At 40.6% G+C, this 72,089-nt stretch overlaps 2 protein-coding genes across 4 annotated transcripts; one reads left to right on the forward strand and one right to left on the reverse strand.

The window, feature by feature from the left end:
- Positions 1 to 13,332: 13,332 nt before the first annotated feature.
- Positions 13,333 to 15,993, forward strand: LOC148024538 (thioredoxin H-type-like). Of its 2 annotated transcripts, none has more exons than XM_087693719.1 (4): positions 13,333 to 13,557; positions 14,260 to 14,548; positions 14,678 to 14,800; positions 15,570 to 15,993. In XM_087693719.1, the coding sequence occupies exons 2-4, from the start codon at positions 14,453 to 14,455 to the stop codon at positions 15,714 to 15,716; spliced, it is 366 nt and encodes a 121-aa protein (XP_087549845.1). In that variant the 5' UTR covers positions 13,333 to 13,557; positions 14,260 to 14,452; the 3' UTR covers positions 15,717 to 15,993. The 2 variants fall into 2 exon arrangements, with proteins under 2 accessions (XP_087549845.1, XP_087549846.1); XM_087693720.1 differs by having other exon boundaries at positions 13,333 to 13,535.
- Positions 15,994 to 18,697: 2,704 nt separating this feature from the next.
- LOC148024539 (hypersensitive-induced response protein 1-like) lies at positions 18,698 to 38,988 on the reverse strand. 2 transcript variants are annotated; one of them, XM_087694183.1, is made up of 6 exons: positions 38,642 to 38,988; positions 27,382 to 27,574; positions 27,178 to 27,298; positions 26,869 to 26,960; positions 19,831 to 19,927; positions 18,704 to 19,488 (listed from the first exon to the last, which is right to left on the reverse strand). In XM_087694183.1, exons 2-6 carry the CDS (start codon positions 27,568 to 27,570, stop codon positions 19,169 to 19,171), a joined length of 819 nt encoding a protein of 272 aa, XP_087550309.1. In that variant the 5' UTR covers positions 27,571 to 27,574; positions 38,642 to 38,988; the 3' UTR covers positions 18,704 to 19,168. The 2 variants fall into 2 exon arrangements, with proteins under 2 accessions (XP_087550310.1, XP_087550309.1); XM_087694184.1 differs by lacking the exons at positions 27,178 to 27,298; positions 27,382 to 27,574 and having other exon boundaries at positions 18,698 to 19,488.
- Positions 38,989 to 72,089: the final 33,101 nt, after the last annotated feature.

A 72,089-nucleotide genomic window follows, 5' to 3' on the forward strand; every position in this document is an offset into this window, starting at 1 on the left:
ATGGTTCCTAAGTCTGACTAACTTGCAAGATACTCCTATACAAGCCAAGGCCTTGATTGGGCCTATTCGAGGTCAAATATTTGAAAATGACTACTTCGTAGCAAGCACTGAGGAAGGCTATGATGACTTTAAGGACCAAGGAAAGATGTGTCATGTGTGTAGTGAGATAGGGCACATCGGAAGGAGATATCTCGATTGCCAATGCCTTTTGTACAATGAGCTAGGACATATCCAAGCCAATTCCTTGAATTAGATCAAGAAGATGAAGAATCAATGGCTAAAGAAAGCTATGCAAGTTTAGCATTCAACTTTCCTTCAGAAAATTTGGATAATGACGAAGATCTAGAATCCACTAAAATCTTTAAGGATTATTAGGAGTCCCATAAAGCTCTTCATAAGACGTAATAATCCCTATTCTTATGATCCCCTACTATTGCAATAATACTTTAGTCATAATATGTTGCAATATAAATTTCCTTGATTTCATTAACTCATATGCATAACCAAAGTCATGCAGTAGAAACATGGTGGGTCCTAACCCATAGATCCTACGAGACAACTTATCCCACCAAAACAATAACCCCTAGATTTGTTTCAAGATGAGAACATCTCGATTCCTCTAAGGGAAGAGGATATAATACTCCCACTCTTCTTTTCTCCCCCTTCCCCAAGAGTAAACTGATACTTGGGAAGGGGGAGAGGGGAGTTTAAAGTTTATGATCTTTCAAAAAAACAATTGAAAGAAAAAGATGAAAATGATAAATCAGCCCCATAACTAGCCATCGTCTCAACGGTTTGACTCATAATCCCTCCTCCTCTAATCATCATGGAATGATTATTGCCCTAATGGTATTGTAAGCCTTTAGTGTCACTCAAATGAGCATCGTTGTGATAGCCTCAAGGGCATCACTGAGAGAGAGAGACAGTTTAGTGGGCGATGTCCATAATTGTGAGATGGAGAGAGTTGAGAGCCTTTATAAAGGCTATATAAGCCTTAGTATTAGGCGAAGGATCTAGCCTTTTGTTTTATAATTCTGAACATTGTAGCATTGCTTTGTTGATTTCATATGTTCTTAGTGCTTCTTTTTATTAGCTCTATGGAAAAGCTTTTTGTATGTCCATTAGTGTAATTCTTCTAAACTATTGGCTTTCTCTACTCCTCCACCATGTCTTGTATGGCTAAAATAATCGATACGCACTTGATAATGTGTTTTCTCCATACCTTGAGTTGACCACATTGATAAACTGTCATATTCCTTGGCAAACCAAGGGGTGTGGTTATATATAATGTGCTATCAAAGCTCAAGAAAGGATGCCAAATCAGTGCTTCATGCACCTGAGATTAAGCAATTATACTTTATCAGATACTAAGATAATGTACCATGTAGTGGGTAATGCATTGATCTATCCATGCACTAACCATTAACTTTTTAAATTCGTCCAATATTGTTTCCAAGGCCTAGTGGTCATCTGAGTTCCATGCTTGCATGCCACAAAACTTAAAGATTTTATCTAAAGACTTCCAAATGTTGGCCTTACATGATGTGCTTTAACATTTTCAGCATGGTCCACAACTACATTGTGGATGCACTTCCACTTGTTGAATTGAATTCTTCATCGAGCAGAATGTTTTACTTGACTAGGATTATCTAAGGGTGGTAGAGATAAAAATCTCCATGCTTTCACACCTCCAACAGAGAGTTTCTTTGGCATACCTTGATCATCCTTTGACCTTTTCTCATCCCTTTCAATCTTCACATTTCCACCATGCAAACCAGTGTCTGATAATGCCTTCTCAAGTGCTACAATTGCCTTGACCTGCATAGACCTAGGTCGCATTGTCCAAGAAAAACATATATACAAGAGAAGTAATTTCTCAATGATCCTGCACACACCATGCATTATGCTTGCAGATATGGACTCGAGACAAGGGAATATCTAAAACTATCCTCAAACTTGGATCTTTGAGGTGCATATAGGGTGCCTTTTCCAATTCCTTTCGTCAAGTTCCTTTGCAGCATGCATGTAATATATGCATGGGCTTCGAATTGGCTGCTTTTGAGACATTGTACATGCACTTTAGGGTCTTCAAATCGCCCGCTAGATTCCTCTCTACTTTGAATTGGAAGATTCTTCCACATCCAAGATTCTCCTATTCCTTTGATCACTAATGATTTGGGGTATATTTATCTTGTGGAAAATCCAATACAAGGTTTCAAACTTCTTGGACGTAACCTGGAATACACACATATTATAAGCATGTGACACAATAACAGTATTAGCATAAGTAAACTTCCAATTTAAAATATATTGCCTATCTTAGAGGATCCCAGAGAGAATATAGTGTTCTCAAACTAGACACTAATTTTTTTTGGATTGTGCTTTGAAATTGTTGGATCAAGTGCCCTATTCATCAGGGTGATGGTGACCCATTATTCTAGCCTTTTATCCTTCATAATCTGACACTCATCAATCTTAAGTACAAATTTGAGAATACCATCACATTCATCTGGAGTCCCCTCAAATAATTGAACAAAGTATGATTGTAGAGCCTCCAAGTTGTAAAACCATTGCCTCCCCCTGGTGCCAAATGATACGTATCTTTGATATGAAATGGATCTCCTAAGAGTTGTAGAACTTGATCATTCACTTGTTTTTGCATTCTCTTGAGTGATGCTGGGTTTGGAAATATCGATCCTTGCAACTTAGATTCCTTCATCTTCATGTAAAGAGATTTATAAATAGCTATGTATCCCCTACTAGATATACCTAACTCATCCAACAAAGCTTGCATATCACTTGAGTTAGTTGACTCCCTCTCAAGAAAATCTCAATCGCTTGTTTTGCAAGATTTTGATACTTTGGATCCTTCAAGATTGCTTTGATAGATTCCTTATTTAGAAGCATTTTAAAGTGTTCAATTGATGCCTCCATGCTTGAAGTCATTTCTTCATTTGGGTTGTAGGATATCCCTACATTCACAATAAAAAATATTCAGTTATCATAAATTATTTTACAAATAATTTATGAGATGGAAAAAAAAGTAACAAAGAGCTTACTTCACTACATGTATTCTTTTCTTAATACCACTACTTTATAGCTTCATGTCTTGAATATTTCAAAGTTTCCTGCATCGTTTGTAAATCCCCAATATTGTTTCTTAAAGCCTCGATTGATTTCTTTGTTTCTCCAACTCTAAAATAGTCTCCTCATTCTACATTAATTTTTTCTTACATTGGTCTAATGTTTGCCTCAAAGAGGCATTTTCCTTCTTTCACCAATCTCTTTTTAACTTGTGTACATTGCTAATGGCATCCAAATGTTAAGTGTATCCTAAGAGGCCATTATAAACATTTCCAACGAAGCTTACTAAGGATATAATATCCATGAACAAAGGCATGGAGTTATGCAAAGGATCTTTCGGATACAATTTTCCATCAGTTTCCATAGATCTATATTCCTCTTTCCTTGCAACTTACAAAGTTCTTTGGATGTAGAAGACATGAGACATGGTTAGTTTTTCTTACTTAATGGCTCATCCTCACGATCAAGCTTGCGATGGAGGTGATATGCCTCTCTCCTGTATCACTTTGATGATGATTCAAACACCGCTGTCTCCCTTTGTGATGTTGATTCCACCCCAACTATCTCCATTCATGTGGTGTTGATTCTGCCCCAATCATCTCTGTTGATTTCACCCCATCCATCTCCATTTGTTATGTTGATTCAACTTCATCCATCCTTGTTTGCGATGTTTGTGAAGTCTCTTTCAAAGAAAAGAGGGAGAATACATGAAAATTTTCCAAGCGTAATGTAGCAGGCACAACTCAAGGCTTCACATTGTCTTTTGGCTCATCTTTTGATAAAAATAGACTATTTTCCAATTGATTCAAATACGAGCCATCAAGTTTTTAGCATTGGGCACTTAATTCTAAGCACTGACCTCTAAACTCATAATTAAGGCTAACAACTTAAAGGCTATGGACTAAATTGTGTATTTTGAAAAAAAGAAAAAATAATAAAAATTTAAAAAAAATGACCATTTTTATTGATTTTTGAATTACCTCTCTCTATGCTGAGGTGAAATTTCTTACAAGGTCCAAACTTGAGTCCAAATCTTCCCTAATGCATGGCAATGCATGTTTCCCATGAACCAAATCCCACATATGGTTTTTCTACAAAGAATCTAACTCAAACTATAAGAGTGACTAGCATCGTCACCAAAATATATCACCATAACATAATCCTTGAAGGGTGTGAATCGATTAGCCTCTAACATCTATCACTAGTAGACCGTCTCAAAACAGGCTATGGGGCTTCTATATCTCATTCAACATTAGGATCATGGGCCACTACAAAATCAATTGTAGGATGTCTAGATAGCTATATAGCAATATGAGGCTCCTCTTGAAAGATCACTTTGTGTACCTCAACTATTTACTCAAACTGTCTATGCATCTTTTCCTCATGAAAAACAACATCATGGTGGCTACGGATAACCTTTCAAGCATACTCTGGACTCTCTTGAATTTTCTTGTTCATGTGGTCTGCAATACCATTCTAGGGTGGCGTATAAGGAGCGCCAACTAATGCTTAATACCTTTCTCATCACAAAATTGCTCAAATGCTTTAGAGAAATATTTACCCCCATTATCTGACCTTAGGTATTTTAGCCTATTCCCAAACTGGTTCTCAACAAGAGAAAACCAATGTTGAAAGGTAGCCAATACATCTAATTTTCGTGTTATCGGATATGCCCATACCTTGTGAGAGTCATCATTAATGAACACAAAATACTTCATATCACCTAGTGACTAACATGGCATGGAACCACATACATCAAAACGAATAAGAGCTAAAGGCTCACCCATACATGTAGTGCCAAACTATTTATGATGAGAAAAATATATTTGTCTACCATTAAGACAATACATGTATCAAAGCATTCATAATCAAGAGGTGAAAGATGTTGCAAATAAGGAAACATTTTCATTTCCTTTAAGGATGTGTTCCTAAGGCAATGATGCCATAAAGATACATGTGGTATATCAGCCAAAACATGGCCAATAGACCCAGCCAGAAGTAAAGGATAGAGGCTACCCACCTTGGAACCTCGAGCAAAAACAAGATTCCCACAGGTAATCTTCCAACAAGCAGAATCACTAGAAGATACATAATGGCATGCACCATCCAACTATCTAGTAGAGATAGAAGGTTTTTGGTCAAAGCTAGTTCATGATGTACATTATGTAGAGTAAAAGAGCTATCTAAAGGAAAACACAATCGTGCATCCTCAATACCAATAATATCTAATGCCAAGTCATTTTCTAGTCTAATAAAACCTATCGTACTATGATATGACTAAAATCAATTCCAATGTAGGATAATATGAAAGGAAGCCCTCGGATCAAGCAATCAACACTAAGAATATGTAGACAAAGTATCTATCAATTGAGAAACATCAAGAGAGGAAGCTGCTAAGATGTACTCATCATTTGACTCAAGCTGCACTACATTTATATTTTCAATCCTTAGACTGGACTTACTAGGGACAATGTTACTATCATTAGACTTTTCCTCCACTTTGCCTTGCCTTTCTCCTTACACTTATCATCGCACATCTTATGGTAATATGGCCTAATATAACCTTGATTTCCACAATAATGACATGTAAGAGAGGCATTATGACCACAGGACTTACTGTGAGACTATCCACGAGACTATGCTCTCTATGAGTCTCCACCATGGTGGTCATTATCACTTTACCATCATGTCTATCCCTAATAGTCAATGTATGAGAATTACAGATTGCATCCACATTCTTCATATTTATCTCCTGTATGAGTAAGACACCCTTAACATCCTAGAGTTTTAAACCATCCTTAGGCATATTAGCATAGATGGCAGTACAAAAAGTGTCCCATGACTTGGAAAGTATCATGAGCAAGAACAAGGGAGGAAGATTATCCTTAAACTCAATGCCTTGCAAAGTCAATTGGCTGAAACTTGAGTGAGACATTCAAATTCATGAATACACTACTACCTTCCTTCATGCAAAGGTTTATGAGTTGTTTCAACCAATACATCTATGAAACATGACTTTGCTTGACATAAAGATTGTATATCTTTTTTTATAACTAGCAAAAATTATCCTTAGGTGCCACAACATTGACATAAACTTATTTAGATAATGACAACATAAGAGTAGATTTACATAGCTCATCCAACTCATCCCAAGTATCTTGATCAATGCCTTCGGGCTTTACATTCTTGATTTTCAATAACTTAAGCTGCTTCTTTTGAACTAGTACCTACCATATCTGCATCTTCCAATAGGTGAAATGTGTGCCATCAAGCTTTTCAATATTGAAAATAAAGCTATCATTCAAAGAACCAACCATAATGATAGTATACCAATGTAAAATCCAAGAGAATGGGTTGTTGTAAACAATTGCAAATCATCCCCCAAATTCAATCAAAACAAGGGAAAAACAGGAGAAACTGCCAAAGTATAGAGTTGTCCACCAATTGCAAGCATTAGATTGTTGAAGTGCAATGTTTGCTCTCCAAAAGAATATTGAAAACTATAATTACAGCAATGCTAAAATAAAGACAATAGTATATGTCAATCCAACCATGGGCAAATAGCTGAGAAAGCAAGCTCCCACTGTGAGAGATATTTGGCTAGCAACCAAGATAGAAAGAATGCAACTAGCAATGACCAAGCATAGACCACCAGCACCAAATATTGTCACGAACTTGAAGCATCAGTAAATCGTACATTTCATAAGCGTATATATTATTGAAAAACTACTAACATAGGTAAGTGTTGGTGTCCAAAGCATATATAATCAAAACGACCCACAAGCGGAGGTAACTGTGTCTATAGTATACAAGAGAGGTGTATACATGAACCAATGGTCCCATTGTCTCAAAGAACCATGCTTTGCTAAGTAAGTACAAGAGTCTCCTATTAGAAGCAAATCCCAAATTCGAATTGAGCAAGCAAAGCTTATGACATGTATACCAAAGTATCGAGGAAGCCCAAGTGCATTGCAAATACATTTGAGAGCATTAGTGTCCCATGAAGCTTTAATGAGCATAGAAGCTTAAATCAATTGACCAAATCCAAAGTACATCAAATATCACTCAAATCCAAGTGCCAAATCATATCATAACCATATCCAAGCTCATACATCAATGCTAAACATCATCATAGACATATAGCATACCCAAAATACCTTATAGGCAAAATAGGCATTCAAAGCACAAAGCTCATTGTTATATACTTGATATCCAAACTATTATAATTGTAATAAATCTCTACAAAATTGAGCTAATCAAGCTCTAAACAATCCAAGTAGCATCCCAAAGTATAACCATACCATCAAGATAACAGAATAGTATCCACAAAGAATTAAACATGTGAAATGGAGCTCATTGTTTGCTATCTAAATCAAAAATATTATATTCTGTGTGAAAGATATAGCTAAAAACTACATAGAATTAACTCAATGAGTGCTCAAATCCGATATCGTATACAAAAGTTATGGCCAAAATATGAAGGTACTATCAAGCTGCCATATCTATCTATGACTTCTTAAGCATACTATGTATCCACTCAAAATGGATAGAATGGCTACTCCTCAACTCAATAAGCACTCATCAACAAGGCTCAACTAGCCCTACAAAGCTCCTTGACAAGCTGGGAGCAAGTTAGAATAAGTTGAGAGAGAAAAAGACTCAATGTATACCTCGAGAGGAAGAAATGATGGCTACTATGAAACCTTAAGTTGTAGCTTTGAATCAAGGCTAAAGCAAAGGATGAAGAAGCTCCTTGAATGCCCACTTTGATACCAGTTGAAAGACAGTTCCCAAGTGGAAGCACACAAGTGAAAGTAAGAGCAAAGCAAGAGCTATGGCGGATGGAGCAAGAGAGCAAGAGAGAGAGAGATGTCGTATGTGGGAACTCCAATAGTCACAATGTGTGATTGGCCTTTCCTTATTCCATAGTCACACATGAAGTGACAATGATGGGCGCCCAATGTACAGGTGTGTGATCATGGTATGTGAAGTAAATACATATACATGTGTGTGGTCATGGTATGTGAAGTAAATACATGGCAGCATAGGCATAGGTGCCTTTACTCCCACAGCTTCTCCTCTTGAATTGCTGGTAAGGCATGGATTAATGATTTTTCAATGCCTTCTTTTCAATGTGGCTAACTATTGGCAATTTGGGATTTGAGAAGGAGAGAGGGTGATACAAAGTTGTAGGTAGAGAGGGAGAGAATGTAGAAAGAGGAAGTAGGGGGTAAAACTAGCTGTGGAGGGGAGATGATGGTGGTGGTGATGTCACGGAGTATCATTATTAATCATCTCTCTATTTTTGGTAAAGAAAATATTCTCTTCTTGACCATGGCTGACTCCACTATCTTGGAGCAATTAACCATGTGACCAAGCCTCTTTCTCCTGCAAGTCTTCCCTGTGTGTACAATGTAGCTTTTTGCAGAACAATAAGGAATCAACAAGCAGCCTGGGCAACAAGGGGTATGATGTCTCTATCTCCATGTGCCACCCAATAACCTGCTTGCACTGTGTGATTTAGAAGTAGTATGCATTCCACCAAACACTTACATGGGTTGCATGTTGGTGAATAACATTATTCTTGGGCAACAATAGCCTCGCAATTCAAGCTTGGGTTGATCATTAAAAATGTGTGCCCTTGTCAAGCCAAATCGTCTACTCTACTACCCCAATTCACCTGGTCAAATCATCTACTACCTAAATCTCCTCCCCAATTTATTTGTTGTGTCTAATCAATTGCTACAAATGGTCTATCGGCTCTACTCATTTATTGCTAATAATAGTGTGCCTAATCAGTTTGTTAATCACAACATGATGATGATACCAATAGGTGGAGGATATGCAAGCAGTTGATATTGGTAACATTAGGACGAAGTGCCCAAATTTATGCAAAGTCAACCTCATATAGGCTTTCGCCCCTATTCACACATAGAGTTCTCTCTATTCTCTTATCTCCTCTCTTTTTTCCCAATAGATAGGTCTCAATGAGAACGTGCCCTTGTTGTGCTGTAAAGAATTTCAAAATGTTAAGATAAATCATTTCTTTACCTATTTATCTTCAAGTATTAGCATCTAATGTTCCATATAAGGGTAATAGAATATTCCTTCTATGATTAAATACTTATTACTGCAAACCATGTTTCATGATCCACATGCGCACCCTTCACTCTTGATCTTGCTTCTATTGTTGCCCACAAATGAGAGGAGCTTCCAATGACAAGCTTGAGGAGATGAAAAGAAGAAGTGAGCTTCGCATACCATGTCCCTCACACTCTCAACTTCACATGACCTTGCTTGCATTCACAACTCACCAATAGAATGGGATGGAGAAGAAGAGATAATAATGCAATGAGCTTCTCATCACCATGTTCCTCACTCCCTACACTCTCTCATGCTCCCTCTCCTTCACTCTCACTTATAGATAACAAAGTAGCAAGAAGAATAGAAAGAAAAGTGTGCACACATATGAATGACTTGTTCTATTATTTTTCATCACTTTTATACATGAGTTTAGGGTTGGGGTTTCCCCATTCCCTTTGTTCATCCAACCTTTTTTTGGCCACATGAATTCTTTTTCCTTTGTTAGCATGCACCTAGATCTTAGCTTTAATAAGAAACTTAACTAGTATACATCATAACCTCATCATGCTGCCTAATTTTATGCAATTTGTACGAGAGGAAGCTTGTATCTCAATGAAATATCCAATTGATTTACACAACAACCTTTTTATAAAAAAATTATGGGCCTTTTTTATTTGCAATTAATAAGATTTGATCTATCTTATGTGATCATAACAAAACATTTTTATTTAGTTACCACATTGCTTTTTTATTACTCAACTCTTATATTAAACATTTTGAACTAAAACTTACTATTATGAAAATTTCTCTCAAAATTTTATATTATAAACTTAAATTTGTGTAGTTATTGTTTAGCATGTTTAAATATATTCTCACAGAAGAAAGTTAAGTTATACATATTTGGTGGAAAAAAAAAATTTCCAACTCCTTTAATTGTATAATTCATATTTCAAAGTTCCATAAAAGGTAATATACAAGCACTTCTCTATAAGCACCAATATAAGTATTTACGATTAGTTTTTAGCAAAAAAATGCTTTATGATCATTGTGTTAAACTATTTCAAGTTTCCCTTACATGTACAACAATAATATAAACATGCAGAGCAAAAGACCCATGAGAGATCCAATATATTCTAATTCGAAAGTTGAGTTATACATATTTGCAAAGAAAACAAATTCTAACTCCTTTAATTGTATACTTAACATTTCAAAGCTCTATGAAAGGTAATCTACGAATGTCTAGTTGTTTCGTAACAAACGAATGCTTTTCCCAGTAAGACAATCTTAGCAAGAAATTTATTTTGCTTATAATCATTGTGCTGAGTTTACAATTTGTTCTTAGCAAGAAAAAAGTTTTGTTTATAATCATTGTGTTGAACAATTTTAGATCTCCTTTTACATGTAAGACAACAAAATGAGTATGGAGAGAATGGCCCGTGAAAGATTTAGAGTGGTGAAATTTATGGTTGAATTGAAAAGCAAGGGAATCGTTGATTGTACATACAATAGTAGTTCAAAACATCATTATCTTACGCTACTTCAAATTTTCTTTTGAATGTAAAACAACAATATGAACATATAGAATGAGACAATTGGAATGAATTTAAAAGGTGAAATTCATGGTGATTTTGAGAAGTGATGGAATCACATACTAAGTGAATATCTAACATTAGTTCAAAACACTTAAATTTTTGTTGATTGTATAAAATCAATATTGATGTGGATATAAATGAGATACATAACATTGTGGCATGGTCATATGTGGACCCAAATGAGTGTGCCCTTTCCCACTTTAGGCACCCCCTTGTATAACCATAAAGTTGGTTACATAATACAATTCATACCAAATCTTTGGATACAACAACCATCATGTCCTCCCATGCTAGGTGGTCAAACATAGTCAAGGAATATATTTATCGACTCTATGCCACACCTTCCCCTTGAGGGAAAAAGACTAAATAAACTCCAATGCCTCATTTAGGGGCTTGGGGAACAATGGCTTAGGGACTTCGTGCTTAATGACTTGGGGCTAAAAAGGACTAACACCACATCAAATTGGATGTAGCAAAGTGGGTTGGCTAGGTTCACTTGGGTGCATTGAGTCAAGGCATGGTAAAACATCTCAATATAGTCCCATGCATTAGGTCACTATCCCATGCATTTGACCATTCAAGGTTGGACTATTCTTCATAAGCTTTGTAGCAGCTATAGCTCAATGACTACATACAGCTATTTCCAAGAAGGGTTTGGGGTGTGTGTGCACACTTTCTTTTAATGCGGCAATATTGCCTTGTTAATGGCTATTAGGATTTACTACATATTCACTTAAAGCTAGTTTTCTTGATAATCCTTCAAGATAGGTAAACATCGAAAGGCTTAAGATTTTGAGCATGTAATTCCAAACCATTATATTGTAGGATAAAAATGGACCAAAACGTTATTATATCATCAACATAGTACATAAGAGAATTCTTTGTAATCACATACTGGCTAGCATATGTTCCAATTATTGTTGATGTTTTTCCTAAGGATAACTTTACGATAGCAAATAAGGTGGAGCTCCACTTCCTAAACTAGTTTTTGAGCAAAAAATATGCATAGTTTAGATCCAAGTCACTATAAAATTGGTGTGATTCTCAAGTGAAAGCCCTTCATAATTATTGATAACTCTACTTACAATTTAGGAATTATTACCAGGGAAAAACTACATTCAAACCGGTTGTATCTGCAACCATCCTTGATCCTTGATCCTCTAAACTATTCATGGTGCTTTTCTTGTTAATACAAAAGCGGAGTGAAGATAAAGGTTGTGCATCATTATCATGGCACCAACAAGAGAGATGGCTATTGCAAATACACCAACTCGTTGTTGTTGGCGTATAAAGAGGCTGGGAAAGATTTGTATATGAGAGAGCTCTACATAGTGCAACATTGGAAAGAAACAAATTCGAATAGTTAACACTAGGAAGATTATGAAGACCTCCAACTTCGTCACCCTATACTCATGTAATTTAAGAAAAATAAGTGTTGAAGCTTCTCAAGACCACTCCTAACTAGAGCTTAATGTTAAACTGCATGTTGAGAGCATAAGTTGTTCCTTTGACTTCTAGATTATGATTTTCAAATGGGAGGACTAGCCAATGAAGGTTCTCCTTGAGGACCTCTCAGAAAACATTTCGAATGTGAAGGATCTTCAAAGGCTCTAACATGGTTTCCCCTTTCAATGCTTCTCCAACTTCTTCTGTAGTATTGTGCATAGAATGCAATTGATGCGACAAATGAAAGACTTGTCATAGCTATTGAAAATGACTAGCAAGAGTAAAATAACCATAGAGAACAAGAGAGAGATAGCCCCTTCCAACTTGTATCAAGGGGGAAATCCACTTTGGCAAGAGCTTAAGCAAGAGGAGTGACAAATCAAGAAAAAGTTTTTAACTAGCCATTACTTCGCATCTCTGCTGACATGACATGCTCACAAGTGGACCCAAAATGAGCGTGCTCTTTCCCTAATTAGGCACCTCCTTGTGTTACCATAAAGTTAATTACATAATATGATTCACACCAAGCCTTTGAATACAACCACCATCATGTCCTCAAACATTAGGCAGTTGAACATACTCAAGGGACACATACGCCACAATATTATTAGTCTATTTTGAAATCCAAAAGCTAATATTGATTTAGTATTTCCAAGAATATTCATTATAACCTAACTTAATGGTTGTAAAGTATAGTTTTCTTAATAATAATCAAAAATAAAAAAAGCAAGTACTTGACTAATGCTTTTATGTAAACAACGCTTATAGTTCTAGATAATGCTACATCAACAAAATAAATGTAAGTCAACTTCGATATTTTGATAACTTGATTTTATATTGAGTATATATTAACTTAATTGTCCCTAATCTTGAACCATTATGGATGGGTAACTATTAAGCAAGCTATACACTTTTAGGAAAGTAAGTTTTGCTGAGTGTAACATTCAAACGTGTGCAATCTAACCTATGCATATAATTAGAGCTCGTAAGGTTTTGATTAATGTGAAGGGAGAACCATAGTCATGGTAAGGTAAACTTATGTTTTTTTCTTTAAATGCGAGATGTTTGTAAGGCAAAACTTGGTAGTGGGGTTAAAATGCTCACGAGGGGTGTAGTAGTCTTTTAAGAACGAGGCTATTTGGTGTAACCGTCTGTTTTCTTCTTGGGAACGATCCTCCGTCCTGTGGCGGATGATCTTCTCTCTCTCTCTCTCTCTCTCTCTCTCTCTCTCTCTCTCTCGTAAATGCATGAACGGAAGCCGCCATGGTCTGATGCGTTGATTGTCTCCTGCATCATCTTAAAGCCCAGCACCGGATAACAAAGTAGAGGGTATGAACAGCAACGGAATCAAGCAAGTCTCTCTCTCTCTCTCTCTCTCTCTCTCTCTCTCTCTCTCTCTCTCTCTCTCTCTGTGTCTATGTCTGTGTATATGCGCCATTGCTCTGACACGAGCCATCGCTCGTACAAAAGGGCATGTCGTCTTGTGCTTGTGTTATAAAATATGAGCTGAGAGAATTTGCAAGAGCTATGTTGGCATTCTTCTTACACATATTTAAGATAGCTTGATGCATATTGACTGTGGAGCCAAAAGTTTCATACATTTGAGCAAAGGGTGTCAAACCGAATGACACACACAATACTACTTTGAACTCTCAACCTCATAACCATGACCCTGAGTTCTAATTGTTAGGCCGCCATACCACCTTGAGACTTTAAAATTCTAAACTTGATCAATAACGTTATTACCATGTATAGGGGTGCAGGCCTCGTAAGAAAGTAAGGAGCACATCACCTTTCTGGCATTCTCATAAGCCATGCCCTTAGAAATCCACAGCACCTTGGAGTCACACACACACACACAAGTGACAGAATCTCGAGTGACACACAAGTGTGCGCACGCACAACCTTGGAACGCAACGTTAGGCAAGTGGTTATATCTGTTATTGCTTAGGCGATTTCGGTAAACAAGTAATCTGACAGGCAGGCTGACAAGTTTACTGAGTATAAACAATGAAGATTTGAGAAAATATGTAATGGTACCTTGTCAATGCAGCTCTGAAAGACGCATGACGAAGAGAGGGGATGGTCAAAGCGGCAGTTAGGGACCTTGTGCCACCTCCATGATTGTTGTGATTACGAGGGAGAAGGATACTTGCTATCTCGGTTCCAATAGAAAAGAGCTTGTAAATTTCTCGAATTGGGTTATAGCTTGGATACACACATTGTTAGCTTAATCTATCCACAGCATGGCTGGTGCTGCTGATCATGGGTTCGCCCATCTGTGCCACACTTCAGACGATTGGCACAACAAATTGCAGGAGGCCACCTTGCAGTCCAAGTTAGTATGTGTCTTTCTCTAATCTTCCCCAATCTAATCCATTCCTCCAAAGCTCTTTTACTGCATGATTCTTCTGATGCAATCTCTATCTCATGTTGTAGTGTTTGCTCCTCCCTCTCTGTTTTTTTTCAAGGTGGTGGTCGCCTTCAAGGCCACATGGTGTGGCCCTTGCAGACTCATGGCGCCTGCCTTTGCTGAGCTTTCAAGAAAATACCCGCAAGTTGTGTTTCTTAAGATCGATGTTGACGAGTTGCAGGTATAATCCATTTCATATTTGTGAAAATGTAGAGCGCATGCATTTTATGGAAATTCTAATCTTTTTGATATGCAAGGCACTTACCAACATTGGGTATACTCAAATAGGTTTGCTAATTTCTCTTTTAAAATGTCATCAAGTCAGTCATCATAACTTGGATGAAGGGCTTGTGTCTGATGGCAAATGTTTTGTATAATTTTTCATGCTCTAGCTCTCTCCCCTTGCAAACAGAATAACACATCAAGAGCCTCCTCAATCCCTTGGACCATGCATTGACTATGACGCCAACAGTTGAAATACCTCAATCTTGCCAACAGCTTGTAGCCCAAGTGGCAGCACACACAAGAAGCTACCATCTCTGTCTTTATAGGCTGTCATCATCTCTTCATTGCCATGTGCGATGTGAAATCTTAGGTGGGCTAGCTAAGAAGTCATATATTTGTTTCCCCAATCCTTTAGTGAACTCACTTCACATGTGAACTTTGCATAATGCTAGTGACATGCACGGCTTCCATACAACATAGTGTCTTACTACTCATGTGTTTCGTGTTAACATTTTCTTGAACCATTCTTCAATTTGCTCCACCACTTGTCATGATTAACACACACAGTTATTTCTCTCAATCCTGTCCTCACACATGAGGAAGCATTTGCTCCACAACACTTTGTATTAAGCTAAGCTGGGTACACATAAAGTTAGGTTTTGTGAAGGACTTGAATAGAAACGGGCTTAATGGTCATTTGGAGCATCATGTTTATGAATCTGCAGGACATCACAGCTCAATGGAACATTCAAGCGATGCCCACATTCATTATCATAAAGGACAGCAAAGAAGTTGAACGAGTTGTTGGAGCAAATAAAGAAGATCTTGAAAAGAGAGTTGCCTTTCATGTCCAATACTCTCAGAAAAGTTGACCTACTCTTTATTCTTGTGCCAAACTTTAACCTTGAATGAAGCCTTGCTTTCAAACTACAACCACATCTCAATAATTTGGCAGTCACAACCTTTGGATGCCTATAACATCATTCATGTATTCACTTATCTTTTCATGTATATATAGTCTTTATGGAAACCCTAGTTACTCTGGTCCCTTAATTTCTTAACTACACACATCTTTCTTACTTGAAATTCTTCATGTGTACATAGAATTTGGCAGGCATTTTCGGATCAGTGCTCTCAAATTTTATCAAATTATCAATACTTTCCATGCACAACGTCTATCAACTTGCAAACAATTGCCCTAACATTATAATGATACTTCAGCATCATAGTTTACAGTTTACTAATAATAAATGGAAAGTTGTGATCTCTCTCTCTCTCTCTCTCTCTCTCTCTCTATATATATATATATATATAGATATATATATATATATATATATATATATATATAAACTTCCTCTCCCTGATGTTCGTTAGTTTGATGAATCTCAAATTTGCACAATTTAAGCTGGTTCAACCCAACACAAGTGGCTATCAGAATCTTCTCTCTTTTCCCTTCATTGAGATGCATAAAGAAAGACTACTCAACTACTGTTGTTGGAGAATGTTGCAAACTAAAGACAGTGTATTGCAACCATGCCCAAAATTTCAATCAAAAATTGGCCTTAAAGCAAGTCTATAAAACTCACCCAACGTATTTGAATTATGCTTCAAACAGTACTATTATGAGCCGGACAATAATTTACTTAAACGATGTGCCAAAACTGTTCTAGTTATCAAACTAATGTTAAGAGACTTTGGGTGTTTGTAATCCTACCCTCCATGCCCTTCAGAATATCAGATCCAATACAGTACTACTAATGTACATATGTCTCAAAACCACCACTTCTTTTGGGTTTAAAAGCTTATATGACAGAGCCATTAAATCGGCTTCAAAAGATGGGATTCTGAGCAACCATGAGCGGTTCTCTTTCAGATTTTGGACCTCTTTTATGCACCTATCAAGGGTAAAGCTTGGCTTGAATTCCCCTGCCAGCATGAGAGCCTGTGGTTGTTGCTGATAAGATAAAGATCAGTTGCTCAAAGCCTGCTAATTTAACAGTTTCGCCATGGAAGACCTTTTATTGCCATAGCTGAATGGAAGCGGTGGGGACTCTTCTCTCAAGATTTTCATCTGATTGTGTCCCTTTGCAACTCTTGAAAAATCGGCCTTTAGTTTGTTCTAATCCGAAACTGGCTTTTAAACTCCATGATAAAAACTTGAAGAAAAGTGGGCAGATCTTGGGGATCGTGGTAGCCTTGATTGGCTTCAACTCCAGTCATTAAGGGACAGCTTTTCTCTCACCAAGTAGAAAGATGGCATTGTCTGTGGAATTGTCCCAAAGCTCAAAAGGTGTGGACAAGAACCCTTGGGACGGTCTTTCATGACTATGCCATGAAAGACCCCGAGTTGCAACCCAAGCAAAGCAGGTATGAGGTCGTTCAAGGGAGAGCCGCTCTTTTCTTTTCTTATCATTGGCCAACAATTGAGCAAGATTCCCACTCCAGACTACCAGCCACCTCAGTGGACTCAAGGACGCTGTCACAGATGGGAGTTGATTGTTAGTATCATTGCTTGATACATTTGGATTGAAAGATGTAGCCATGTTATAGATCCGCTGGATGTTTCCAGTGTAGAAACTATTTCTAAGATTTAAACAAAAGATCATTCAAACGCTCCATGAGAGATGGAAGAGGTTGTAGGGTGGTTCTGAGAGGATGAGGAGAAGAGATGATTTCTTCCAATCGTGTTTTCTGACACATTCTTCCACCTAGCCCCTCGTATGTTTTGGCACTATAGGCACTCCAGCCCACCACATTCATTGTCCACACAGCCATTCTTTTTATGATATACTCAACTGCCCTTTATTGGTTAACTTTTTACTTTGTTATTACCTTAAGTCCTTGATGTGTCATTCATAGAATTTCATATTGAGGAATGTCCCTCTTAATGAAGTAACGAGATTGTAGGCTAAAAGCCTTTTCGTTCTAGGTAAGCTAGAATGGATCATTGGCTTTGAAAAAATCAGAAACTCAATGTTGGAGCCTTGGAAGGTGTCTGCCGATGCTAAGCTTAATCTATATTTGGAGACCCATCATGGTACCAAACCAACACGCGACAAATCATAAGTGAATGAAGTTGGCCACTCATTGCCCCCTTTGCAAGCATTTTGAGGAAAATGTTTTCATCTATTTTGCTCTTGTGAATTTCTTAGAAAACTTTGAAGGAATATGCAAGAGTGACTGGTAAGAGCTCAACTCTATGATAGCTTCACTTGGAACCACTCTCTTTCAGGGTTAAAAGGGAGGATGTCCCCAATCCTTTTTTGCCTTTGGCATATCATTAGGGCTACAAAAATTCAAAAGAACCATTCGGGGCATAGCTTGGATCATGCTAGACCCCATTGATGAATTTTGAGACGTTTTCTTCTTGGCTGGTTGGTCTTTTGCTTGCCAAGTTTAAGGAGAAACAATATAAGGTAGTTATGACTGAGTTGAAAGGCTCAATAAGAGCTTGGTCTTCTTTTTGTAAGGTTGTACGTTTCCTCTTAATTTTGTTTTAAACTTGACATTCATAAAGCACAATCATATAACACCAATAACACATGAAGATGCAATCGGTAAAAGCACCTTAGTCTATTGGACAAGAATGAAGATAAAGCTTATGAGATTAAGGATTTCATGCCTTAGGGAATTATGATTGTTTGAGTAGTAACTATGGTGGTAATAAGGTGTCCAATTTCGAATAATTATTGAGCTCACAATTGAATTTGGGCATTTGATATCGAAATCATGCTTGAAAAGGCCATTAACCAAGGAGATGTGTGATTACAAATGAATGTAAAAGTGACCACCCTACTATTTATATACCAAAGTAGAACAAACATATCATTCCTTTTAACAACATAAGAAATAAAGGTTCAAGAAATGAATGTGATATAGATTTGAATTTTGATCATTAGCATTGAAAAATATTTAATTGCTTGCATATTTGTCACTTGTTGGTCTTACCTTTTGCAAGGTAAGAGTGTGCAAGTGGCGAATAGGTGGATTCAAGTTTGAGGTAATGTGAATGGCTTCAGATTCACACCTAGTTACCTTAATGCTTGGTAATTTTAAGACTTTCATCTCATCACTGCAATCCTTCCACTTCTAGTTATCATTGAACTTCTAACATCCATGGAGCGATTTGTCATCCTTAGACTCCTATTCTACATTGGTGTGATCCTTGAACTTCTAGCAGCTACTAATGATCAACTACTCATATATTGGCAACTGAAATTTTGAAGAAAATTTAGACTCTAAAGCAAAAAAGGTCAGTTATCATTCACATCTTGTCAGTTCCATTTTATTGTTTCAAATGTCAGCATCCCTTGTCCATGCCATTTCAATGAGATCTTGTGTTCTTTACCAAGCCTGACATGGCAACCTCAAGTGCAGACAGAGCTTTTGTTAAGGCTTTTGTGTTTTGCTTCTCTATCTCAACCATGGTTAGTAAAGACTCTTTTACTACTTCAAGTTGTTCTCTTTGAAATGCAATTTGAGCTTGAAAAAGTTTGGCACTCCTTTCCTTGATATTGACTCGTCGTTCTTCTGCTCCCTCTTTTGCTTTGATGTGCTCCGAAGTAGATATGGTTGCCACCATCTCATTCTTCTCCACAGCATTCAAGCTTTCCACAAGCTTTTGCAGTGCCGCTTCCACATGACCTATTGTACCAACAGTTACAGTTATGAAGGGAGAGGATGAACAACATTCATTTCTTGAATGCCTCAGATACAAAGAATTACATTACATCCAGTTTTTACAAATGTAACTTAAAACTCAAGGGCCTTTTCAAGCTTGGTGGAAATACATTAATAGAAGGAAATGGATCTGAGAAATATTGCAAGACATAATTCAATTCAATGATATCGGTGACTCGATTTTATCTTTCTTCTTCGTTAACAGGAATAGCACGTGCAAATATCTAGCTAGCATTTTATTCTATTTTTTCTGCTAATATGGGATCCTTGTCTTCAACTCAATTTCCTGTAAAGGGGCAGATTTACCTGGGTTCCCCTCAGCAATTGCTTTTCTAACCGATTCATCAGGACATATTTGAACAATAAGGGTCCGCATAACATCCACACCATAAGGTGACAATTCCTGCCCAAGGTTCTAATAGTATTAGCGATCTTGGTTTTAGAATCATAAGATGCCAAAGCTGGTTGTTAATGGAGCTGTATGCTGCTAGATACAATGAATGCCTTCAGATATGAGATATTTCAATGACAAGAGTGTGCAAAACCACCAAAATGTGCAATGAGATATCCAGAACTCATTAAGCACTGTCCAAGGATAAAGTCTACTGAAACCAGGTTGCAAGAAACAAGTGACAGCTCAAATATTTTATTTGTCAACCACAAGGTTTCAGGATTGAATTGTTTAATGCAGAATGAAACACCACAATGCCAGATTGAAGGTCCTTATTTTAGATAAGGAATCAGGACCCCGAGCTCCTCATGAAAAGCTCCAGCCCTGACATATTGAAACACTTTAAAGGGCTTTATAATGTACTTTATGAAATAGCAGTTTTTATCCTCCAAGATCCATCTGCAAGACACAGTGAACAATACATGCAAGCAAAATAAAATCCACACTCAGATTTCAAGTGACAAACCTGACTTACATTTTGCTTCTAGTATCTCTTGTTAGAACAAGACAGAAACGAAAAACAAGATCTACACTTGATTCCTCCCTCCCCTCATTAGGTTGCTTTGGAACCTTTAACTTGCTCGTGTTTCTTATTGTGCTTCAAAACACCATTATTTCAATTCCAGGTTATGTTTACACTCCTCACTCAAGATTCCTCTTCAACATTAAATCAGCCTCTAGCCTTTGCCAATTGTCCCAAAAGAAAAGTACTATTTGTTAAGGGAATATGACAACAGCAAGTGGGCCAGAAATTAAAATTTTGAAGCCAATGGTCAAAGCTGAAGTCAACTCTAGTGGTCGACCAGGTTTTGCTTGAGACCACCTACTATATTGCTTCATACTGATATTTCTCTTAAGCCTGCATGCCTCGGTTACACCACTTAGTTTGGAATTTACTGAGGTATGTCTCAACAGGTCCAATGATACTCCAGCTAAAGTGGCTTAGTAGACCATCATTAGACACTCACACCAAGCAGGCAAACATGGAAAAAGATTCTTTCAGAGGGCTTCCAAGCATGTCAACCACATCTTGGAGGGGCATGGAGACCTCTAAGGTGGATCTCACAACCATCCTCTACAAATCCTATTGTCTACACAATCTACTATGTGTTTCCCAATGCTTGCAAAAGGTGCTCAAGCAAAGACCCTCCTGTTGTCAAAAGGAGATTGATAAAAAGTCCTTTGGCATGGGCGGATCAACAATAGAGAGGGCTTGCAGATTGGGAAGCACATGCATTTAGTGGACTACTTGGGAGGCTAGTCTTGCCCGTTCTACATAAGTTTGGAGGGACATCTATAGGGATGTAGATGTGGAGATCTTTAGGTAGACAATGGGAAGTAGAGGGAAGGTCTAGAAGGCTGAAGCTGGATGTCGCAATCCTACAAGTGTGGTTGGCCCCCCTCACAAAAAGCATTTGCAGTTGGCTGGGGGCAACTAAGTTTTTACCACAAGCCATTCCAATGCAAGTGGTAGGAGCGGTCATTAGCGCCTCCCCAAACACCTTAATTGTGCAAGTGGATGGCATGCTAGTCTTAGATAAAAGGGCAACAAGGACTAGGTTTCCCCAACCTCTATTGGAGGATCATCCAAGTGACAAGTCATAGAACTCCAAGGGAAGTTGTGGAAGGTTTACCATGTCAAAAGTCGGTGTAGGGATGAAGAGAAAAGAAAGAGAGAAAGAGAGATATGCTCAGGAAATGGAATCCATATATCAAACACGAGACAGACACGTACAACAAGTCACTGGCTGTCCTAGCACTAGCACCAGCTCCTTGTTAGAGTATAGCGAATGTAGAAGTATATGACCAGCCTTAAAAAAATGAATGCAAAGAGAAGAGGGAGAGAGAAAAGAGACACTAAAAATGCAGAAACCTGCAGTGAATCAATGCTGAAATGAAGAAGCAGTATGTACACGGGCTGTCAAATATGTATCTCCACAAGGCAATCTCTCTCTCCACCTAAAAACTAAGTGAGAAATGACCAAAGCAGGCCAGCCTATAAATAGGGTCAGCCAATTTTTAACTGGGTGATTGCTGCAAAACACAATCACAGCAATAAAATAATCACCATAAATAATGTGCAAAAATTCTGAACATTACACAAATGGCCAGCCACTGATGACCACAGATACTAGGGGGTGGAGAAACTATGCTACCTCCCTGGGGAAGACCCCCCTCAACCTCCTTGGAGTGGCACTACCACTGTTGGAAGGGATTGAGGTTGGTTGAGGAATGGGGATTGGATTCAACTTTGGTATTGGTAGAAGACTCAAGGTGATTTTGGGTGTGGCAAGAAGTGCAAGGAGGGTCTTCGTTAGGGTGGGTGTGTACCATTCGTTTTTCTTCAAAGAAGAAGGCTGACCATCAGCATCGAAACTGGGACTAAATGTGGAGGTGATTCCTTTCCACTCCTAATTTTCCTCAAAGGAGGAGGTGAGTCATTAGCACAAGATGGGGATTCATGCATTTGAGAAACCGAGTACAATATAGTGTATAAAAGAGAGATTCCCCACACAAGTCAGAGGATAGAGTAGCGCACTGGTGGGTGGGTGTACGGCACAATGTTAAAGGGTAGCATTTCCACTAACAATGTAGCAAGGTGCAAAGTGGTATACCTTTGAGTGTCTAGTGACGGGCTAAAACCTTGTGTGCATCAAAGATAATGTGTGCTAAGACTAGATAACCTATTGTACATCTAAAGTAAGCATCTAGATTGAAAAAAAAGGGATCTAAAGGTGAAGTAAATATGGGAGGAAAGGGTAGGAAATGTGAAGGTGAATGGGAAGCACCAAACTCATACTCAAATGTAACAAAGGATGAAGGATTACCTTGTGGAACATATCTAAACATAGAGTTTTCTTCACAACAATACTACTACCAATCTAGGTCTTCATGGTGACTTACAATTGGTTCTTGCTTAACAGAAGGAGTAGTATAGACAAAATCAGACTCATAAAAATGAATTGTAAGAACTTGCCACTAGGCTTGATTGTAAGTTTTGAATGTTTCGCTATGTCCCAAGTCGATAGACTCTCCTTACTGCGAGGTAATCTCGTCAACAGAGTGCTCCACCTAAGATGCACCTTGTGAAGAAGTATGAGATGAAGAAGATTTGAACCTCAATAAGTGATCCCTACAAGAAAAATTAGCAAATGGAGCATTCTCCTCCAAATCAAGTCTATAATGCCTCCTCAGGGTCTCCATTGAAGGAATAGCTAGAGAAAGCATTAGAGAATTCAAAGATGGGATTGTTTAAGCCATCATGAACCAAATATGTGTCGTTCGTGTATCTCACACAAAACCAAGCTCTCCACGATAGCCACAATATACTCTTTAAAAGAACACCGGCTCTAATGCCATGTGAAGATATGCTAGTGTCACGAGAACATGAAATTTTATTATTTTGCCTAGCATTTGATCAAAAGTTAATCAAATGTACTAATGTCACTTGTACGTGTGAGGTGTAAGTTAATTATTTCACTATATGTGGAACCCAAGACCTTGAGATATTAGTTGGTGCCAAAGGCAAAAGTTATAATAAGTTATGCCTAACAAGTAATAAACAATGTCCAATGTCAAATTTAGACCTAGACCAATTTATTGGCCACTAATGTCAATGGCAATAGTAAAGACTAGATATTACTTAATTAATTAATGCCAATCTAGAAGTCAATGACTGCTCAAGGATACTTGCAAGACAAATTGGCCTAACCAATTTAATGATTGGCTGGTGAAATTAACTTTTTGAGCACTAAAATTAATTTAATAAGCTAAATAATGCTGAAAATTGGGATAAAAAGGTTGCCACTTGGCAAAGTTGCCCATGCAAGTTGAAAAAACGTTTTTGGGGCTAGTGGAAGTCTATTTCAACCATTATGAGAGAGAAGGAAGCTGTTAGAAAGCAAGGAGATATTAGTGAGGTGATTCGCAGCCACCAAAGACTAGTCCTACAACAAGCAACAGCAATTTGGATCTCTCCAAGTATAGGTGATAGCAACCCAAGGTTCTTTTGGTGCAAGTAACAATATACAAAAAGAGACAACAACCTTGGTGGTGGTCATAAGCTATACGCTATAGCTTTCATAGCTATTTGAGCAAAGCAACCATAGTTTTTTAACATTTCTCACTATGAAACTCTAAAGTTTCTTTCTCTACAACATTCACTCTCATCCCTTAACCATTTCTCAAGTTATCTTAGTAAAATCCAACCATTTGAGTCATCAAAGGTGGAGATATTGGAAAATCTCTACTATAAACCCTAATTTACAACAAAATTTAGGGCTTGACAACCAACTCTATATGCGTGCTTAAAATTGAGAGCCTAAGACTTAAAGTCCAACAACTAAAATTGAGGAATTTCAAGGAGATTCAAGAGACCAACAAGCCAATATCAAATTTGGGACCGAATTTGTCTTTCAAGGAGCAAGATGAAGGTCAATCCCCGAGCAAGCCAAGGGGCAAATTGGTTTGGAGGCTTGTTGGTTAGTTTTGATAGCAAGTGGTACTTAAATTAGCGGAGGAAGTCAAAGGATCTTGCTTGTACTCTATCCATTCGTAATAAAAGTTAAAGAAATACTGCAAGGGACCCAATTTTGGGATCAACAAGCTGTCCATTGTCCAAGATTAAGTGGTAACCTTAATAATTTCAATTTGTGTAAATTAATTACTTGCTATAATTAGTGTTAAATCAAGTTAGCACCACCCTATCCAAAGAGAAATGCTAGTTTCAACTAGGATTTGCATTGAGAAAACATAAAACGTACGACCACAACTGAAACACAAAGACTCAAACAATGGTGTGCAAAACTCAAACCCTAATCACAAAACTCATAAGTCAAACATAAAAACAAGCACAAAGAGAGAGAGAGAGAGAGAGAGAGAGAGAGAGAGAGAGCTTTGAAGTAAATGAATGTTGTAAATGAATATAAGAGTATGCAGAATGCTCAAGGCCAGAACTAAAGAGTGCCAAAGTGTAATGTCCACTCCAGACAGACCTCAAGCGCGATAACCACCAATCCAAGCTGAGGCTAATAAAGAAAAGTGCTGAAAGCATAAAAATGACCTGTTGTAGATGCAAATACAAATTAGGACGATGCTAGAAATGGAAGGGCAACAAGGTGTAAACCAAAATGCAACAGTGTTTGGAGTTGAAACTAGTAAACACTGCAATGTAGTTACTTGAAGATGATGGCAATAGATCACAGACAACAATGAGGCTAGGCAAGAGGTGTAGTCTACGTAGCAACAATTGTTCAAGGCTAGACAGCTAGTGGAAGAGGGCTAATGGGCTGAAACCTGCAAGACAAGGATGGGGCTTAATGGTAGGCAACCTGTCTATTTATAGATGCAAAGGCATCCTTCCAAATTTAGGTTTTGCATATGGGACACAAAAACTCTCTAGAGTTGCTCCCCATTTAATGACGCTTTTAGTAATTTACATGTTTTGGGGCTATTTTAAAGAGTTAATCACAATGGAATGAATTTTTAGCTCAACACATGGTCGTGGATTTGGAAGGGTTGAGCCTTACTAGATCCATAAGAGTGTAGTTGGCTTGCTTTTTCAATTTCACAAACGGTTGTGAGTTTCTTTACATACATAGTACAGAGCAATAGACATATTCCAATGCAAGATGATATGGACTCAGCTTCGACAAGCATTTGACATTAGGCAAAGCAAAGCATCACAAACTCTTTTAGATGCACCGTCTAGACATACCTATGGGATAGCTGGGGGTCTAGCGGTACGTAGTTGGTTGGGTCAGATGCAGTCGGATGTGGTTTGCCAACATTGCCTGCAGCAATGGTTGGAGGCCCCAAAGCACTGTTTCTTGTCATGTAAGGCAGCACACCTAGTACAACAATGAGCCTGCAAGATCCTCCATCCAGTCAAACCCAGTCTCAAGTTACTTGGGAACTTCTACTGGCAGGCAGGCAGGCAGTCAAGAATGCTGCTTACTCAATGAGATAAAGATGCATGACAAACTCTTCATCATCAAGGCTAGTTTCGGCCTAGAGGCATTGCACAAGCAACGAGTGTTGGAGCCCACAACACCACAATTGGAGGTGCTGGAGCTTATTGGAAGCCTAATAGGATGACACTTCGAAGGCCAAATGCCAGCTAACATTCAGCAGAGAGACCTTTTTATAAAGCCGATCTGGCAAAGATCTCTGGCCAAGCATCATCCATTCTTTCTAAGGCCACTCAAAGCAGCTACAAGGTGGCTCATCATCGAAAGAGCTTCAATAGAGCTATTCCAGAGCTAGCTTTTCACACTCTTGGATGGTAAACCCTAGTTTTTTTATACCTCCCACCATGCCTTCTTTCTCCCATATCCCCTAGACCACCTAAGTGGAAATGTGCGTACTTGATTTGCTTTGCATTCATCCCCAGCTAAACTGTTGAGCACTTGTACTTCATTGTATGTTCTTTTAAGTTATATAATTTGCCACAATTATGTTGCAAAAAGAAAACAGGAAAAAAGATCAGCTTGTTGTGTAGCACGGTCCTATCATTCTTATCACCCCTGAAGTTCAGTCTTCAAGTGAGGGCTGTACTGTCCAACTCAGTCAACAGGCTATTCCAGAGTACAGAAAATCAAGACTCCTTCAGCCCCATACACTGTTGAATTGTCTAGTCTCAATTTACACTTCTTTGCAGTTGCTTGTTCACTATGAAAAAGTTGGATCATCCAACAGGCTTCCGCATATAACAGAGCCTGAAATGCACTCACACTATTATGGTGCTACAACTAGAAACATTGCAAAGAGTAACTAAATCTAATAACCTGTCCTAGCAACTTCTCTCATTTATGTTCACATATAAGTTGCAAAATAATGTTTTTAAGAAGTAATCAGTTTGAAGAAATGAAAAGAAGAAAAAGGCAATCTCTAACCTTGTGAAGTTGATTCCCAGCAGCCACAGCAATTTCATCCTTCTTCTCAAAAACCTCAGCAAGGGTCATTTTTGGAACAATTGAAGTAAGGTCTGAAAAGCATCAGAAACAGAATTCATTCATAAATCTTGACCAGCATGGTTCCATATCAAAATTATCCAGCTGCAGAAACATTTTAAAATTCTACATTTATGTGTCAAACAGGCATGATTTTTTAAGATCCACTACTCATAAGAAGATGATGTCCTGTCAGTTTTGAGGTACCTCATTAAAAGTAAACAACTTTTGCCAGTTTAGAGAATATCTCACTATCTAAAATATAAGCTTTTATTTGCTGTCGTGGATCAGTGAGCCTGTAGTAGGCATTCATAACCATGTTTGGTAGAACTCGATATTGAATTGAAGTGGCTATGATAAGAAAAGTATCATCCTGCCAACAAGGAACAAGGATCCATTCATTCTACTTTATCTTCGGGATAAAAAGCAGAAAGATACAAGGAGGGATAGGTAAACCTTTGTTTTGGTTTGGCATTTAACATCAGTCTGCTGGATGCGCAGAGTCACCGTGCTCTTAACCCTTTTTCCAGCACACCAATTCACAAAATGGACTCCAGGATTAAGTACTTTATCAAACTTCCCCCAGCTCTCTTTAATACCCACTTTAGGCTGACTGATTTGTATGCAGCAACATATTTGGCCCATTTGACTGAAATGTCACAGAATCAATATTGAAACAATGCAAGGTTAAGACCAAAACAAGGGAATAGAATGACTAAAATGTAGCAAATGAAACTATTGAACAAAGCAAGCTGAAACGAGGAAATAGAATAATTACAATGTAGCATACAATAAATTGAAAAAATATGAACAAGATCCAAGTTACTATCTTTTTGTAAACACAATGGTGCTAGGGATATGAGACAGTGACCGGCACCTCCTGTCTTCTGTTTAGCATAAATATCAACATATAGACACTGAAGCAGGATATATTTTAAAAGCTGCTGACAATCAATGCTTGCAAAGAGTTTCTTGGCAAATCAATCATTCTCTTGATCATGTCCCTTTTCTCACTTTTAGCCCATGCATTAACAGCCCTCCTTTTCCTCCTCTTTTGGACCCTTCCCCTATCTTACCTTACTTGCCAATCTCTGTGTCTCACCTTTCCTCCCTGTCACACAAGGATGTGAAATTCTAATGCTTTGCCTAGCATTTGATTAAAAGTTAATCAAATGTGCAAATGTGACTCGCACATGTGAGATGCATGTTAATTATTTCACAATGTGGGATCTAAGACCCTGAGATATCAATTAGTGCCAAAGGCAAAAATTGTCATAAGTTATGCCTCACAATCGGTGTCACAACTTGGCCTAGCACATTTAATTAGCCATTAGTGTCAGTGGTGACACCAAGGAACATTAAGTTGTCATAAGTTATGCCTAACCAAGTACTAGGTCATACCCGGTGTCACAACTTGGCCTAGCACATTTAATTAGCCATTAGTGTTGGTGTTGACACCAAGTAACCTTACAATCCTCAAGTTGCATGACGTATAGCTCTTCAATATACACAAGCTCTGAATGTGGATCTTCAACTTGCCAATTAAAATTGTAACAAGCTCCAACATGACTAGGGCAAGCTAAACATGCCTCACTCATTGGCCCCATCTCCTTTGGGTAAACCCAAAACAGAGCCTAAAAGAAAAGGTCTACAATGTTTACCCTCCAAGGCGTCCCACCCCAAAGCAACCAGAGCATCAGACAAAGAATACACATCAATTGCCCAATAGCCTACCAAGACTACAAAGGCAATGGTTATCTTACCAATGGAGCCCAAGTAATCACCCCAACAAGGACAGGACATCAAATAAAGGATGCTTGTCAACTGCCTAAGGGCCTACCGAGCCCTATAAAGACGAACAAAAGTGCATTGAACTTCTTTTTTCTTTTTCTTTTTTTGGGTAGAAAGTTAATTTTAGGAGTGGCGGCCAATTAACTAACAATGGCCCAAAAGACGGGTGTAGGGACACCCAACACACAACGTGATGAAGTATCATGTGAAGAAGGATGGTGGTGTAATCTACCAATGGAAACAGCTTAGGATCCATCCAGTGGTATTGTCCACAATGGAATGCATAGTATGCCACATGTTGAAGAATGCTCATGCAGCAAGTGCCACTTAGACAATGTCCCTCGTGGAAAAATCATTCACTTGTCCAAGCGCCCTAGTACAAAGATGATGAAATCATATGATGCATAGAAGGCATGACATTGAAGACAAGTGCCGAAACCTACAGAATACCAAGAAGGGTAGGAAACCCCTCTCAACCTGGATATCCATGCCAAAGAAGAAAGAGGAGCTTGAGGATATCAGTCTTTGTGTGGTGTTGAGAAGCATGTGGATGAAAATGATGAAGCACCCTATTGGAAGAGCAAGGATAGAAAACACCACCCCTTTTTGGGGCTGCAAACCCTAAACGCAAACTGCGGGTGAAGGGTGAAGGGTGAAGGGTTTCTCAACACCCCCTCTCAAGCCCAAAAATGGAAACAAGAGAAGAGTGAGGTGGAGATGCAATGCTACATGCTGAAGAATGCTCATGTAGCATGTGCCACTTGGACAGTGTCCCTCGTGGGAAAACTGTACACTTGCCCAAGTGCCCTAGTACAAAGATGATGAAAACATGCAATGCATAGGAGGAATGTCGGACTGTGTAGTGCCGAGAACCATAAGGATATGCCCGTACTCGATCTCGAGAGGTGGCTCCATGCTAACCAAGCGACCAAGGCAAGAAGAGAAGAGGAGGAAAAAGATGAAAGGATCCTTAAAATCCAAGATTTCCACCGGAAAGGGAACCTGCAGTAAAGACCAGTAGACAGAGTGAACTGGAGAACCCGAAACACAACCTCGAGAGAGAAGCCACTAGCTCCGTGCATTCATACTGGAATGAATATGAAGGCCTCGTCACCAAGTCGTGGTGGCTAAACCTCCGAGGTCCCGATCGAGGTGGTACCTGATGATCCTGAGTATCAGTAAAAGAGATAACTGGTCAAAGACAACCACCCCAAGAAAGTAGAGGATGGGTGAAGAACTTCATGTTGAGTAGGTTCCCCCTCTAAGGAGGGAGATGGAGGAGCCCCCGTTGAAGTCGAAGAAGAAGTAGATGCCCCCTCTGAGGGCAAAGAAATAGCATCCCCCTCAGAATCCCCCTCTAAAGTAGAGAGGGAATCCAAAAACTCATGGATCACGGACTTCAAAAAGTCTGATGACAAAGGAAGTGCCGCTGGTCGTGCTGAAGAAGGTATTTGGGGTGCCGAAGAGCTCCCAATGGTAGCCTCTTGAACCTGAGTAGTCGAGGATAGGAAAGGGTGGGACTCAAAATGAGCAAGAGGTGGGCAACAGTCACTATCTCTCAATGGAGCGGACTAGGTAGCCGAAAAAGAGGAAGGAATCGAGCAACCACTGTCTCTCGAAGGAGCAGACTCACGAAGAGACAGTATCAAACAATCACTATCTCTCGATGGAGCTGATTGCAAAACCGCAGGCCGTGACAGCCACTGTACCCGAAAATAGGTGGAAGAAGACTGCCGCTGGCATTGCAACAATCTCCAAGAGGTCGTAGCGCCAACCAATCCTCCATGTGCTCAAAAGGACTTAGTGCACATTGGATGCATCTTATTGCCTTGAGATAGTACTCTGATAGTTGATGCAAAAGATCTCTGTGGCCCAAAAAGGAGAGGTGGCACAAGGAGTGCCTGGTAAAAGATGCATGTACTTCGAAGGGATGAAAAGTAAAGGTCGAAGTCGGCAAGCATCGGTGGTGTGTCCAGTGATGCCACCGTAGGAGCACCCAGTAGTCTGGTCATCTATTAGTAAAGAAGCCATGGATACCAGTGTGCCTTGCTGTAGAAGAAAGAGGTCAACCACCATGAACTACGAACTGCAATGTCTGCCTCAAGGGGTGTGAGGGCAATGTGAAGCACGAACCGCAATGTCCGCCTCAACGGGTGGGAGAATAGTGGAAGGACTGGAAGTGAGCTACCAGTGGGAGGAGAATGCGACCAGCAATAAGAGGTTGCAACCAGTAGAAAAACGCAGGTGAGGAGAGAAAGACTAAAAACGCAAGCAAGATAGTCTGCAAGAGAGAGAAAGACTAAAAACGTAAGCAACAAGTGAGAGAAAGACTTAAAACGCAAGCAAGACAGCCTGCAGGAGAGAGAAATACTAAAAACGCAAGAAAAACAGCAGCAGCAATCAATATGCTGAAATCGACTCCGAACAATGTGTGATAGGCTGAAAATAGGCGCCACACTGTTGTAGACAGCAATGGCCAGCTTAGACCGCGATGTCCTCCATGTTTGGGGTGTGGGTAGCAAGCTGAAATACCTGAAATCTGCAAAAACCAAATTGTTTTCGGAATGGAGAGTGATCAGCAACAGTCGTTCTACTGTAAACAGCTGCAAACTGCATGTGGAAGTTTGGAAACAAGCACCAAACTATAGATAACAGCAAGGGACAGCTATGACTGCAATGTCCTCCGCGAAAGGGGTGTGGGCAGCAAGCTGAAAACACCTGAAATCTGCAAAAACGAGATTTTGATGTAGTGAAAGAAGAAGAGAAGTGGATGCCGAACCCGCCACCAATCTTTGCCTTCACTCGAGTGGAGGATCTTCGCTGCTAGATGAGCAAATCCAACTCTGATACCATGTCAAAAGATAACGTACCAACGAGACAGTAGGGTTTGCAAAGAGAAACACGGATTGAACTCGGCAAACATGGAGAAGAGAAGAGAAGAGACAAGAAACTCTGATGAATGGAATGATGAAGACCTGAATCATGCAATGAATATGATACAAGGAAACAAGGGTGCCGTAGCACAAGGAAGATGATGAAGACAACCACGAACCACGAACCGCAATGTCCTCCTGAAGGGATGTGAGGGTAGTGGAGAGACTGGAGAGAAGAGGTGACTGACTGAATGAATCAGCTACAAGGAATAAATGAGAGTGGCTTATAAATAGGCACAGTCAGTCTAGGATGGCCCTCCTTTTTGGGGCTACAAACTCTAAACGCAAAACGCAAAAATGCAAAAACGCAAACTGCCGGTGAAGGATGAAGGGTTTATCAGCAACTGATAGTAGGCTTTTTTGTATGCCAAGTACATATCTGACATCCTGTAAAATCAACTCTCGGCCATTTTCAAGGGCCAAATGAATGGTGCCAATACCCTCTATCTCATATACATAGTTATTACCCATATAAACCTTGCCCAGGTAACCTACAATGTATTCAAAACATGACTCCAAAGAGAGGGTAACATGAAAAGAGACATCATTGTTCACTATCCATGATTGTGACAACCCATCACGAGCTGAAACTAAGGCATCAATTACCTCCTTTTTGGTGATGTGCATATCACCTGTTGCTGCCATAATATCTGCATCATTACATGAGGCTACAACAAGTATCTCTTCAATGTCACAAAGCTCTTCAATGACCACACTAGATGCAATATTTGCCTTTGCAACTTCTTTTGAGTAAGAGCTGTCATCATCTTTCTTATCATCCTTATTTTTATTACCCTACTATTTCTTTCTTTCTTGCTATGTCTTGAAGTACTGGCAATCGGGCTTTTTATGCCCTTTACGCCCGCACTGATTGCATGTGACATCCTACTGTTTGCCCTTACTTTTGCTTCTGCTTTTGCCTTTACTAGCTACATTACCCCTCTTTTCAGACCCGCCTCTTACATGGTAAGTTAAGCCATTGCTTTCACCGCTAGACTTTCTTCTGATTAATTCATTAAGGATTGAACCTCTAACACCATCAAAAGTCAAAGCGAGGTTGTTGCTAAGTGACACAACTAAAGATTTCCAACTGTCACGCAAAGACATCAATAAGAAAATAGCTTTCAATTTATCATCGAAAGTTGCCAAACCAGAGTCCTACAACTGACTCAAAACCCCTGTGAAAACACTCAAATGCTCAAATGCTAGCTTAGACTCCTCCAACTCCATGTTCACAAGTTTACGCATAAGATGCACTTGATTCACATGAGTTGTATTTTCATAAGTGTCCTTAAGCTTTTTCCATATAGCATAACCTATATCAAGACGCTTGATGTCTGTAAGTACCTCATCAAACACTGCCATCTTAATGTATGCAATGGCCTTATTAAGTATAGCCTAGTCCACATCTGTCATAGCTACAGGCTTAGTCTCCAAGAGAGCATCTTCATAGTCCTTGAGAAACAAAATGCCTTGCATCCTATCCTTCCACAAGTCAAAGCCAGTGCCATCAAACCTCCTGATTTCAAAGAGGGATTTAGTGTCGCTGCTACTAGAAGCATTTGCAGCCATTTTTCAGCAATACACCAAAAATTCAATGCTGCAATTTATGACAGCAAAAATGAGCTGAATATTCAGCTGATTTCAGCCCAAATTTTCAGCAAATAATAGCAAGATTCAGTCCAAGTACATGTACAACAGTAGAACGAATGACTTTCAACAGTATAACTACAATTTCAGCATACATTAAATGCATACATCACTGCCAGGTAACTCCCACTTCAGCAATATCACCAAAAATACATTTGCAACAATCCCAAATCTGCAAATGATCACTAAGACTGCTACAACATAAATAATCAGTAATACATCAACTCAATGGGAGCTGTCCAACATGTGTACTGCATACACATGTGCTCATATCAACTTCTGATACACAAAACACCAAGAAATCTCTGCAATTTCTCCAAAATCACACAAGTGGGAGATAAAAATGCTCAAATCACTCTACTTATGGCAACAAGACTGCTTCAAGAATATTCCCAAAGTGCATTTCACGGATCAACTTTGCCAAAATCCATAGATTTCAGCAAAAGCCCCAAAATTTCACTATCAAATCTGCCCCAATTGCATTAATACATGTTCTCGAGAGCATAAAACGGGCAAATTTAGCAAAATTTCACAAAATCTTGCAAAAGCCCCAAAATTTCCAGGTTCAAGTGTGCACAAATGTAGGCCAATCTCACTCAGCTGAACAAAATTTCACTAATATAGCAAAAGCCCCAAATTTTATGGGTCCAATGTTGAGAAATTTCACTCAAATGAGTAAAATTTCACTAAATTTGGCGAAATCCCCAAATTAAACGCGCACAATGTCTGTAATTTTTGACACGAATGTCACTTGGCAAGCACAAACGGGATCAAATTTGGAAAAAGCCCCAAATTTATGGGCTAGATTTGCAAAAATCTGTAATCTATGCTACCATGCATAAACCCCCATCAAAGAGAATAGGTTGAGTGAGAAATTAAGGAAATTTTCTAATTTCTTTTAAAAAAAAACTGTTGGGTCCGTTGACCCTCCTGACTGTCGTGACCGCCTGGTCGTCGCTGCCCGCTGGCATCCGTCCCACACCTGGTCGCGATCACCAGGTCCATGCCAGCTGGACTTACCACCTTGTTGGTTGCCACAAACTCGCCATGAAACTCCTACCTAGTCCACGCTGCACCGACTGCCATTGCTACTCATGAACCGGCGCCTATCCCATGCTTGCACCAACTATCACCGCTAGTCGCCCTGACACTCGATACTTGACGCCTGATCCTGATCCCCATTGCCTAGTTGTCACTGGTTTGTCCTTCAAGTAAACCTATCAACTGTACCCCTTGGTCTCAGAAGCCTGCAGAACCTTGGGCTCTGATACCAATTTGAATGGGGAAGAGTGCACAATGGAGTGCAAGATAGAGGTGCGAGCAACAGAGTTCAGAGTTAGAAAAAGTGAACGCAAAGATAGATATACTAGATCGTGATGGTACACAAAGAATAAAAGAATATATTTATATGAAAGAATGTATTATATGTTAGGGTACAATAAGGATGTGTTCACACCCATATGACTATATACACCAAGATGAAGGGACTTTACACCCAACATGGAGGAGTGGTGGTAATCGCAAAGGATAGACTACCACATGGGTAAAGGCTAATAGCTGAGATCTGCACTCAAAGAATGAGTTTGAATGATGGGTAGCCTGCTATCTATTTATAGATGTTGAAGGGTACCCCCGAAATTTAAGGTTTTGCAAAACCACTAAAACTCTCTTGAACCACGCACCAAGTTTGTGTTTTCCATTAATTAAGCATGTTTTGGGGCTGTTTGACGATGCTAATCAGCTATAAAGCGTGTTTTAGCTCAAAACCCTATGGGCCTTAAAACACGTATCTCTTTTAGTATTTCTTTAACTTTAATTACCAATGAATTGATTACAAGCCAAGATTCCACTATCTCCTTGACTAATCCAAAAGCCCTTAGCTATAATCGACAAACAAATTGGGCAATTTGCCCCTTGAATTTCACCCACCACTTGCTCTAAACCGGACCCCAACTGGCCAAATGCTGCCCCAAATTTACAATGGATGATCTAGCATCTGAAAGCCCTATCAATATCATAAATTGTAGATATTGATTTCAAAGTACAATGCCTTCTTGTATTGGCACACATTTTGAGGTGGCTGCTAAACCCTAATTTTTGCAAAAATTTAGGGTTTATAGCAAAATTTCCTCTACTTTCTACCAAATATGGTTGAGATCTACTTCAAATGGCTTAGAAATGCTGAGATCTCTTGAGAATTAGTTGGAGAAGGTGAGAGAATGCCAAAGGGAGAGAGAATTCAGAATTTCACATGAAAAAACCCTAGATTTAGTACGCATCCTGCACAATCATTATGTAACGATATCACTTGCTACTTAGTCCTCCAATTTGTTGTCGCCAGTAGCTCCTAGTGCTAGGATTGCTGTAGCATGTTGTTCCTGACCTCTTGGCTGTTGTCGACTGCCTCCTATAGCTGAGAACAAGTCTGAATTCTGACCAGCAACACCTTCTTTCTCTCTCCTAGGCTGAAAATTAATTAAATGGCTGAGATCCAACCCCCAAAAACACTTTCTCAATTTACATGGGCATTTTTACCAAGTGGCTGCCTTCTAAACCCATTTTCCAACATTTTTTTAATTAAATAATTCAAAAAATTAATCTCAACCCTTCTGATCCTACCCAGAGTTAAATGTGCCCATCCCTAATTAAATTGGCTAAGCCATTTGCAACCTATCTACTGCCTCCTATGACTAAGAACAGGCTTGAATTCTGACCAACAACACCTTCTTTCTCTTTTCCAATCTAAAAACTGATTAAATGGCTGAGATCCAATCCCCAAAGATGTTTTCTCAATTCGCATTGACACTTTTGCCAAGTGGCTACTTTCTAAACCCATTTTCTAACATTATCCAATCATTAAATTATTTTTCAAAATTAAATAATTCTAAAAATTAATTTCAACCCTTCTAACCCTACCCAAAATTAAATGTGCCCATCCATAATTAAATTGGTTAGGCCATTTGCAACCTGGAGTCCCTAGTGTCAACATTGAAACTTATTGCCCAAACAACTATCCTAGGGTCAAAATTAACACCAACTAACCACCAAATCCCAATTGGCATAACTTATCACAATTTTTGCCTTTGACATTTAGTCACATGGTTGATTGCTACATCAGCCTTTGACCCCTCGCTTGAATGGTGATTCCTTATTAAAGTTTTCTATCATGGAGGTTCCCTTGGAAGAGAGGCAAGCCAACACCTCATACAGCATGCCTACACTAGACTTGTAGCTAGAACATTTGGTGCTACTACAAGTAAAAGACTTTCATGATCTCCTCTACAATGACACTCATCCTCCTCCATTGCATGCATTGGTATGGGGAGAGGAGTCTCTCATAGTATAGTGGTGGAGTCACACTCCTTGTTAGCACTAATACATTCCATGGGTTTTATTACATGTATTTGGGCATTTCAACAAACACTCGAGTGGGCAATTGGACGGCCATTTAAGTCTAGTCAAAAGCCTCAGCCCCTAGCCTATTTATAGGTGCCTCCTCTTTACTCTCCTTCACTCATTGCACATATGCATCCCCTAGGGAGAGGGAGACAAAGAGGCACTCTACTCACCACCATAGTCTGTGTGGTTTGTACACATCTTCTCATGCTTTGATATGTGGATTCCATGGCCTATTTCTTCATTCAATGAGTTCGTGTCTTCTTGTTTTCTTGTTCTATTCAACAATTGTTTTTTTTTTCGTATGTGTTCCTTCTCTCACATAGTATCAAAGGAGCAAGCACTTGGTCCTGCATGTTTCAGCTGTCCATGCTGTGACAAATCTCCTACAAGCTGAGTTTGTTGATCTCAATGCTCCTCTTCTCTATGTTTAGCTGCTAATCCTCTTCGACACTGCTACTTGGCCTACTGCTGTTGACATGACCACTCTATCAACTCTTGTCCATACCCTGTGACTGCTGCACATCCTACGCCACTCTATACTGCCTTCTGTTTTCTAGCTTGTCACTCAGCACTATCATCAACCCTATGTTTGCATTCACCAAATGCATTTCCAGCTCAACCCACTGACCCAAGCATTGACCTTCTCAAGTTGTCGCAATCCCGTTTTCATCCATCACACATGCTACGGTTTGAAGCCCTTGTGTCATCCATTTTGGTAAGATTGTGTTTTTTTCAGTCTTGCTGCTGCTTTTCTTATTATTAGTCTTTTTTTTATTTTTCTAAAGAAAGGGTTCACGTGTTGTTTGTTATGACTCACACTACACTCTCTCCACTTCATTTCTCTCTCTGATTTGCCTCTTGAACTTATTTGCTTGAACTGTTGAACCTTTGATTTTTTGTGTGCATTGAACATAGATGCCAAGTACTCTCTTACCCTTTTCTTCACTTCTCTCTTCATTTCATCATTCAACAGCTCCTCCGTGTTGCAACAGTAATGATAAGCTCAAAGGCCCTCACTATTTAACTCGAAGGGCAGTCATGAAATCTGGGTTTGTGCAGAAGTGACATACTCTCTCTTACCCTCTTCTTCACTTCTCTCTTCATTGCATCATTCAATGGCTCCTCCATGTTGCAACAATAATGATAAGCTCAAAGGCCTTCACTATTGAACTTGAAGCGCAGTCATGAAATCTGGGTTTGTGCTGTAGTGACTATGGTAGCTTGTTTCAAGATCGACACATCATCTGTGACAGCCATCTCCTCTTCCACCTAGTTGGGATGAAGACAAGTTTGAGGAAGCAGTCCTTGATTGGGACACTAAGGATGCCAAATGCATATTTGGTGCAATTGTGATGTATCCCAAAGGAAGTCCTACCAGTGGTCATTACCTGTGGGACATCTTCCAGGGTGTGGGGGAAACTAAAACTTCTGTATGAGGTTCATCAGCCATGCAGGCTGTACTCTCTATGGTCAGCTTCAAACCATCCATTTTGAGTGCACCGAGACCATTCAGTGATTCCTTCTTTGAGTGACCCCAACTCAGGACCAGCTTTGCAAAATGCAGTCTGCCCAACCCAAAGTTCATTTGGTGGGAACTGCCCTCTTGTTTCCAAATACGATGGTGTACTGAATCCCTTATGAGCCCAAACCTCATCACCTCTAGCCTGTTTCCCACATAGAAGGCATCTCTCTGCTCGTGTGTAATAAGACCGAAGAGTAATGCTGAAGGATGAATCATGGTAAGTGATCCTTGATGTCACATCATGTGACATTACAAGCGGCATTAGAGATGGCTCTCTCCAATAACTATAACAGAGGACGAGTTTGGAATGCGTGTATGTTCTCTTTTAAAAATGCAGCTTGAAAGCACAAACAAGCAAAAGACTAACGACCAACGACCAACGGTGGAAAGAGTCAGTAAGGGGAACCGAGTGAGCACTTACAGCAGCGTAGCGAGTGGTGAGGGAGTAGTAACCGCAGGTCGACAAATGGCTCGGAGCTGATTGTCCTTGTGGTTGGGGGGAATGTTTGAGCCATGTTGATGCTTCCTTCGAATTCAAAGAAAGAATATACCCTTGCTGTGACCAGAAGCAGACCCCAGAAAGAAAGTAGAAGGCCAACAAGACAGAGAGAGAGGCACACACACAAAGACACAGACAGAAACAGAAAGAGAGAGAGAGAGAGAGAGGCATTTATACGCCTGCTTGTGCGAAAGGGCCAAGCAGTCGTATTTTTCTATCCTCTCTCATGCAATCAAGACGTCAGATGGAAGCCTCTAACTTCTAAGAGCGGCTTCTCGCGGACCCTTTCAGTTTCAGACCATGGTTTTGGCGCTGCTTTCATTCCTTTTAGATGTGAAATAATTTTGTATTAATTGAATTAGCGTTTCGCGCGTGAAGGTCACAAGTTGTGCGATCACTACAATCCACTTTTCCTTTTTCTCTCTCTCTCTCTCAATTTTTTTTCTCTCTCTCTAATTTTTTCCTCTCTTTATTCAAAGATTTTTCCCTCTCTTCATTCTCTCTCTATAATTTTTCACCTCTCCTTTTCGGTCTCTCCAATTTTTAACTCCTTTCTCTCTCTTCTCACCTCTCTATTTTTTCTCTCTTTCCCCTATCCTTTGAATTTCTTCTTACCTCTCTCTCATTCTCTATTTTTTCTCTCTTCTTACCTCTCTCTCACAATTTTTTCCTCTCTCTAATTTGTATCCTCTTGTTTATTAAATATTTTTTTTCTCTTCATTCTCTCTCCCTCTAATTTTTGTTTTTTTCTTTTCTCTCTCTCCTCTCCCTTATAATTTTCTCTCTCCAAATTTTCTTTTCTCTCTTTTCACATTTTTTCATCTCTCTCTATTTATTTTCTTCTCTCAATTCTCGCTCTCAAGTTTTTTTTCTCTCATTTGTCTCTTCTCACCTCTCTCTCTCTCTCTTGATTTTTCCTCTCTTTCTCTCTCTAATTTTTCTCTTCTCTCTCTTTTCACATTTTTCATCTCTCTCTATTTATTTTCTTCTCTCAATTCTCTCTCAAGTTTTTTTTCTATCTAGTTTGTCTCTTCTCACCTCTCTCTCTCCTTCAAGTTTTTTGTTTTCTCTCTCTTCTCACCTCTCTCTCTCTCTCATTAAAAAAAATGTTATTTCTTTTCTCTCTCTTCACCTCTCTCCAGGTTTTTTTGTTTTCTATCTCTTCTCTCCTCTCTCTCAATTTTTCTCTTTCCTCTCTTCCTTCAAATAATTTCTTTTTTCTCCCTCTTCTCACATTTTCCCTCTCTTTTCTTTCTTCTCTCAATTCTCTCTCTCGTCTCTCTCTCCCTTCTAGTTTTTTAATCTCTCTCTCTCTCTCTCTCTCTCTCTCTCTCTCTCTCTCTCTCTCTCTCTTCCAAATTTCAAGGGGAGAGAGAGAGGGGGGGCTCTTTCAAGTGGGAGAAAGACGAGAGAGCAAGAGGGTGATTAACCTATTGTTGCTGCTCACTATGTTGTTATGGGGTGTGGGGAGACAGAGCGAGAGGTTTGCCCTATTTTGAGTTGACAGAGAGAAAAGAGATAGGAGGGGAGGGAGAACGAGAGAGTGCGGAGAAACAATTTGTCCCTAGTAAAAGTGTTGTTGGGGGTAAAGGTGCCTCCACTTAGCCGCCCATGTATTACTACACTGACAGTACCTGCCACTGTACACTGCAGGTGGCGGGCGCCCGTCCGTCACTTATTCTTTATTCTTTTAGTGACAGTTTGAATAAAGGAAGGCCCGGCCACACATTGTGGTTGTTGGAGTTCCCACTTTGAGTTTCACTCTCTCTCTTACTCTTGCTCTCCATCCGCCATAGCTCTCGCCGCCAAGCTTCTTCATCCTAGGTTCCACTTCCCTTTTAACTGGTATTAGAGCAAATGCATTGGAGCTTGCCCGGCGTTCTCTTCAGCCCGGATTTGAAGAGCTTCAGCCCGAGCTTCAATAGCAGCCATGGCACCTTTTTTTGCAGGTATGTTTTGATCTCCCACCTCCTCCCCGACCTTCCGGCCTTCCATTGGCACCTTCCAGGACTACATCAGAGCCCCCTCAACATTGCCAAGTGCTCCAAAGCACTGCTGAAGACCCCCTAGCCCCCAGGAAAAGCCAGCGCAAAATGCGGTGCATTTTAAGGGGCTGGGCTAATCTCTTCCTAGCATTTCCAGCATCTTCCCCGGCTTCCCGGCACTGTTGGCAACCTTCCTGATCATTGTTGGACTCTTCGACATTAGCTCTTGGCTCCTGGCGATCAATTCGAGTGCTTCCACCTTCAGCTATTGATGTATACATATTCCCAAGACTGTCAAAACAGGGCAGCACTTGACATTTAATGTTTGATGCTTCTTGGCATTGCTCGTTTGATGCCTATTGATGTCCGGTGATGCCCAGATGTTATGGGATGCTATGTTTATGCTTTGGGACTGATTTGGAGAAAATTTGGACACCGATTGAGTTTCATTTGACAGTAAATATGTTGTTATAATATAGTGGGCTGAAGCTCATTTACTTGGTGTATGCATTGGTTCTTGGATCCGGGGTGCTTACCAGAGATTTGAATGATCATACCGATGTATTTAGAGATTGTCAAATGCTTCTTTTTGGTTCTGGAATGCTTTTGTGCTTGGATTAGGCTCCGCCTTGGTCATCATTCACTAGCATTTGGCTTCAGTTTGGCATGCTTTGCACCAGTTTATGTCTATTGTCACTGCTTGACATTTAGGCTTCTTGCATTTATGCTTTGGTCAGATATGGATGCCACTTGGCTTGCCCATGCTTAACCGTCACTTGAAGCTTCATTTTCAGATGTATTTGAGCATTTTGGACCTACTCGGCATTACATTTGGTTGTTAGCTACATGCTATTTGAATGCTTTCAGGCTTATGCTTTACAGATCTGAGATAGCTTGGGATTTATGCTCCAGATGTACCCTATTGGGATTTGGCATGTCAGATGCTATGTACCCGATGTATTTGAGCGTTGCTTGCTCTATTTGCATCTGACTTTACTTCCAATAGGAGCCCCTTGGTATATTCAAATGTACACAGAGTCTTACTTACACTTGAGCTTGAGCTTGTGGGACAGTTACATGCATTTTCTCTCTTGAGAGCTTTATGTCTGCAGTTAGTCTGTAGTGGGCTAATTTGATACGCCTATTGAGGCAAGCAACTATCTCTATTACAGGTTTGTCAGTTTTGTATGCATCTTGGATGGTCATGCATTGAGCTTCTTGCTCTATCAGTCTTGTGCTTGGTCTCTTCTCTTACCCCGAGACCCATTACATGCATGACTTCTAGGCCTATGAGATGTCTCTTGCCTGACAGGTTATTGGTTTGACAGTTCTTGGTACCTTCTTTCCCCTTGACACTCATTGTTGGATGTATCTTGCTACGTGGTAGTTGCAGTAACATATGTATCAATGATTGCTTCACTTTGGGACAGTTTTATATACTGTTGTCATTTATTCCAACAAGCTGAAATATACAAATTTCGAGCACTTCTATGAAGGTAATGCTTACTGTTTGATGTTATCTTGGTCATATTTGGTGGACAGGTGATTCTCTTGGTGATATCCACTCTTTCAGCCAGTTTTAACAGTGGTTTTAGTACATTTTCTACTAATTACAGCAACTTGCAATTTCGCTTTTTGGCCTTGATTTGGGACAGTATGGCTGGTCATCTAAAAGACACAGCTCTCTTTAACATTGCCAAGTTGGATGGTACCAACTATGGATATTGGAAGTCCTAGATATGGCAGGTTTTGGTGAAGAAGTTGCAAATTAAACCCTTGCGTTTCAAGGGTGTTAAACCCAAGGATATGGATGATGATGTTTAGATGGAAGTTGAGCTATGCAAGTCTACCATTATCTTGACACTCTCAGAAGAGGTACACCATAATGTTGTTGAAGATGAGAATCAGAGTACATGGGATTTATGGGAGAAGATTCAGAAGCTTCAGGAGCTTCATGCGCAGCAGAGTCCTGCATCACAGATGTATTGGCTGAAGTAGTTAATGGACCTTTGCATGGAGGGGACATCCCTTTCATCTCATTTCAGTCAGTTTCATGTTATCATGAAGAATCTGTCATCATAGGGTATTGAGTTCAAAGACAACTTGCATCCGTTGTTTCTGCTTGGCACCTTGCTTGAATCATGGGATGTTTTCCATACTGCCATATGCACGAACAAGCTTGATGCGCTGAAAATCAAAGATGATGAGAGTGCTTTATTGATTGAGGAAATCAACAGGAGAAACAATGATGCCTCTTGCTCTTCACATGCATTGACCGTTAGAGGTGGCAGACATGGCAGGCATAATAATGATCATAAGGGCAAGGACTCTCAGAAGTCCAGGTCCAAGTCACGTGGTCGCAGTAAGTCCCGTGGACGGAAGTCTGATCTTACCTGTCATTATTGTGGGAAAGCAGGACATATTAGGCCACAATGCCATAAGATGCGCGATGATAAGTGCAAGGAAAAGGGAAAAGATAAAGTGCAGGAAAAGTCTTATGAGCACAGTATTGTACCTGCAAAGTCCAATGTGAAGATAGAAGAGGTTAATGTCAATTAGGCCACTAATTCACATTGACGATTACATACTTGCAGCTTCTTCATGCGATACCTATAGGTTTCTGAGATACATTCTATGTATGCGTAGTGTTGGCTTTTGGATTTGGGTGTGTCATTTCATGTGACACCCTGTAGAAATTGGTTTCATACCTATCGTACCATCTCTGGTTCTGTGCGTCTTGGTGATGACATCTCCCTTGACATTGTGGGCATTGGAGATGTTAGGCTACAATTTCCTTCTGGCAGTTTTTTTGTTTTGCATGATGTATGCCATGTACCTTTGTTGACTCGCAGCCTTATGTCAGCTGGACAACTTGATGATGCAAGGTATTTTGTATCTTTTGGAGACTCTACATGGAAAATTACTTGTGGCACGCTTGTGCCTGCAAAAGGTGCCAAGTCTGGCAGCCTCTACCCCTTACTTGTATCTCGAGCTACCTTGGATCATGTTTTGTCTGTGGGTTCTATCCCCCATCTATCCTTCTGGCATGCACGTTTGGGACATATGTCCCTTAAAGGAATGAAAATGCTTCGTGCTTTGCAATATCTTTTGCCTTTTGACTCTTCACATTTTGATTCTTGTGATTATTGTTTGTATGGCAAGCAAACTAGAAATACACATAAAAAGTCTAGTAAGAAACGCATGGGTAAGCCCTTGGCTCTTGTGTACTCAAATGTATGTGGGCCCATGCCTTGTCCGTCACTCGGTGGGGCAAAGTACTTTGTTACTTTCATAGTTGATTACTCACGTAAGGTTTGGGCTTATCCCATAAAGAGAAAATCCAATGTCTTAGATACTCAGATGTATGTGGGCCCAATCACTCGGTGGGGCAAAGTACTGTGTTACTTTCATAGATGATTACTCACATAAGGTTTGGGCTTATCCCATAAAGAGAAAATCCGATGTCTTAAAACACATTTCACAGTTGGCTTGCATTAGCAGAGAACCAGTTTGGAAAAAGACTAAAATGCCTAAGGTCAGATAATGGGGGTGAGTATGTATCACGTGCTTTTGAGCAATTTTATGGTGAGCGAGGTATTAAATGTCAGTTGACCGACCCTTACACCCCACCCCAAAATGGTATGGCTGAATGCATGAATAGGACCATTCAAGAAAGGGTTTGTAGCATGCTTAGCCAGGCTGGCTTACCGCAGTACGTTTGGGCTGAGGTAGTTACTACTGCAGTGCATCTCATTAACAGATCGCCTAGCAGTGGCATTGAGTTTCAGGTTGTAAAGGAGGTATGGGCAAGAAAGCCCCCCTCTTATGATCAATTGCGTGTCTTTGGATGTGAGGCATTCTGCTATGTACCCAATGACAAACGTAATAAGCTGGATCCTAAAAGTGTCAAATGCATTTTCATTGGCTATGGAGATGCAAGAGAGATGGGTTACCGTCTATGGGATCCGCAGGTGCAGAAAGTGATCCACAGCCATGATGTCATCTTTCATGAGGGAAAAATGCATATGTAACTTGAGAAAGGGGTTGAGGTATGCAAAGTTATATTTCAGGAGGTGCCACCTACTCCCTTTCTGGTGCATAGATCGGATGTTGTACGCTCACGCAATGAATGCCGAAAGGTCCCCAAGAACAATAGAACTCTACTTTTTGCACAAAACTCAAGGTAAAAAGCATGAACGACATGAGCAAGAGACCAATTGGGTGCAATCTCCCCCCATGCCTTGTGTGAGCGCTCCACAAAGCATGTATTTTTTCGTATTAATCATCTTCAAGCTCAAATAATAGCCCAAATTACAAAATAGTAAGCTTTTAGCTTTTGAGTTTGCTTTAGCACAAAATAGAAATAAAGCTAGTGTGTAATATTTCCGTTGTGATAATATTTCTAACCCATGTGATAGTCATGCAAGGGAATTCCAGCATAAAAAATACACTGACGGTGTGATTTTCAAATTATCCACAACGTATCTTGATCTCCACTTGCATAAACGAGTTAAAAGGAAAAAAACCCGTTTAGTTACGTGGGAACCTCCTCTTAGAAGGCCAAAAGGATAAACTTTAGGAATAATGGAAATTTTTTTATTATTATTTCCCCCCTTTCCCCCAGCCGACTGTTGTGCTGGAGGGGAGGGGAATAGCAAGGATGACTGAGCATCCTTGCTGGATGTCGTAGAGGGGATGAAACCCATGCATGAACCGCGTGGGGGAGGGGAGGTATCTCTCCCTCTCCCATATAAACCCCCTGTGGGGAAGGGAAGGATTAGAGAGGTGATCGTGAGAGGAGAGAAAGGAGCCATCGCTCTGCTGCAAACCTCATGTTGATGCCGAGCTAGAGGAGGAAAAGGGCAATAATAAGTCCTTGAGGGATGAACAGCTGATGCCATCGATGGCTGTTGAAAGAAGAAGGGAGAGGAGGATTAGAGAGAAGAAGGGAGGCCATTGTGCTGGTGGGATTGTAGGGAGAAAGGAGGATAGGTTGCAGTGAGACGAAAGATCGCCGCGCTAGAAGACCAACGTATAGAGGGAGGGGGAATGCTGTTGTCACCGACCAGCTGCCGCCATGATGGACTATTGTGCCGCCGTCTGAGAGGAAACACCGCCTCCACAGCCTGTTGTTGCCGCCGCTTTCCTCTCCCTGCCAATATCCTCATAATTCCCCCTTCGTCAGCGAGATCTTCCACCAAATCATTGGGCTCTTTTTTTTTTTTTTCCCACGTCGGCCATGCTCTAAAGGATAAGGCTTTGGCCCTTGTTCCTATGCACCTTTCTCTAAGAAGCTTCTAAAGGATAAGGCTTTGGCCCTTGTTCCTATGCACCTTCCCCGGGTTTTTTGAAACCCCCAATCCCCTTTTCCATGGTGCATTAACCCCTTTTCCGGGGTAGACTTAAGCTTTTTCCGGGGTGCATTAAAGCCAAGTCCCTTAAAAATTCACCTTACTCTAGGAGGAGAAAACCCTTAATTCCCAAAACTATAAGTCCCATCTTGTGTTTGACCCCGTCTTTTACCCGCTTATGTTCTTTTTCTTTTGTACACTCCTAAGCCCTTTCTAAACCCCGTACACACATTTTTCCCCAACTATAAACCCTTGTGTTATTTTTCAATTTTCCATTTGGGTTTGAAAAACTCCCAAATCCTTCCATTCCATTGCCAGAGATATCCCAAGGGCTTTCATAGATGTTTGTAAAGCCACGCTCACACATAATCTTTCCATCGTGATTATATCCTATAGATCCTTTATCCCTTAAGCTTACAAACCTTTTTCTCTCCGAAGAAGCCAGGATTTTAGAGGTCTTATTATCCCTTCCGATGGTCAACTTTTTGATCAACTTCTTGCCTCGAAAGAGAGACGGTGGAAATCCAGAAGAAAGAGCAAAAGCTGCCTTCACGATTGAACTGCGATGCCGCCTAAGAAAGTCCAAGGAGTAGCTGCGGGAGAGTCGTCTCCCGGTATACATGTGGATATCTCACCCCAAAACTAGGTTTTCCCTTCTTGGTTTTATATCGGGTTTTAAGTCAAATCAAGTAAAGATAAATTTGTTAGGGATAGGATATATTTGTTCGAGTTATTTGTAATGAAGGAGTTTAGCTTATTTGAATGAATGATAATGTATAGAACCTAGTTTCCTTCGAATTGCATCAAGCATTATAAATTACAAGCAAGATTATCCATTTACTATCGTAGTATATTTTAGTTAAATCCTAAAGGTATAGAAATTATATCTTGCACCATTAGTCTTATTCCTTTCACAACAAATCATTGAAAATGATTAAATTCATGAAAGGTTTTTTTTTGTTGCTCAAATTACTAGGAAGTTATCATTGTTAGTTGCACATCTTAGCAAAGGAAATGTTTGTTATTTGGCATGAGTTCATCTGCAAGGAAAAAGGAAGTTTAAATTGAACTGTATTGACTGAAAAGTAAGTTGTCACAAGGATAGCAAAATTGTGATAAGACGATTAATATTACCTTCCAAATAATATCCAATCCAATCTAAACATAGGAATATTCATACCCTAAGCACTTGACTACTTTCCTTATTGTAGGGTCAAAAAAAATAAAAAATCGTAAAGATAAAGAACTAGGGATGTCCCCGAGATCCTTAAAAAGAAACCCTAGGCCCGACATACGTTAGCTTAAAGGATCTAAAACAGATTATTCCATCGCAGGACTTGCGCAGCAAGTATGAAATCATTTAGTCTTGTGATTGATTCACAAGGAGAAAGGGTAAAAACCCTCAACAAGGATGGCAAATCCCTACACAAGTTATCTTGCAAAAGGACGTATTTTTGGATATCCTTCTAAATAAGGAAAGTTGTAAACCGGAAACTAGCATATCTAAGGAACTTTAGGGTTGACCAAGTTGGGTTAATAAGGTACGCCCTACACCGGAATGTAAAGGATCTTGCCAATTTACAAGACACCTTGGGAACGAGTGCTGATACACTCAAAAGGAAAGAACACTTCCTTAGCAGTTTACCAAACAACACGGTTGATTAATGGAAATGTTTGCACTTGCTAGAGATTTTAGGGCTCTGTTTGAATTATGAATTTCAAATTAAATAAATACCTATACTTCAGGTTAAAAGGCTTGAAGAAAGAGGCAGTTTCAGTTACCCCCGACTGCCTGCCTAACCCTAACCAAGGGGGTTGTTGACCGCGCCGGGAACGTGGATCGAACCCGCCGCGAGAGGTTGCTCCGTTGAGCTCTACTTGGAGCAGGAGGACGCTTGGGTGCCAGGGGGCTCTGGCCATAAATTCCTCGCCTTCCGGGTCCTGCACAAGAGGCTAACGTGACTCGAGATTGGATCTCGAGGCCCGCATACTAGTCTACGGGCAGAAGCTTGGAATAGTGATCATTATGGATTACTGGATAGCCTTCGGGCGGATTATGGACAAGCCTACGGGCGGAACTCCTTGTATTTCAAAGATAAAATGAAGAAATGTTAAAAAAAGAACTTGCTTGATATTATTTTTCTATGTCATGTGACAAGATTACGTGAAGGAACCAGTGCTTAATAGGATTAATTAAAGAAGCTGATTGTTATATGTCAAATTAATGTGTTAGATAATTACATAACTAAAACAAACCGAGGAAAGTGCAGAGGATGGGCCATGGGTCTGTTCTATGGTTGGGTGGTCCTGGTTAGCCGGGAACTTTTCTCAAGGAACAGTGGGATGATCGTCAAAGAAAACGAATAACGAAAGCGATGACCTAGAGTTATTTCTTAACCGATTTAAGCTGTTTTAGGGGAACGGAATGGGACTATGCCTTATGGCAGAGAGGTTGAGCTTTGTATCCCTCTCGTTTCCCATTCTCCTTGAACCGAGTGCAGCGTGAACCCGCTTCGGACCTGGCGTTTCTGCGTAAAGTAGTTCGCTCGAGTCTGACGCTAGTTTCATAACAAAGAATTTGATGACTACTTTCAGGAGGAAACATATGCAGAAAAAGATAAAATCAATTGTGTCACTAATCATTTAGTGGATAGAGCATCTCTTTGGTGGACCGTGGTTCGTAAGAGTACAGATTGTCCCACTACCTAGGATCGTAAGAGTACCGAAAATGATAGGTGTCCCCATCAACTTCTCGCACAAAGAATCCACTTTGTGTATGAGCCCCGGTCATCAAAGTTTACGGTATCCACCGTAAAACCTCACGGGATCCACCATGAAATATGCCTCCTGGCATCACTTTCAGCCCGCTCCACAGCCAACTAGACAATGTGCATCATCACCTGATGCTCATGGCCCAGATGTTAGACATGTTGATGTTACACAGGATGTCAGTCAGGCCTGGGTTGAGGCATTCTACTAGAGATAGACGACCTCCTGACTGTTTTGCACTCTCTATGGATTATGTATTGGTTACAGATATAGGAGAGCCTCTCACTTATGATGAGGCTATGTACAGGGGTGATTATCACTCTTGGGAGAGGGCTATGCAGTCTAGGCTTGACTCATTGTATAAGAATTAGACTTGGGATTTGGTTTCCTTGCCTTAGGGTAAGAAGGCTTTGCCATGCAAGTGGGTGTACAAGCTGAAAAATACCCCTGGACACCCCAAGCTGGCATACAAGGTTCGATTGGTTGCTAAGGGTTTTAAGCAGGAGCACAATGTTGACTTTGATGGTGTCTTTTCTCATGTGGTCAAGATGGCCACCCTACAGTTAGTCTTGGCCTTAGTTGCATAGCTTGACCTAGACTTATACCAGATGGATGTCAAGACGGTTTTTTTACATGGGGACTTGCATGATGAGATTTACATGGAGCAACCTAAGGGCTTTGCAGACCCTGGCAGGGAACACCTAGTGTGCAAGGTAAAGAAAAGTCTATATGGCTTGAAGCAGGCACCTAGGGAATGGTACTATAAGTTTTATGCATTCATGTAGTCACAATGCTACAACCACAGTGCTATAGATCCGTGCTTGTATACGAAGAAAGCCCGTGACGGTTCTTTACTGATTTTGGTACTCTATGTGGATGACATGCTTTTAGCAGGGACAACTCATGAGGAGCTAGATGCTCTTAAGGCTCAGCTCAAGAAGAGCTTTGAGATGAAATATCTGGGATAGGCCTCTCATATACTTGGTATGCGCATTACTCACAATAGATCTTAGAACTACTCTATTTATCACAGAGGGAGTACATTCATAAAGTCCTTGAGCACTTCTGTATACATGATGTTAAGCCTATTGGCTGTCCATTACCTTCTTATGTGAAGATTTCATAGGTCGATTGTCCACAGACAAATTAGCAAAGAGCTGAGATGGCCAAGATTCCATGTGCATCAGCCGTGGGCAGTCTTATGTATGCCATGATAGCCACCCGTCCAGATATTGCTTTTGCAGTTGGGGTTGTGGCACGTTATATGGCTACACCTGGCAAGAAACATTGGGATGCCATGAAGAGTATCATGAGGTACCTGAAGGGCACAACAGATATGTGTATTTGCTATAGCAGCCAGGATACATGAGTCGTGGGATACACTGACTCTAATTATGCAGGACATGTAGATAGTAGGAAGGCCACTTCCGGCTATGTGTTCACTTATGCTGGAGGGGCTATCTTTTGGATGTCCACGGCACAAAAGTATACAGCTCTTTCTACTACAGAGGCCGAGTATATTGCAGCCACAGGGCTTGTAAGGAGGCTATCTGGTTAGGCCGTTTGATTACAGACCTTGGTATGACAGATGCTATGCCTACACTACATTCGGATTCTATGAGTGCCATCCAGTGAATCAGGTCTTCCATGCGAAGATGAAACATATCGAGCTGAGGTATCACTTCATTCGTGAAGTTGTTGAGGATAGGTTTGTTGACCTTGTCAAGATTCTGACTGAGCAAAATCCCGCAGACTTGCTCACGAAGAGCCTCACTATAGAGCGCTTTGTCTTCCTCAGGAGATTGATGGGCGTTGGATGAGATGACGTCTTTTTTCCTCATCCTATTGTACATGTGTACATGATGTACTGTCTTTTCTTTTCTTTTCTCTCTCACTGGGGTAGATTCACCATTAAGTGGGAGGTTGTTGGGGGTAAAGGCGCCTTCGCCTAGCCGCCCGTGTATTACTACACTAACAATACCCGCCACTGTACATTGTAGGTGGCGGGTGCCTGTCATAGTCACTTATTCTTTATTCTTTTAGTGATAGTTTGAATAAAGGAAGGCCCAGACACACATTGTGGTTGTTGGAGTTTCCACTTTGAGTTTCACACTCTCTCTTACTCTTGCTCTCCATCCTCCATAGCCCTCACTGCCAAGCTTCTTCCTCCTGGGTTCCACTTCCCTTTGAAATTTGAAATTAGGCTAAGGGCTTTGCTAGGTTTAGGAGCATTTTGGTGGTTTTTGTTTCCAAAATTATAGTCACAATAATAAGATAGTATAGATATCAAGGCTTAGAATGTTTAAGGGATGCCCAAACCTTTGACCACACATTTTTACAAGTGGTCTTAGCACAACATCCATCTTGTTGACCAACTAACTTACTTCATACATCATATAAGGTGCTGCACCATTGTCTACAAGAGTGGAACCCATAACCTTGGATTTATTACACCTTTTTGCTACCCCTTGAGCTAGCAGTTCTTAGCTGCTTTCGTTGTTTTGCAAAGTTGCAAAACTGTTGACGTTTGTTTAGCACTTTTGTGACCTATAGCTAGTAAATGTCTAAATATGGACGTTGGCAAGCTACATTGAAGGTGAGTTTGTGACCTTTAACATCCCATCTTTGCCTTGCATGGAAAAGTTGTAGCTATAATCATTATGCACATCAAGCATCCTTTTAAAAGGGCTTGCAACAAGAAGCCCCTCTTAAAGTCTAGATAGGTGTTGATACCCTAAGAGGGGTTTCACATGGTGAGTTTGAAATTGTATCTAAAACTACAACACAATTTGTGGGCAATAATTCTCATGCAAGGAAGGATATTGGCTATTAAGGGTCGGTGATAAGGTAAATTTAGTCTTGAAGAAGAATACCATGTTGTGTCTTGCATTTTAAACTCTTGTAGATGGTCAAACGTGACAAACTATCAGCAAAGTTATGAAACTTTTGCTAAGTTGTAGAATTTAGCAAACACATGCTAAAAGCCTATCCTTTCTAATCAACCTCTAATTTTGGAGCAAAAATAGTTGACATGCTTTCATGGACCATCCAATGAGAAGACATTCTAAGGCTATATTCAATTAGTCTAGATACTACTACATAAAGGGGTCACATTATTGACGTGTCACACTATCATGGCTTTAAAAGTTTCTTTTTTAATAATGTGGTTTCAATCTAAATATTCGATGCTTGGATTTCAAAAGGAGTCCACAAGGGGCTCAAGTTCACCACCTCCATTTGCTTTATCTTTACACATCAAATCCCATCCAATTTGATGATAAGAATGAGCATTGTTTTTGGCCCTCAAAAACTAGTGGTAGAGTTCTTCCACCTATTACCAAGAGGATTTACTAAAACATAAAAGAAAGGCCACGTATATGTGTGATAGAGGTTAGAATGCTTTTAATAACTATAACTTTGCCTACAAAGGTGAAGGGGAAGGAGGACCATTTGTTGATTTTAGCCTATAGTTTCTCTTTGTACGAGTCAAATCTCTAGCTAATGATAAGACCCACCCATATTGGGGCACCAAGGTAGCAAATCACCTCACCTGGAGTCTCTTATCGATCTTGCGTAAAAGGGGATTTGTGATCAGGGTAAACAGGAGAGGTGTGAGGGGGCAGCCCTACTGGATAGATCTCTTGAGTTGGAAGGTCTTGGAAGGCTACCATTGATGTTGAATGAAGCCAAGGCAATAGTAAATAGGGCACTTACCATTCCAAAGAACACAAGACCAAAGCGTAAGACATGCATGGCACCTTAATGAATAGCTAGCTCAAATGGTCATAGGCTTTGTGACCAATGTAAAGTCAACATTGTGAGCAAGAGCATAATCCATAAAGAAGACAAGATTGAGTAGTATATCCTAGATTTTCCAACCAAAGACAAAGCCATACTATTTGGGATGGATAATACTAGAGAGCAAGTGTTCGACTCGTAGAGCTAGTGCCTTGATGCAAATTTTGTAGGAATAATTCAACATTGTGAGTGGCCTCCAATTCGAGACCTTGGTATGCAAGGGAGACTTTGGAGCCAACTTGATTGGCTACTAATTGAATGAGCTGAGCATCAAACTAGATGATCTCAAATGATTTAGTATAACCACTTAGTCTTCACCATAACGATCCTAGAGTGCTTAAAAGACTTCTACACTGATTGTCTAGTGGGGCCCCACACTTTGCCAACCTTCATGCTAGAGACAATAAATTGAATTTCATCCATAGAGAACAAATATTCCAGGAGGAGAACTACCTCATGGGGGATAAGGGTAGTAACATCATCTAGGAATGCCCTTAGATGTGCATCATAGTCTTCTAAATCATGCAGTTCAGATCCCACAATTGCATCCAAGAGTTGCTAAAAAATATAAGTGATAACAAACTTGTTGGGAGTATGAAAGTAGATGAGAGATTCGATGGGGATGCACAACGAAAGGTGGTTGAGACAAGGAGAGGCTCAAGCTTTCTTCAATATTCTCCCACCATATCTCCAAAAACAGTCCACACACTAAAATGGTATCCTCAAAAGATAGATATCCCTAAACTTAAGGACACTTTACATACAACCATATGATAAGGCTTAGACTATGCCTTAGACTTTGGCTTATTTCTCAACACTCCCCCTCAAGCTCAGAATGAGCTTGCACACATAAGACTCCAAGTGCACTCCTGAATCACTCAAACTTATCTTTACCTAATGCTTTGGTAAAGATATCAACAACTTGGTCGTTGGTCTTCACATGGACCAAGTCAATCTCTCCATCAATGACTTTTTCTCTAATGAAATGATAGTGCACTTCTATGTGTTTTGTCCTTGCATGGTAGATTAGGTTCTTTGCCAACATAATGCTGCTAACATTGTCACAATACATAATAACTCCACCATCAATCTCTATCCCCATATCATATAGGATCAATCTCAGCCATGTCTGCTCACATGCTGCCAATGCAATGCCTCTATATTCTGCTTCAATGCTTGATAAAGCAACTGTAGGTTGCTTCTTACTGCTCCAACTTACCATGGCTGATCCAAATGAGAATGCATAGCCACTAGTAGATCTTCTATCCATAGAGCTACTTGCCCAGTCTGCATCTGAGTATCCAAACAATATAGGCTTGCTTCCTTTTTCATAAAATAGCCCAAATCCAGCTGTCTTCTTCACATATCTAAGAACTCTTCTTACTACATCCAAATGTGATTTGCATGGTTTTTGCATAAACTGACTTACCAATCCAACAGCGTAACTCAAGTCTATTCTTGTAATGGTCAAGTAGATAAGACTAGCAACCATCTTTCTGAACATAGTAACATCCTCAACATAAGATCCATCATCCATCAACTTAGCATTTTGATCCAATGGTGTATCAACCGGTTTGCATCCTGTCATGCCATATTTTTCCAACATCTCCAATGCATATTGCCTTTGTATCGGCCATATACCATGAGGTGTGTCAAAAACCTCAATACCTAAGAAGTATCTCAACAAACCAAGATCCTTTATATCAAACTCTTTATGTAACCCATGCTTGACTTCAGTAATCTCCTTCTCAAGTGTACTTGTAATAATGAGATCATCAACATAGATGACCACAACAACCATACCATCTTCTGTATGCCTCACATAAAGTGAATAATCAGCTTTGCTCTGCTAAAATCCCATATTGCATAAGAATTTGCTGATTCTATCACACCATACTCTTGGTGCTTGCTTCAGTCCATATAAAGCCTTCTTCAACCTGCATACATAATGTGGGTATTTTGGATCCACATAGCCCTCTGGTTGATCCATGTACACTTCCTCTTCTAAGTTGCCATTCAAAAATGTGTTTTTCATATCCATTTGATAAAGCCTCCAACCATAGATAGAAGCCAAAGCAATTACCGATCTTACTGTCGTCATTTTAGCTACTGGACTGAATGTTTCTTCATAGTCCAAACCATAAGTTTGTGCATATCCTTTTGCAACTAGCCTTGCTTTATACCTTTCAAGAGAACCATCCGACTTACATTTGACCTTGTAAACCCATTTACATCCAATGGACTTCTTGCCATGAGGTAGTTTCACCAAATCCCAAGTCTTGTTTTTCCTTAGTGCATTCATCTCTTCATCCATTGCTTGTCTCCACTCTTTGCTCTCTACTGCTTCTTCAAAGCAAGTAGGCTCCACATGTTGTACATAAGAAACCATGTATGCATAATGCATCTTCATGAACCCATTATAAGTCAATCTATCAACTGGATACCTTACTCTTTCTGACCTTCTCAATTGAGGTGCACTACCGTGTATCTCATCTAATCTAGCATGTGGTGGCACATACTTTCCTGCACTTCTAGTGCCAAGTGTTTTAACATGCGGAATGCCATACTCATCATCTATAGATTCATCTTCTGAACTTTCAGTCATTGGTCTCTTACCTTTTGCAACTTCTGCACTCCTTTGTGCATTTCTCAATCTACCACTCCATGGATTGTAGCTACCACTGCTTTCCACATTCTCTTGAGGTCCTAAAGCATCTTCCACATGCTGATTTTCAGCTTTGCTGTTTGCTGAAATTTTCCTTCCATAGCCATTATCATCATTGCTTTCATAGGAATCAACATCCACTGCAATTTTGGGCTTGTACCATGATTCATATTCACTGAATTTGACATCTCTGCTTTTGTATACTTCCTTACTCACTGGATCATAGCATTTGTATCCCTTTTTCTCATCAAGATATCCAAGGAAAATGCATTTTATAGCCTTAGGTTCCATCTTCTTTCTCAAATCATCCAGAACATGAACATAACAGACACATCCAAAGACTCTAAAGTATGCAACAATGGGTTTCATGCCATACATTCTCTCATATGGTGACATATTATGAATCAAGGCTGTAGGTGTTCTATTCATAATGTGAACTGCAGTATGCACTGCTTCTGCCCAATATGACAATGGCATGTTCATTTGGTTCATCATTGCCCTTGCAACCTCTACAATAATTTGATTCTTCCTTTCAGCCACACCATTTTGTTGAGGTGTATACCTGCATGTCAATTGCCTTTTGATACCATGATCTCTCAAGAAGTCACAAAACTCATATGACATGTACTCTCCACCATTATCTGACCTCAAACATTTTATGTAGCATCCAAATTGCTTTTCAACCATAGATTTAAATTCCAAGAACTTTTCAAATGCTTCACTTTTATGCTGCATAAAGTACACCCAAGTCATCCTACTGAAATCATCAATGAAAGTGATATAGAATCTACATTTTCCGCTCATGGAAACATTCTAACATGGGCCCCAAATATCTAAGTGTATTATTTCCAAAGGATAGATGTTTATTCTCCCCCTCTTTGGAAATGGCAATCTGGACTGCTTGCCAAATTGATAAGCCTCACATACATGATCAAAATTCACATATCCTAAATGCGGTAAACCATGGACTATCTATTTTGATTGCATTTGCTTCAATCTTTGCAAATTAACATGACCAATCCGTCTATGCCATAATTCCACATCCTTATCTTGCCCATGTCCTCTCTCAACATACATAGAGTTTTGAATCACTGGAATACCTGCATCCAAAGCAAACAATCTCCCTTTCTTTCTACCATGAGCAATCACCCTACTAGTTCTCCCATTATGGAACTCTTCGATGAAACATCCAAACTTATTGAATCTCACTTGTAATCCTTGATCTGCCATTTGACCAACTGATGCTAGGTTCTTAGTTATTGTGGGCACATAAAGTACATCACCAAGCTTGTTCTCAATCCCATCTTTAGTAACAAGTGGCACACTACCAATATGAGTAATTTTGTGTAAAGTATCATAACCAGTGGCAACATATTCATCATTCTGCACTTGCTCCTTGCTATCAAACCACTCAACATGATGAGTCATGTGTTTTGTAGCTCCTGAATCCAAAAACGAGTCATTCTCATGAGGAGGATGAGTCATGCTCCCAAGCACATGCTCCATAGCAAATAAATGACCTCTAGGTGATCCACCTCCAGGTCCATAACCTGTACCACCATAAGTGCTTGCATAGTGGCCATATTGGGTCCATCCACGACCCCTAGACATAGCATTCTGTTTTTTATAACAATCCCTCTCAAAGTGACCAAAATGCCCACAATAATGACAAGTGCCATCTCTTTGTGAAGAAGGACTAGACCGTCCTCTACCTCTAGGGAAAGATCTCCCCCTGCCTCTATGCATGAAGTCACCACAACCAAGTTGCCTCTTCCACGAGCAAAACCATAATTAGTACGACCAGGTGAAGAGCCTCTAGCTCTAGATGAGCTACCACGACCTCTCTGGTGATAGAAAACACTATCTCCACCTGCATTTTTGCCACTGCTAGATGCATTCAATCCCAACTTGATTTCTTCTGTAAGTAGCAATCAAATAAGCTCCTCAAAGTTAGGCAAGCATAGAGGCTCCCCTAACGGAAATAGAGGTATCCAAAGATTTAAAAGCTGGTCCAAGCCCATTTAGTGTCACTGACACTAAATCATCATCATCAACAGGTGCATTAATGGATGCAAGGTCTTTTGCAAATTGCTTGATTTCTGCCACATAGTCACTGATACTGCGATTGCCTTTCCATGCACCATGTAATCTCTGCTTAAGTTGTATCTTACGAGCCTCTGTACATGTTCCATACATTTTTTCTATGATTTCCCACGCCTCCTTGCAAGTACTTGCCTTTTTGATATGAGGAATCAATGTTTCTGAAATACATATGGAGATCCAATGCAAAACCTTCCTGTTCTTCCCAGTCCAATCCTTGTACGCTTTCTTTTGCTCTTTAGTTGGATGTTCGGGAACTTCTGGACATTCATCATCACCTGTTATAAGATCCCATAGACCTCTACCCATAAAAAAATTCTCCATCCTGTAGGACCAAACACTATAGTTGTCTTTGGTCAATTTGTCCCCCGCGATCTGAGTGATTTGTGTCATGTCAGACATTATGACTGCTACAAATTCAGAAGAAAACAATAATATAATCTGTCCAGAAATGGTATTCAGCAATATCACTATCATACATGTGTCCAAAAATTGTCATATACATCCATCCATGATGCCAAAATGTCATACATTCAGTTTCCAGCAAGAACCATCCAAATCGGATTCCACACGATGTCTGTATGACAAAAAAAAAAACAAAATACAGGCTTAAAAATGACAAATTTCCTTGCTATTTTTCTGCAATTTTTTTTGTGCCAAGAATGAAGTCCCAGTCAAGTTGAAGCTACATACAAATTTTTGGATTTTTTCTGTAATTTTTTGACCTCCAAAATCGCAGCCGAAAATGGCATGAAAACTGTCATTTTAGGCTTCAAAACATCTAGTTCTTCTGTGTGCAGTGTGAAATCTGTGTCAAATGAACCAGTTCTTAGAATAACTAGTTCCAACATTGTACAATGTGAAAATGGTCTCCAATTATTTGGTTTCCAACCCTCTAATGTGAACATGGTTTTTATCAAGTGGATAAGGCTTAGTAATAAGGTTCTTTAAGCCTTATAAAAACATATTAATCGTAACTAGGGGGCACTAGATTGTATCCTCTTTCCAGCAGCAATGGCAATATTCTGCAACCTCGGATTTACATCACTCTCTGTCCCTGTCTCTGCATGTCTGTTAGTTTGTCGTCACAGGCTTTGCTTTGGGTGCGGCATAGCGCCCGTGCAGCCGCAGGCTTTCTCCGTGAGGGCGTGACAATTCATGTCGCTCTCTCATGGGATGCCTTTGCCATTGGATCACCCTTCTCTCGTGCAGACCTTCACTTAACACTCCTTGCAGTCTCTTCATTGCATCTAAAGATTGTATGCTCCTTCTTTCCTTATGATCGCCATTTCAGCCGTTCTATGCGTCGACAAATGCACTTTTACATAGCTCTGATCTCCCACATGGGAAGGAAAAAAGGAATGTTCTGTAGCTTGTCCTCTTGACACGTATATTCTAGGGTTTTCAGCCCGACCTATAGTTTGTCCGTTCGGGGCTTGGCTCCACACGCTTTCGCTGCTTTGAGCTCTGAACTTGTGTTCGGAATGTTGGAGCTCTGGCACTAGATTGTATTCTCTTTCCAGGAGCAATGGAGATTCTTCTAGTGCCTCTTTCAGGCAGCAATGGTGATTATCAGCGACCTCGGATTCACGGCACCCTCTGTCTCGCTAACAGGCAATGAAGCCTCTACTCGATTGAAATGTCTATATCCTCCTTCCACTAATTCTCTGCAAAACTGGATGCTGCTAGGATGCCATATTGTGATTTGGGAGGGAGTGAGAAAGAATATTGTTATCAATAAAAGGTGACCTTTCTCTGATTAGAAGTGCTACTAGCACTTGCAGAACAAGTCCCCTCCTGGCAGTGACGCAGACCCTTTTAGCCAAAATGAAGGAAAGCCCGTGCCTCCTCCATTGATCTGTGTTGCGATCGGGAATTATACTAGACAGGCCCCTCCTTTGGCTTCCAGAAAACCCTCAATGCGAGCTCAATAGCCCACAAATTCGAGCCCCAATAACTCTTCCAATTGATGTACCTGCCTTGAGTGGTTTAGATAGGGATTTGTATCTCATTTAATGACAGACATCAAGCTTTCAATCTGATGTAGACCTCGATTCGACGCGCTCCTCACGTCAATCCTTCACTCCCGCTCTGATACCAAATGAAAGTAGATGAGAGATTTGATGGGGATGCACAACGAAAGGTGGTTGAGACAAGGAGAGGCTCAAGCTTTCTTCATACTCTTCTTCTTCAATATTCTCTCACCATATCTCCAAAAACAGTCCATACACTAAAATGGTATCCTCAAAAGATAGATACCCCCAAACCTAAGGACACTTTACATACAACCATATGATAAGGTTTAGACTATGCCTTAGACTTTGGCTTATTTCTCAATAGAGTATTGCCCAAAGCCTCCCATTGAACTTGTTGGGAGATACTGGGAGCTCATGCTTGACCGCCAAGACCCACAGACCGCTTATTCTTTCAAGCATTTCAAGTTGAGCACAAATGGCTACCTCTCACATAATCGATGCACTATCCCTCTCTACAAGTGTAATGAGCTTATCGCGATGCCCAATTGAGTACCCTCTTCCCTCGTGCACATCGGTAGCTCCACAATTCATGATGCAAGCTCAAACATCCTCAAGCCTCCACCTCCAAGCTCCATTCTCCATAGCCACGCATGAGACAAGAGAAGAGATGAGAAGAGAAGAAAAAGAGAGAAGATGATGGAGAGCTTCTTCTCCAAGATCCCTCACCCTCACATACTCACTCCTCACACTCCCTCTCTCAAGAACACACAAGCAAGCAAGGAGAGAAGAAAGGAAGAAGAAGAGTCCACTTTAACCACACACCAAAGAATGAGCTTCTTGTTCACTTTTTGAGTTTATATACAAAACCCTTATCCCTTTTGGATGGTCATCCCCTTGTTTACATGGCTGGTCGTGGCCTAGGTTCTCTTTCCTATTGTTCACTTATCTTCCTACCTTACTTTCTACTAGATGTCTACCCTTACAATTTGCATAGGAGGGAGCCTAACACTCTTTTACAAGGATTTTGGATGTGCCTTTAGATTCAAAGGTGTACCTTCTATTTTTTAGCACTTTTTGGGCTCTGATGGTTGCACCTTGGACTTCTTGTGGCCATGCCTGCGCTTTTGGGCTCTTCCAGGTCCAATTTCGTTCTAGGCTGCCTCTTCAGCTCACGACTTGACCTTTTTCACTTTTTTTGCTTTTTCTTGTGCTTAGGTTAATAGGAGTGTCCCTTTAACTACACCTTTGCCCCATTAACTACACCTTGCTCTCTTACAAGAATACATAGACGTATTTGCTTGGTGAGTTGAAGGGGATAGGTTTGAGTGTAGTGGCTCATAACATCCTGATGACATCTGACACAACGTCGGTTGTCAAGTAGTGACATATCCAATGAATCCCAAGTATGCTCATACTATCAAGGAGGAAATTGATAAGCTATTGAGAGTAGGATTCATTTATGAAATTGAGCACACGAACTAGGTGTTACTCGTAATGATTGTGATGAAGAAGAATGGAAAAATCAAAGTGTGCATAAATTACAAGAAAGTCACCGCTGCCACAAAGAGAGACAATTATCCACTGCCATACACTGAGCATATGCTCGAGAGGGTGGTTGGTAAAGAGGCCTACAGTTTCTTGGATGACTTCTCCATATAGAATCAAGTGCAAGTACATTCGAATGGACACAAGATCGCCTTCGATATTGATTGGGGTGTCTTCGCCTATGTAGTCATGCCCTTCGAGTTGACAACCACATTTCAAAGGCTCATGTGTGCCATTTTCAAAGACATGCTTAGGCAAGGGTTAGAGGTATTTGTCGATGATCTATGTGTCCACTCCAATTGGAAGGCACACCTAGGCAAGTTCCGAGAAGTCTTTGAAAGATGTAGACTGTATCGTCTCTCATTGAACCCTTTGAAATGCTAGTTCTGGGTGAAGCATAAATGTATCCTAGGGCACATGGTATCACAAAGAATGGCATTGCCATCGACTTCTCAAAAGTTAGGGCTATCATCGATCTTCCACCACCAATCGACTACAAGGAAGTTTAGTGCTTCCTTGGCCATACAGGGTACTATTGACAATTTATGGTAAACTATGCATTAATCTCTAGGCCTCTATATAAATTGTTGGTGGTATTTGAATGGACCAAGGAATGCCAATGTGCATATGGAGAGTTGAAGAAGGTTCTAACCACAGCACCGATCCTATAAGCCCGAGATTGGGCCATAACCTTCCACGTTCACATTGATACCTTAAAGTTTGCCATGGGGGATGTGTTGTGTTAGTTGGGTGAAGACAATTTAGACTATCCACCAGTGAGCTTTGCTAGCAAACAACTCACGACAGATACCAAGATCAACTACTCCACCATGGAGAGAGAGGGGTTAGCCATGGTGTTTGCTATGAAGAAATTTTTGCATTACCTTTTGGCCACACCTTTTGTCTTCTTTGTTGACCATCAACCCTTGCTTTATCTTGTTAACAAACCCTGTACTATACGGGATGCATTGCTCGATGGTTACTTCTGCTTCTTGAGTTTGACTTCTTGGTGGTTGTACACAAAGGGAAGCAACACTACATGGCCGACCATATGTCTCACATACCCACATGAGAAGTCATTGGATAGGGCATCACTGACAACTTGCCTGATGTGCATCTGTTTAACCTATTCGGTGAAAAGGACTTGTTTAGAGTGGACTTGATGCCTTGCTAGGCAGACGACATAATCCAAGTGCTTGAGCATGGACTACCCGAGAGACCTATTGAGAAGGCTCAACTTCAATGACTCATCCTTAAAATACAACCCTATTAGCTTGACAGTAGGATAACTCTACAAGTTGGGGCATGATGGCTTGCTACATAGATGCATGTGCGAACATGAGATGCATGACACACTTGCAGAAGCACACTGTGGGATTGTAAGAGGGCACTTCAACGGAGACACAACAACCTGCAAGGTGTTGCAGTCTCAACTATGGTGGCCTACTCTTTTTCGAAATGCAGCATGATTTGTAAAGCACTGTGCAACGAGTGTCAATGGACCACAATACCAGTTTGTAAGGACAAAATGAAGCTAAATCATTGCAAGACAACCATTCAAGAAATGGGGAATTGACTTATCGGGCCAATCGATCTTGCGGCACAGTACTCACAGGCCAAGTACATAATCATTGCTACTATCTCACAAAGTGGACAGAAGTGCGAGCCACGAGGAAAAACGATACTCAATGCTAAGTTCCTTTGGGAAAAGGTGATCTCACACTTCGGCTACCCCATTGAACTAGTTAGTGATCAAGGCACACCCTTTACTAATGAAGTGATCGCTCACCTCATGTCGACCTTTCTAATCATCCATAAAAAATCCACACCCTACTACCCTCAAGCAAATGGCCAAGCTAAGCCTTCTAATAAAATACTAATGAATGTCCTGACCAAAGTGGTATTTGACTTGCGCAGTGAGACTGGGACAACAAACAACCTTATAGGGCCTACCAAACAACCTATAAAATAGCAACGCTAGGGCAGACTCCCTTCAAGTTAACTTATGGGACTGAAGCCATTCTACCTGTAGAGTTCCTTGTCCCGAGCTTGAGAATAGCCACCCAAGAGAGACGGGACAAAAAGAAGGTGTGGGATTGACCGTTTGATTGAGCTAGAATGCTTATTAGAGACTTGAATTCTAGCCACCCATGCACTGATTTGCGAAAGGGCACATCGTAAGCATTGGTTTGACAAGCACATCAAGCAATAAGAATTCGAATAAGGTGACTTAGTGTTGTTGTACTCAATAAAAGGCCACAAATAGAAGATGACGTTCAGGGGATTGGGACCTTTTCGAGTCCGCACTATCAACTGAACCGAAAATGTAGAGCTTGAGACCCTTGATGGAGAGGGAATAGGCTTCTTCAATGGGGGCCGCATAAAGAAGTACTACCCTCCCACTCATCCATTGCAAAAGCCTCCCATGCTAGAGCCCCTTGTAAAAGTTTGAGTCACCACATTAACAAAAATTGAGGAAGAAGATAAGGAGACAGTGGCACTTGCGTATCTGCGCATAATGGTTACTACCTTGAAGACACACATCTTCGACGCATTGATCTATGAGGGAGTTGATGTCAATATCTTAACTCATGACCATTGGACTCAAATTGGCCACCCACACCTACAACCTACCAATGCCAAACTTAGTCCATTTGGGGGTCGATCGTATGTCCTTCTCAGAAGGTGCAAAGTAGCAATCTCTATTGAGTCTGAAAGCATATCCATGATCTTTTGTGTGTTGTGAAATACGAAATATATTAGTTGGGAGTCACTGTTAGGACAATCATTTAAAAAACAAGCACACTATAACGTCAACTACGACTCATAGCGTATTCACCTTGCTATCAGCAATGTACAAATAGTCACGACTTTCAACAAGGGCAACATGGCTCCATCAAAGCTCACGAGGCCACTGATAGAGAAACCCACCACCAAGTCTAAGGAGGGGTCAAGACTTGTCACAACCCACCATGCCACACCATTAGCACATCATTGGGATCAAGGCTAAGGCCCCTGAACCATGGTTCAAGTGGGTGCCTAAACATAAAGGACTACTGCCTCTAGGAGCATGTAATCACAACCTCACATGCTTAGGAACCCATACTTGAGACCTAGCAGGCAAAGAAGCAACTATAGGCACCGATGAATTGTCATGCTGCGATGGGTCCCCAAGACCTTACTACAACCATAAGGCTATTACAAGGGCAATGCCTAGATATGGGTGCCTAAAGCTAAGTTGGCGAGCAGCACTACTCGAACGCCACCCTCAAATCCACCTAGGTAGAGCCACAAGACAGATCAAGCACTAAGGTCGCAAAAAGCTCAAGCTGCGAAACCTATAGAGTCCAACCCATTCACTCAAACCCTCAACGAGTCTCTCGCTTGAAACCGTAGCTTGATGACTCCAATACAACTCAACCCAGCATTGTTAGTGCTACCCAAGCCTCACATAAATCTAGCAACACAAAGTCAGAATCCCAAACCAAGCCTAGCATACGAGAGGCCAAACCACATACTCTAGACAGTCACAAATGCAGACCTCAGCTACTGAGCTATCGAGTCCAATCAAACCCCAGCCCCTAGTAGGCCTTAAACCTTCTTACGAGAATGATGTTCAATCCTTACCTTGGTTGCAAACTTACCTGAAAATACAAGGGATGACTTAGTTGGTTGCCTTTGGCATTTGGATGCCACGTTTAGCACACTTGTTAAAAGCTATGACGGATGAGACTTAGGTATCTTAGATGAGCCTTTAGTGATGGAGGTACACACGCCACCTTGCTCGTGGGAAGAATCAGAATTTCTGTTCATCAAGGTGCCCTAGGCAACTGAGAAACTCATAAACATCGATATTTCTTACGAACAAGCACGTAAGCAACATCTCATTACATCTTATGCCAAGGGCATGGTCCTTGCCATCGACTAGGAAATGGCAAAGTTGAAGTAATTGGCTGCTAAAATGACTCCTCTTTCTTATGCCAATGGTATGCTCTCAAACTCCAATGGGAGAAAGAAGGCTATCAAATCATGACCAATGCCGAGCAGAGATGTGTAATCAAGACCTTGAAATATGACCCAGCTTATACATCCCCAACCTCCTATAGGGTGTTGACTACCATCCACAATAGGCCCCTCAAAGAGCACATCATGACTCACCTCTACTTGGATCATATGTTGAATGAGGAGGAGCTACACATTGCTAGATGAATGGACTCCGGTGATTTCCTCACGGATGTCATCATTTACCTCACCTATGTAAGCGTTTGACCTGTCAAAATGGACCATTTTGCTCAAATGGAGTGCAACCCAACCTTTTATGCTTGGCTCATGCGAAGCTGAAACACATAGGCATGTGGTAAATGATCTCCACCCTTCAACCTCTAATCCTAGGAAGGATTCTTCTCATCTCTAAGGGGGGAGGGTGTGAGTGATGAATGATAAAATGTGTAAACATAAAACCTTAATCAACGTTCAAAAACGGAAAAGAATACATAAAAATCAACTCATGATTGAGTAAAGCGTTAGAAATCTTTGTGAAAAGCATGGATTGTTTAAAGAAAAAATCTCTTCCATGTCTAAGCATTTTCAATCTCCATAAGCATTTCTTCCATCTCCCATGCACATTTCCGCAAAAATTATATGAAGAATACTAATAGTGAGCTATGGCTTCATGACATGCACCTACAATGGTAGGACAAGAGAAGACTAGCAAGCTTCTATTCTTGGAGGAAGAGTAGGCAAAGTATGGCCTCTTAGTGGAAACAAGGGCCTACAACCAATTCAAATTCAGGCACATCCTAAATGTGAAGACATCATCATGGAGGAGCCAGCCATCAAGCAAATAGTGAAGTAGTGTAAGTTGCGGAAGTACATGGAGAAGGTGGGCCAAGCCGTGGACTACGAGAAGTGTCTGAAATTCCTCCGGACCTTCAATAGGAATTGTGGCACCATCACGGTGCATCAAGAGAATGAAGCCTGCCAGAGGTGGAAATTGAGCTAACCCTAGAGTTGGTGGAGATGGCATTGGGCCTAGCCAATAAAGTTGAAAGACGACAAAAAAGGGACTTGGACAACATGTTGGGAATGGACAAAGTGATGGTCCACACCAACAATGGCATTGGTCTAGCTGACATCCTAGACCTCAGAGTCCAAATACAAGTAAAAATGGTGCACGCCCTATTCTCCAGCCAAAGGTACAACACATTGATGAGCATAATCAATGTGCCAATGCTGGAGAGCAAAGTCTTTCGATGAGCTGAACCTAAACGGCTTCATGAGGAAGATAATAGAAACATCGACGAAGGCATTGGCCATAGGAGGAAGACCCATGGGGGGAAGAATCCCCAACCTCCAAAGCTTGGAAGTTGTCATCACATCATCAAAGGTCTCTACCATTGGGTTTGGAGGGGTCTTGATAGCCATCATTAGAGAGGCTTGAGGCAAGAAGATAAGGAAGTCGGCAAGACGCCAGACAGATCCCCTCTGTGCCAAGAGTAGGAGCAATCTAGCGAGAGGACGATGAGTGACAAAGGAGATCGGCAAGCATAATCTAGCCAAGGAGGGCCCAAGAAGTCAAAGAAAAAGGCTCCATAGAAGAAGGCTGAAGAAGAGAGTAGGAAGAAAGAAAAAGCGGATTTGACATGGGCCCAAACTGAGTCCAAAAGTGCCGAAGAAAGAAGAAAGAGAAGAGAAAAGGACATGATGAAAATAATAAACGAGAAATCCAGGAAAGTGGAAGAGGAGAGGAGGAAAGCAAAGCTAGAGACCGAGGAGTTGAGGAAGGAAGGAGAAGACATAGCCCTCACCATCCACCTCTCAGTGGAGTAGTCTTCAAGGGAAGAAGAGCTGGTAGCCATGAGTCTCCATGAAGAGGAATGCCCCGGCGGCACAAGCTCCCAAGCACCCAAGAATATGCCACCCCTAGTAGTCGAGGGCAAGGGAAAGGGTCTAATTGACCCCATCCCACCTACCCTAATGCTTGCCACCCCAGTCTCTATGCCCACCCAAGGCTCTTCTACCATGGTAACCTTGTGGCCTATGTGCAGCTTCTGGTTAATAAAGAAACAAAATGTGTAAGTGGAGGAACCCCAATGGTGGCAGGAGCAAAAAGACTGACATCTGTGGATGTGGAATCCAGACAAGATCCCAAAAGACAGAAGATAGAAGCATCTACAACAACTACTCCTATACATCGTTGCTGTCGTCTACAAATTATGATGACTACTGGAGAGGGAAAAAGAAGAATAGAAATTTGCTATTGTTGAGCTTGAAGCTAAAAGGGAGACTATGGTGGCCTCTCAACTAGAAAGAACCTGCCAAAGTGGCCATGTATCAAAGAGAAATAAACAAGCTAAAGGAGGAGCTCACGGTAGCCAAGAGAGGAGATGAAGAAAGGTGGCAAGTAAAGCTCATTGTGGAAATGTAGAACCTCATGAGCCTACAATGCCATTATGATGAGCTAGTAGTGTTGTATAAATACCTGAAAAAGGAAAATGAAAAGATTCAAGATATTGCGGATTAGCTATAGTAGTAGTAGTAAAAGAAGAAAGAAGTGGACGACACCAAAAGCACATAGAAGATTTGGAAAAAAGGGTGGTCTTGAAGCTAGATGAGCAGAAAATACTAAAAAGAGAAATCAAGGAGTAAGAGCCAAGAAAAAGGGCCTTAGCCCAAAGGCATAATGAAAGCTTGGAAGAGATGGAAATAAGAGTAGAGGAATGGGTACGCAAGAGTGAAGGACAGACAACAACCTTAGTGAGTCGACTCACCCTTGTAGAAGATGACAAGGTGTCAACAGAAAGCAGGGCAGAGGTTGCACAAATAAGCTTGGAAGCCCAACAATGTGCCTTCCTCAAGACTCTCTTAGATGCCACACAATCAGAAGAGGAGGAGGTAGTTGATTCATTAAGGAGAAAGTTGGAGATCACTTGCATGTCTCTAAGATGTGGGTTGCACGTCCACCCACAGGGAAGCAAAGCCATAGTAGCACAAGCAAGAAGAGATGCAAAAGCCGACTGAAGACACGTGGCTAAGTTTTGACATGGGGCAGCAAGACACGGCTCCTTATTAGAATGTTATTAAAGCAACACCCTACCTCGTAGGAATACCGCCTCTCCCGCCACTCCTTTTTTGCTCTCAATGCCGGTGTACACAACTGTGCAATGGCTAGGCTAATGATGTGCTCTGCCCTCATGCCATCTTTTTGTGACAACCGTTTCACTAGTTGCAACCATCCCTTCCTGTTCACCACTCCCCTTAACTCTCAACTAGCCCTAAAAGGATACATCCAAAGTAGAAAATTTCTTACCAAATCCCTTAAGCCTCCAATCTTCCCCTCTCAGGACTCCAAAGAAGAAGAAGAAGAAGAAGAAAAGATAGAATGAAATAAGAACATAAACAAAAAGCGGCGAAAAGTCAAAGAAAAAAAAAGAGAGCGAATGAATAAGAGATCACTAGAAGGGCATCATAAGAATGCAACCACATGATCTCATCACATGGAGGCCATAGTCACTGCACTTAGGGGTTCTCAAGTTAGGAATGTCTGGTGGCTTCGGTTGGCCGGTTCCATCCTTAACCCCCTAGCCCATTTTGATTCCCCACATCATGCTTATGGCACATCAAGGGTAGGACATACTAGGGATGTCACCCTCGCCTATGGTTAGACTTGTATCCCTAAGCCATACTCATCGCACCCCCTTAGGCAAGAACTAGGTCCTCAAGTGTGGGACAACACCCAAGCCTATCGACCCAACTCCTAGTTCCACTAGCACAAGCACAAGGCACCATATGGTAAGATAGACACACCCTCAGGAAATGCACCTTCTTTTCTTTACACGTAACTCCAAACAATGCAAGCCACCAACTTTAGAGGCCCCATCATCAACGATGCACATGACCACCTATCAAATCAATGAATCTTCCTTAGTTTAAACCCGCAAGTGCCATGGGACTAGCACTCGTCTAGGAGGGGGGCAATGTTGTAATGTTCTAATGTTACAAGACATGTCACAGACACAAACATGGACCATGTAGCCAAAAAGAAGCAGAGGAAGACCAAGGAAGCCCAAGTCAAAAAGTGAATGAAGAAGCTCATTCTACCCAAGCAGGAAAAGTGGAGGGGAAGGCAAGCTTAGAAAAAATGTGGGAGAGCACCGAAGATTCTAGCAAGGCTCTCTCAAAGATAAAGGAGATCCTCTCAAAGATGAAGGAGGTCCTATCAACGATGAAGGAGGTTCTCTGAAGGATCAAGGATGTTCTCTCAAGGATGAAGGAGAACCTCTGAGGGGCTCTCAGAGGTTCTCCTTCATCCTTGAGAGAACATCCTTGATCCTTTAGAGAACCTCCTTGATTAAGAAATCCCATCCTAAGCACATTTTCTAGCACTTCTTGTCAAGGAAAAGGCTTTGAAAATGGTTTCAATTTCATGGTGGCTTAGGGTTATTAAAAGTTATTTCCAAAAATCTATAGTATCACTATATCATGTGGCAAAAGGCTACCTTTTGTTTAGTGTGCAATTATTTCTAGGTTGTTGCTATGAGCCTATAGGCAATCTTAAGTTTATCCTCTTATATCCCAATAATTTCTAAGGTGCATTTATTAATAGTTTAATCAAAGTTTGATTTCTCAAGTATGTGACTACTAGTCAATGTTGCTAACAATAGGCACTTAGTACAATACTTGTAGAAGCATCCTACAATAACATATTTAGTAGTTCTCTTTCTTGGCATAGCACAAACATGCATAACATTGATGCCACTTGGCTTGAATATTGGTATTTAATCGGGGGTAATTATGAGCTTAGGCTTCAGCATAAAGCAAAAGTCATTGATATTAAACCTTTGAGGTGCTTCAAACAACTACCAATAAAGGTAAGTAGTTGGAGAGGGTAAGCCTTCACAATGAAGCAAAATCACTTGATGTTAAACTTTTGACATGATTTACTATCAAGTGGTCTCTCGAAAGAAGATGGTTGAGGGGCATCATGATTTCCCTCCTATTCACACTCTTTGCCCTAGTTTCTTGAGGGGCAATCAACATAGGCCACCCCATCCACAAATTACCTCTTATAGGGTGTCTATACAATTAGAGGTTGTCCACATTGACCTATGTGGTCATGTGGGCATAGCCTCCCTTGGGAAGGCCAAGTATTTGATGTTGATAATTTTGATGACTTTAGTTGTTATGTCTCACCTTGTTTTTTAGAGTACAAGATTGAGGTGGACGCCAACTTATGTAGTTGGAAGATGTTTGTGGAAACACGAACATCTTTCAAAGTGTGCAGCATTCGAGTAGACCACATTGAAGAGTTTTGTTTTAACATTATTTCTAAGTTTTGATGGGGTTCTCCCACTTGAACAAGCCATTCAAGAATGGTGTGGTGGAGCGTGCCAATTGGGCCAAGATGGAGATGGCCTAAGCATAGGGGTCTCACTCCCTTCGGGGTGAGATGTTGGCTACTATGGTTCACATTTGCAATTGGTCTCCTACCTCTGCATTATAGGATATGACTCTCTATGAGGCTTTCTTTGGAAAGAAGCCTTTCATTTCCCACTTTTGCATCTTTGGGTGCGATGCATTTATCCATGTGGACAAGAAGATAAGAGGGAGCAAACTTGAATCTAAGTCAAAGAAGCTCATGTTCTCGGAGAGCATGACCACGAAGGGCTATTGGCTCTATGACCCATCAAAATTCTAGATTGAGGTGAGCAACAATGTGATCTTTGATGAGGCTTTTGATTCTATGGATGGTTCTTTTGTAGTTTGCTCTTTATCTTTAACTAATACCCCCCCCCCCCCGCCCAACCATCAGTCTCCTCCCCTTCCTTCTAGGTTACCCATTTGCACTTCTTCTTCATCTACAACTCCTTCTCTCCTTCTCCCTCTCTCCACATGCTTTCCTTCCTCTCTTGATAGCTCCTTCTTCTTCTATTACTTCATCTTCAAGTATTCCTACTCCACCCCCATCCCCTTAGGTTTCTTCTATGGGTATTGAGCCATTGGAAGGGGAGCCTTTCCCTTTGGATGAGGGGGATTCACCTTCACCTACTAGTAAGGGGGAGTCCTTATCCTAGATTGGTACTTTATAGGTATCGGAGGCTACTCAGTCTCCTTTGTAGCAGGATGAGCCTATCACCATCCCACAATGATATCATTAACTTATGTAGTAGGATTCAAGTGTTTCCCATTTACCTACTACCCCTACAAGCCCATGTAGATCAGCCAAATTGTAGGCTTAATGAGATAGTTGACTATGTGTGGCCTATGTCCTTATGTCATAAAATTTTCAAGATCGTGAGCCTACTATAGTTGATGATGCTCTTGCACAGGATATTTGGCATTGTGATATGTAGGACAAGCTTGAATATATCAAATGCAACTTGACTTGGGAGTTGGTTCGGCGTCCAAAGATGCGAAACATGATTAGTGTGAAGTGGGTCTATAGGATAAAGTATCATGTAGAAGGATCTTGGAAAAGCATGAGACATGGTTTGTTGCCAAGGGATTTACCTAGACATTAGGATTGCATTACTTAGAGACCTTCACATCTACAACTCGAATATCTACTATTCGAGCTATCTTGGCTCTTGTAGCTCATCATCATTGGTATGTTTTCTAGATGTAAATAAAGCTTGCCTTTCTGAATGGCATCTTGGAGGAGGAAATTTATGTCTCATAGCCTCTTGGTTTTCTTGTGCAAGGAAAGAAAACCATGTTTACAAGTTGTGGAAGGCCCTCTTATAGCATGAAGCAAGCTCCTCAAGCTTGGTACTAGAGGATTGATTGATCCTTCTCATAGAGTGGCTTCCATTGATCAGATCATGACCCCACCCTTTATTATAAGGTTGAGGGTGACACGTGTGTGTTTGTAATCTTGTATGTGGATGACTTGATTATCACAGGAAGTGACTCACAAGAGGTTGATCCAAACTTGAGAGATCGTGAGACAAGAGTTTGATTTGATGGATTTATGGATCCTATACTTCTTCATTGGCTTGGACTATTAGATGGCATAGGGCATCTTTATATCCGAGCACATGTACATCTTAGAGTTACTTTCAAAGTTTGGTATGGTTGAGTGTCAGCCTGTTTCTTATGCATATGCTATGTGGTACAAGTGCCTTGTTGGATTCTTGATTTGGCTTATTCACACTCAGCCAGATATTTCCTTTGTGGTGGCAT

The sequence above is a fragment of the Lygodium microphyllum genome, chromosome 15, assembly GCF_053477565.2.
Source record: "Lygodium microphyllum isolate KBCC chromosome 15, Lygodium_microphyllum_v1.1.10, whole genome shotgun sequence".
Taxonomy (NCBI): domain Eukaryota; kingdom Viridiplantae; phylum Streptophyta; class Polypodiopsida; order Schizaeales; family Lygodiaceae; genus Lygodium; species Lygodium microphyllum.

Bases quoted from the DNA above. Each gene is read 5' to 3' on its own strand.
- LOC148024539 (XM_087694183.1), bottom strand. From the start codon at position 27,570: ATGGGCCAAATATGTTGCTGCATACAAATCAGTCAGCCTAAAGTGGGT. The intron at 27,299-27,381 runs GTTTACCTATCC...CCTTGTTGGCAG, and splicing joins AATGCCAAACCAAAACAAAG to GATGATACTTTTCTTATCAT. The intron at 26,961-27,177 runs GTGAGATATTCT...GATGCTTTTCAG, and splicing joins AAAAGCTTATATTTTAGATA to ACCTTACTTCAATTGTTCCA.
- LOC148024538 (XM_087693719.1), top strand. From the start codon at position 14,453: ATGGCTGGTGCTGCTGATCATGGGTTCGCCCATCTGTGCCACACTTCA. The intron at 14,549-14,677 runs GTATGTGTCTTT...TTTTTTTTCAAG, and splicing joins CCACCTTGCAGTCCAAGTTA to GTGGTGGTCGCCTTCAAGGC. The intron at 14,801-15,569 runs GTATAATCCATT...ATGAATCTGCAG, and splicing joins TCGATGTTGACGAGTTGCAG to GACATCACAGCTCAATGGAA.